Source organism: Eutrigla gurnardus (genome assembly GCF_963514095.1).
Source record: "Eutrigla gurnardus genome assembly, chromosome: 14".
Classification (NCBI taxonomy): Eukaryota; Metazoa; Chordata; class Actinopteri; order Perciformes; family Triglidae; genus Eutrigla; species Eutrigla gurnardus.
The window spans coordinates 25,340,445-25,399,290 of NC_139937.1; the positions used below are offsets into that span (position 1 = coordinate 25,340,445).

Here is a 58,846-nt window from a genome sequence, read left to right on the forward strand (position 1 = left end):
AGGCGTCGGTGACATCGTGAGTCATTAAGGGTTAAGAAGTCAATAAACGTGCTGGTGGGGGAAGAAGAGAGTTTTCCCAATTAGGAGAGGAAAACACGTGGCCCTTGTCCTCGGCTGGGTTTTAAGCAATGCCATGGGATTGTTATGATTAGAAATGGAATTTTTATTTCAATGCGAGTCTTGAGAAATGTTGTATTCTGTGACTCACTCGACAGATGCCTTCGTTTACAAGCGGCATTACTCAAAACTCTTCAGTTTGTCTCAAGAAATAACTTAATGCTACATTAACGTTTAACTCAATAGTTTCAATTTAATTTAATAATAACGATATTCCAGCTGAAATGGTTTTTAACAGCTGCTCTCAGTGTCTCGTCATTATCTATTTTGTACCAGTTAGAAATACAATTCAAAAGGGATGTGCTTGCTTTTGAAATCTTTTTAAAGATGGCATCTTTGATCTATGATTTGTTTGTGTATACTTGAACAAATAATGTAATATTGCCTGCTGGAAGAATGTGATTCAGAGCCACAACTGACTCAACGGCCAAATATGGTCCTATTAGTGTTTATTGGGCTGAGGGAGGACCTCCTCACACGAGAGCTGCAACACGGGCAGTGTGTGACACTATCTAACTATCTGTGTGTGTGTGTGTGTGTGTGTGTGTGTGTGTGTGTGTGTGTGTGTGTGTGTGTGTGTGTGTGTGTGTGTGTGTGTGACTTCACTGTATTTGCAAAAGACTAAACATGCTCAGTTCATAATCGGAGACTAAATACAGCTTGAAATGCAACGACACTGAAGTGTTTGTGGTTTTTAGTTCTTCAGATACAGATTTCTGATGTTGAAGCCGTTGATTTGATCGATAAGAAGTTGCAGATTGGTCATGATGTTATTGTTTGATGCAAGCATGTATCATAATTTGTTTTCCAGGAAGAAAAAGATGATATTGATATCAAAGATTATATTTTTTTATTGTTAAATTGGTGCACAATATGATCTGAAAGGGTTAAAAAGGCATTTTTCATTTGAGTTCCACTTTAAGGCCAAAACCCTGATTTCTTTTATTCCAGATGAACGTTGCGGGTTCGAGTATGTAAAGGTGTTGGGAGCACACTGATGTCATACTTGTAGTACTGGGGAAACATCTTGAAGGAATAGTTGCACATTTTGGGGAATGTTATGATGCTTATCCGTGTTCTCTGATTAAAAAGGTGAGGAGAGCGATACCTCGCTCGTAAAATCAGACATGAAACAAAGGAAACAACGAGCGTGTCTCCATCCAAAGGGAACAAAACGAAAGTCCAAAAGCTTAGAAATACAAGTTGCAAGTTGACTGTTTCTTGGATTATCTCTCGGCCAGTCGTCAGGAGTTATGGAGATTCATTTCTTAGATTGGGACTCTAATCTCCTGCCCCTACTTGTATTATCAGTACATAGTTGTACTTGATCTATAACCTTTGACCCGGCTTTGACAGCAGGTCTGAGGTGCAGCTGCTAGAGAGACTTCAGCGACTCACTGAGTCCGGCCAAGTCATCCTTTGACACATAACTGAAAGTAAAACTTGCTTTTGAAGCTTCATTTGTTGCTGATTAAATAAACAATATGTAATGAGTTCATCCGTGAGCTTTAGAGGGGCTGGAAGGCTGATACTCATAGCTGTTTCCAGTCTGTTCATATTTATCATGAGGTATCGAGCATCAACAAGCGTATTACCCAACATGCACTCTGTCCAACAGCTCCTGAACCTGTTGCCCATCTGTCTCCTCCTCCTCATTCTTCTCTCAGCAGGTCCTGGTCCACGCAGATGTGGTGTCACACAAGCATCCGTGGTGTTCCAGTGAGACGCATGCTGGTGAGCTCAGAGGAAACCCGCCTGTTTCCCTGCCAGCCCGCCCCGAGCTTCATGGGTTGAACCACCAGAAGTTGGACAACATCCTCTCCGTTCTCTCCTCCTCTCCACCCCCCATCCATCCTACAACCCCGCGCTGTCTTCTCCCCTCTCCCATTACTCCCAGCAGCGTGATGGCTCGTCCTGCCTCAGGCTTGTTTGGACTGGCGACCGCAGCATCACCCTCCACCACACAGACTTAGAGTCCGGGGAAGGAAGGGAGAGAGACTACAGAGAGCAGGAGAGAGAGGAGGGATCATCTTATCCCAGCAGCAGCAGAGGGATCCACCTGCCCCCACAGAGGACAAGGGCCCCCCCCACCTGATCCATCTGGTCTCAGGGGGGGACCCTGCGTGGCCGGGGAGGCTACAGGGACTATGCAGCTGGGACTGGTGGCGCTGGCGATGATCTTCCTCGGCTCCATGGGTCACAGCGATGCTCTGAAGCTCTCCAAGGCGAGACGGCAGAGACGTGGTGAGTTGTTTTCCTCTTCCTCTTCATCACCGCTGCCTTTCCGTTTATGCACGAGTCACAGCGGTGAACGTCTGCTAAACATTTCACGATGTGATGGTAACATTGCTGTTTATTTTCCCTCCATCCTACTTGTTTGTTTTTCTGAGCCGGGTTACGTCGGGTTCAGCGTTCTCCTCTTTCCTCCTCTTTCTGAAGATAATGCTTCTACTTTAACTTTTATGGGTATTAGGATTGTTTATAGAGGCTTTTCTTTGATGGATTCGCCTTCAAAGCCATCACTCTTCTTCTCTTGGTGCGTCTGGCTCCGTGGGCACGTCGTGGAATGAGTACCTGACAGTTCCTAAGCTCTGAGTTGGACCGTGCTGCCGGTGTTGTTGGAAGCATTTTTCTGACCTCATGCAACCACAAAGATGGCGCTCGGCCCCCGACTCGCAGTATATCTCCGGCCTTAGAGCCTCAGCGCTGGTGTTACTGTCAGCTTTGAAATAATTCTTCCTTTACACACAAGGAGCTTTCAGCCAATGCCAAGCTCAGCCCAAGCAGAATTCACATAATACCATGACTGACCGCAGATGTGGGTTTTATTAGAATCACACACGCTGGGGAGGAAGGACTGTGGTCCGACGGTTACAAATGGAATATACGCTCACACGTATACATGCAACGCCGCAGTTTGTCTCTCATAACGAGGACAGAAGGATCCGGGTCACACGGCAGTTCCATGAGCAGCTCAGGCCTCCAGATCGGAAATAAACACCTTTGCTTTACTTGATCAGAGTCGCTCTCTTTATTAATCCCCCACGTCTCTGATTCATACGCTCCCCCGATCCATTATTTGTGTGTTTTTTTCTTCATTTGTGATAGTGAGCAACATCACTTGGCTCTAACTTCTGCATGTGAGGTTACCTTGACTCGGGAGAAAACCTTTTAACGCTTTTAGCGTCTTGCCTCCTCTCCCGGGAGGCAGATGGATCGCTGTGTGAAAAATACGTATCTCTAGAACTGATACAGTCCAGGAATGTTAATCAAGTCTGACGACTGCGGGTTTGTCGAATGGCTCCTGCAAAGAAAAAAAAAAGGAAGCTCCTCGGAATGATTTAGATGCCGTGGTTGCGTGCGTTGCAGTGTGAAACACCGGCTGTTGCTTTCAGGGGATTTGATTCATGTCTGAGCGTCCGGGTTTTTACAAAAGGACATGAAGTGCCGTGCTTTCTCACACTGAGGGGGATCCTCGCTGAGCTGCACCGCTGTAGGAAAACAACGGCGGGATTTGATTGGCCGTGTCTGTCGCTGCTGCAGTTTTCTGATTCCCAGACCGACCGCAGTAGAAGGCCTCATGTGAAGTTGACTGGCTCGCGCTGATTTTGTGACTGCCTCTCGCTCGGCTGTCAGACCCAATTACCCTGATTTCTCCAAATGAAAATCTGTTAAGGATCTCTGGCGAGGCAGTTTGAAGTAAACAGTGAGTAACTGTTCAAACAAAGATGTTTGGCCCCCAGACCCCCGGACCCCCGGCGAGATTAAGCTGCGAGCGTTAACCCGTGCGTGTTGAAGTGATAAAGCACCGGCAGGTTTTTACAGCCGGATCTCCGGAGATGCCAACAAAATATTAAAGTTGCCCCGACGTTCTTCTCGTGGACAGAATGCCCTTTTAATTTTTAAAATCCATTTCTGCTCTTCTGCAGCCTACATAAATACCTCAAAATGACCATTTGTATATCAGTAACTCTTATGTCATAATTAGAGTCGTTCCGATTCTGATACCAATATAGGAAATGCCTCCGATACTACAGAAAATGCTGGCATCGGTATCGGCGAGTACTGGAGTCCGATACCACGTGATTTATTAGAAATAGGAATTTATTTACTGGTTAACTCCGTTGGCTTTCACATTCTTCTTATTTGCCGCTCTTAAAACAGTTATTCCTTTATTTATTTAGTGAAGTTGCTGTTTTATACTGTTCTATTTAAAAATAAAAGGCTTCCATTTGCTGTATTCATTCATGTTTTACAAAGGGTTTAACCTGAGCCAGGCCTCAACACAATGATCATCATATCACATATCACAGTCATGCAGGCGTAGAATGATCGTTTTCTTTTTTTTTTAAACACACTGGTATCGGTATCGGAACATCTGAAGTCATAATATAAGATTGAGAGATGCTTCTTCTCTTGATGGTGACACAGATATAAAAATGGTCATGTTTGGGGGCTGAAGTCTTCCTTTAACCTGACCGTTCCTCCCTCTGTGTATTACGCCTCCACAGTTAGTACCGAGGGGCCGCCATCTTGCCCCAAAGGCTGTGAGCGATGCTCCGAGTACAACGGCTGCATTAAATGTCGGCCCAAACTCTTCATCTTCCTGGAGCGCAACGACATCCGGCAGATCGGCGTGTGCCTCGCCTCCTGCCCTCTGGGATACTTCGGCATGAGGAACCCAGAAGGCAACAACAGATGCACCCGTGAGTTTTTGCTTTGTGTTGTTGGACTTTTCTGACCAGCTGACATTATCTAGATGCACATCTGTAAACTTCCAAATACAGGCAGGCTTGAGCTAACTTGGCACCGGCCGGCTGTGCGATAAAAGCCTGATGTGAAATCAGGCCTGCAGACGTGTAAACGATCTGTTTGTCTTTGGCTCGTCGTCCCCGTTTGTGTGCAACATGAGGGAAACCCTGCTGCTTTCTCTCTCTCGTGTTTCTCATTTGGACATTTTAAGAATATCGATGCCTACCATTTGCTACACCCTTTATCTTATTCCACAACAAATCTGCATTTTTCAATGCGTGCGAGTGAATAAGAATCTACTACTGCAAGGAAAAACAAATAACCACTTAATCCAGCAAAGTATTTGCTGAACCAGAGGGAAAGTAAGTAGAACTTTTAACTGAATTGGTCTTCATTACGGTTGTAGGCCGACTTGGCTCATTTGAAAGGTGGATGAAGGGATGGCCACGCTCGCAGTGTGCCAGCACCTCAGTCTGTTTCTCCTTGCGTGGCGGCAGAAAACACGACTGGAAACTAAATCCCAAACAATAACATTTAAAAAGCATTCTTGTTTGTTTTTGAGTCTGTGCTTTTTATTGACCCTCGTGTGCAAAGTTCATGCCAGGTCTGTTTTATTTTTCTCTTTTTGCACGCATTTCTCAGCGGATACATTCATTCTGTATCATCATCGTCTGTTTAGTCTCTGAAGTAACTATGGAAAAGGTTTATTTTTAGTGAATGATCATTTTACGAACAGTAAAACATCTCTTACCTCAATAACAGACTCTAATGATTAAAGTTTAATGATATTCGTGGCTTCAACTTAGTGCAGCGATCGTGCCCGTCAGCCGGTTGTGATTTTCTGCTGCAGGAAGAAAAATGCAGGCTATTCCTGTCTTTAAAAATGTTTCCTTGACTGGCCATTCCTGCATCACCTAATACCTGTCAGATGTGCTAAATCATATTTTCTCTCAGGTTTACATAACATCAAAGCAGAGATGCTTACAGGTCTTTTTATTTTTAAATCTCACATTGTAATGAGCATTCTGTCCATTTACAACCCTGGATCCACTATATCTAAAGGTATTCAGGGTGTATAGGCTGTAAGTCAAGACCAGGACCAGACCAGAATAAAATGCTAACCATAGGCACTACATTCAGCTCTTTTATTCCCATGTATACGCTAATCTTATAAACATGCATATACACTCCTTTTCCACGTCAAACTTCCTTTCTTTGCTGACGATACTGTGTTTTACACACATAATCTGTATTTTATTCATATCATTTAAAAGTACAGGCTGAGACATTTATATTATTTTCCTTATGCGGTTTGGTGCATTAGTCCAACGAACAATATTTGAATTATTATTATTATTATAATAATTGGAGTTTTTTTTTTTTTTATCAAAATATTGGATCATTTGTTACAAATTCAACAATTTGTTGCAGCGAGGGCAGAATTTCATCAGCAAAATCTAATCAGTGGCTTCACTGGGTTACAATCCAATGATCTGACTTCATACATCCTTGTAAGGTCTCGTCTTCCATTGTGAGGATACAAACGTCAGTAATGTCACATTTGGTTGTCGGGGGCTTAAAAATAGTCATTGGATCAGGAGGAAAGAACCGAGTTATGTCATTATGACCGTGGCATCGGACCAGCTGCAGAGTGGACTGTAGGTTAAATAATTATGAAGTCTGAATCTGATCATTTCCTGTATAGAAATATCGACAGGGATTTAGATCTCCCTCCACTCTTCTTCATTAGAATAAAGATGCCCCTTTAGAAACGACACAAAAGCTTTCTGTGGTCTTTTAAGATGTCTATTTTTATCTGTAATTATGCAAATGTCCTTAACAATTGTTTGACTGGAGAATCTGAGGAGAGCAGAAACTGTTGAGGAACCCAGTCTAGCAATACACTCCTCGTTCACAGTGAAAAAACAAGGCCTGTGGTGCATGTGTTTCTAAGGGAAGACGAGTGTTATTCCCTCTTAATAGACCATGTGTTGTTTCATCAATAATAAACCTCTCAGAGGAAATAAAATCCCACTTGTCTTGTCTCTGGATAACCATTTGCTTTTTCAGCCAACAATACAATGAATATTCTAGTAAAGGCAAAGCGATCTCTGTGTTTCTACTGGAAATGATCCCAAACGAGATAAAAACTCGGCATCTGAAGCTCATAAAAATGAACACAAACACAATGTCACGTATAATGATTTGATCCTCTTCTTTTTGTCTTTCAGAATGTAAAATAGACAATTGTGAAGCGTGTTTCAATCGCAATTTTTGCACAAAATGTAAGGAGGGCTTGTATTCACACAGTGGGCGATGTTATGTCAGCTGCCCTCCAGGCCAGCGCACCGCCAACGAGACCATGGAGTGTGTCGGTGAGTGACCTTTGACCTTTAACCCTCATTTCAAAACATTAGCCATGAGCAGGTTTTAATGCTCCTGTGATGAACCAGGAAATATATCTCACTTGGGCCACATGTTGACTTAATAATAATAATAATAATAATTATAATAAATAATAACAACAACAATAATAACATTAACAATAATAATAATAATATAATAACAATACATTTTATTTGTTGGCGCCTTTAAAGAACACCTTACAAAATGCTAATAATAATGATAATAAAATATATTATTATTATTATTATTATGATAATTATTATTATTATGATCATTATTATTATTATGATCATTACTATTACTATTATTATTACGTTCAATAGTCTGGACAAGTGGAAGTGAAATCTTAAGAATCATCTGTTCTTTCCCCCTCTTTTTGTTTTCGTTGTTATTGAAAATTATAAGAAGATCATAAAAAGGTGGATTATTATTATTATTATTACTATTATATTACAAATGTACTTATTATAAGTCTCTCTGGGTAGAAGCGTTGTGGATGTAAATGGATGAAAGTCACCAACAGAGCCTTTGCTGTGAGTGCGTTTATGCGTTGGTACATTTTCAGGTTCACAGCGATCCTCTCAGTCTGTCCCTCTCAAGCCAACCAAAACAACCAAAAAAATACTAAATTGCTTTCAGATTTGGAAATTACTTAAAGTCATTATTTTGAGCTAAAACTGCTGAGCTGTAAAAAGCAGACGTGGAGGCTGTGAAACAAATGTGAGGCGCTGCAGCTGTGGACCATTCACTCATTACCTTGGTGTTTTTTTCCTCCAGGTCAGCGCACTGCAGAGTGCGAGCTGGGCGAGTGGAGCCAATGGGCTTCCTGTACGAAGAAGAACAAAACATGTGGATTTAAGAAAGGCTCGCAGTCTCGCGTTCGCGTGCCGCTCCTGCAGATCCACGGCCTCGACTCGACCACGCCGCTCACCGCCTCGCCGACCTGCGCTCCGCAGACGGAGAGGAGGAAGTGCGTCGTGACCAAGACGCCATGCGTCCCGAGAGGTAAAAACACGAATCCTGCAGGAAACAGATCCACTGACATGTTAGTACTTCTAATAAAAAAAATCAGCTGACTTAATGAAGTCCACGTGCTTCATCCACCATTAACGTGACGTCTCGTCCACCTTCATCCCTTTAATGACGAGCCGCGACCACATCGAGGAAAACGCATTTCAAATGCATTTCATGAACTACTTGAATATATAACAAACATTGTTCTGTTAAAGTCTATTCAGCCATTTGTAACAGACTCAAAATATACAAAAAATACATGAAATAAAAAAGTGCAACTACTGAGAAGTAAATTCAAAAAGCTTTAGCTGAGACCATCACTGAATCTATGACAACCAACACTGCACTCTGGAAGTGTGAAGAGATACAAATCCTCTTCAAAATAAAAGCACAGGACTTTTTTTGCCCAGGTAAAACTACTTTTGGGTCCTGACCCAGCAGTTGAGACCCTCTGGTCTGGTGGAACCATCCCCCGACCACCTAAAAGGCCCGGCGTTCCCACAGCGCCTCTCTGAGCTGCTGATTGGGGTTTGGTTTGAGCTCAATGAAGGAAACAGAAATCTCTCCACTTCTCAGCATGTAAACAATAAACGCCGTCCACGAGCCAAGCAGATGAAGGGCGGGCGGGCGGCGTTACGCTCTCTGCGAAGCTGGGCGAGGATCAGAGACCCGAAAGAGCTATTTGTTTCTGCCGACCGTCGGAGCGTGAGGTTTACACAGCCGTGACATGTTTGCTTGGGCTCTTATCATCCACACGGCAGGTTAACGGACGTTCTCGCCAGTCAGCGGCCATCATCGGCTTCTCACAGCAGCTTATCAGCCGCTCCTGACCCCGCCATCGCAGCTCCGAAACGACGGATCTGGACGACAGTTTATTGGATGAAAAGTGCAACAAAAACAATTTCCTTTTTAACGTCTCGTCCTCGTGAGAAAACATTCACCGTCGGTTGGGATGATAGAACAAAGCTATAGGGGTTCGGTCTCCAACTAAAGGAGGTTTTTGCTCATGAAAACGTCTCCCTCTCTAAATGTCACCATACACTAATCTATTTTACGTAACGTGCCCACTTTGTAACCAAAGTTGGAAACCGAACCTCATTTACAAGGAGTGGGAGGATTGTAAACGAGCAGCATTTAAAGCCTTTATTGGACGGTGGCACGCTTTGGGGAATTCAGGCACAAGCAGCCTCGTTGCGCAACTCTTATTTGCACAGCGTTGGCAACCGCAAAGATGTTGCAACATGTAACAGATGATTTTGCCTGGATATATGTGAGTAAACATGTAGGAGGCTTGCATCCTCTACTCGGGAGCGCTCCCTATATAGGGCCTCGGAGTCTAAAGAGGTCTGACAGCGTCCCATATAGGTCTGCGGTCGTGTTGGAGGGAAGGGGAGGCTTGTAATTGCTCAGTGGGGAGCGGGATCTTCTCTGTGACAGCACACTTTGAAAAATGACAAGCAAATTTACTGCTGCATCCTGGAAAGAACGGGTCCAGAAGAATAATTATCAGTGAAATATTATAAACTGCCCCGTGAAAACTGCTGCACACTGCCAAATTTCCAAAAACTTGGAGCAAAAAGGTAGGTCGTCTCAGAAAAAGGCAAGGATGACATGTGAGGTGTCACCCGACGAGTGATGAGTCACAGAAGCTGTTATGAATTGTGAAATCGTCGGCTGTTTTTCCTCTTCTTCTGCCCGCTAAATACTTTGGCATGAGAATAAGACTGCTGCCAGAATGCAGAGGAATTAATGTTCCTCCGTGAGGTAACTCCTGGGTGATGGTACCATGACTCCGGTGAATAAGTTCATGTGGGTAAAATTATAAAAGAGAGGAGAGAGCAAAGAGCCCAGCTGTGGATCGGACTGTGGGAGTCGGCTGGCAGGCCGGCTGTGTAAAACACAGGGGGCAGACATTGTATAACATCAGTGATTTAGTGGTCTGCAGAACTCACGCTTTGTGTTGATCTGGCTGCAATTTCTTCCCCTTTTTTCCCCCGAACACGGGGTCTCACGCGAAAACAGAACTTTTCTGGATGTGTTATTGCATTTGTCAGGCAAAAATTGTTTAGCTTGGATGGAGATGCGATCCAATCAGGGCCGTCATAAAACTGATGGAGTCCCCCTCTCTTGGCTCCATTAATGATGTGTTGGAGAAGTAATTAAGTCCTGACAGGCAGCTCAGATGCTGCAGAGTGTGCGTGAGGACACTTCCCTCCCGTTTATTCTGCCTGATGGATAGAAATTTAAACTATAACAGCTCAATATGAAGCCAGTGTTTGAATGGTGGCCATAAATGCTCATATATATCTATATTTCTATATATATGTAAAGGGTCGCCCATTAAGTTGGAGTAATTTGCAAATGTCTAGTGTTTTAAAGCGGCTAAGTTTATAAATATATATCACCGATATAAACAAGTTGCTTGGTTCCCGCTAACACCGGATGTTTGCCGTTGCTATGACAACAAGTAAAAGCTACCACTAGCATCTTAGCCCAACCGCCCGATCAATAAACACCCATAAGATGACAATTTGACCTCATATGAATAAAACCAACAATAACCATCAACCTAAGGACCTTAACGTGGCGTGGTCACACGTTGGGATATATTAATTTGACTAAATAGAATAATGTAATAATAAACATTCATGGGATGTTAGCACATCAGCAAATTTGCGGGTTTATAAAGTGGTAAATTAGCCATTTTCTTGGAATATTGCCCCCCTCTCCCTTATATGCCGTCATAATAAACAGAGGATTGTGCCTGAAAACAAACTTTATGGGCAACAGTTTATATTCATTGATTCGAGACGACCTATGACTGATGTCGGACACATTATTCTTCTCGTATGATTTGAGCCAACTCACTAAATCACGTCTTCAGTTTGTGATTTTGGCACTAAAACGATGACTTATCCCTGTTTGTGTGGGACGGAGCTCGCTTCAAGTCGACAATAAAGCTCCGCCCACATCCTCCTCCGTATAATGATTTTCACCGGCGGTGTAGAATCGTGTATTCGATGAAATTTGAGAAACTGTGAGCTTTAACCCGAGGAATCATAACTGTTTGTAGGACAAGTTTGAAAGTGCCAGCGGGGGAATAAACACAGACGTACGGTTATTACTGTACAGCAGGAGACAAACACGATGGCGCCATCAGCCCTGCTCTCGTCTCCTGCTCCTGAACATTGTCCAGCCCTTTGGCACGCCTTCACTCAGTTTCCAGGATATGAAACGCTACAAGTTCATAACAATCATCCTCCAGAGTAACTCCACTCCCTCGGATATACAGAACCCAATACGTTCGAGTGCTTGGCCTTCGACAAAAGCCATCTGACACTCGACGCCATGCCCCGTTTCCACTTTTGCGACACCTCGTCGTGTCTTTATGGGGCCATTATTGGGGCCCCTTGACAGTGTGGAACTCACTTTGATTTTAAAGTGATTTATATGTGGCAGAAAAATGGTGGCACTTGACTGTCGGGAGTGCTCTCACGGTGTATGAGCTGCATTTTATTATTATTATTCCCTCTTATGGACCTTTACTGTTAGGTGTGTGACAGGTGTGGATCCTGATCCAAGACTACCTGCAATGAGGAGTGTGTGTGTTTTAGTGAGTAGAAATTAAGACTGTACAGTCATGCTAGGTACTTTGAGGTAAATGCTAATGCTAGATGTTTCCACACTTCCTAAACCCGGCTACTGGCACCTTTGATCGAACCGCACTCGTCCTGGAACTTCATTTTTTATCTCAACTACACACCTGTAAAGTTTTGTGGCCAAAAAGTCAGGGGATCGGCAAAGTGATTCAGATTCAGCCTCTGGGGAGCATGAATGTCATGTTATTGAAACAACAGCTTATAATTATCTCATATTTCCGTCCGGACCTTTGGATCGATTGACTGACTAACGTGAAGATGATGTCTTCCAAATGTTAAGATGATTATTTGTTGTTCTTAATCCATCAGTGAGGCTCATCACAGCATTGTGTTGGCATTTATGAATGATTCTGTGATGGCTGTGCATGGTTTAACCACACGGTTGTTTTTTGCCCGTATTAAAAACCACACAATCACAATCCCCGAGACCTGATCGGACACACATCTCTCAGAATCCCGGTTTTTAAATTCTGTTGAGCCAAACTTACAATCCAACATTTGACGATGGTGTGAAACGTAAATAAAATGTTCTACGTATTGTCATTTCAGAGAGGAAGAGTAAGGGAGATCGACAAGACGATCCAACCAGGAGAGAGAGGGAGAATGGACACGGGCGAGGACGAGAAGGCAAAGATGGCAGCCGAGGAGGAGGAGGAGGAGGAGGAGGGGGAGGAGGGGGGAAGAGGCGAAAAGGCCAGAGCAGGAGCACGACGGCTCCCAGCATCACAACCAGCTCGGTCAGCTAAAGTCCTCCCGGCTGCTGGACGAGGCCGAGAGAGAAACTAGAGGCGATGCCTCGGCCGGCAGCACGACAGACAAACCATCGACGTGATGAAGGACACGCATTAATGCTGCTACGCATTGTGGAAGATGCAAAGAGAACTGGAGAACTGCTGCAAAAACATAAAGGCTTCTGAGCTTTTGGAATAGATGAACATATCTGGAAGATACTGGTGTCTTGGTTCAGATAGACTTTCTTTCACGCTGGACTTTCAAAGCCACGTTGAAGATCGCAAGGTTGCAACTAATCAAGTCACGTCTCTGAACTGAGAAGTAGATTTCAAGCTGGAAGTCTGATAATGAATGAAGGGTCTCTTCCCGTCTCATCTGGTCTGTGATGTATTTTGTTCCGGTCCAATTTTTAATCACAATCTGTTCTTCGTCTGTTTTTCATGTTTGTGAGGAGCGGTGGTTGGATTCTCTCAAAGAAAGTCTTTGTACCTTTATTTCCTATTGTGAGATGAAACTAAACAGAAAGGCACTGGAAATCTTCTACACAGAGATCTTCAACCTGGGGTCCGGGACCCCTAGGGGGTCCACCGAGTTACTGCAGGTCCACGAAACGATTTGATCCCAAACAAAAATTTAAATATGTCCAAAAAATACACCTTTACATGAATACAACCTCTATTAAGACCCTCCACGGATCACCATCAGCCTTGGGGGACCGTTGAAGACCTCTGTTCTATACAGTGTGTAGTTACGAGGAGGAAGTGTACAACCAAACAAGCCTAAGAGGGGGTGAAGGAGGATTTACCGGCTCGGGTCCTTCTCTTCTGTCTTCACACAAACGTTTCACCATTCGATAGATCTGTTCGAAATTCAATGTTTTTATCAGAAAATAACTCGGAAAGAGAGGAATAAAAACATCAGTCGTTGCATGTGGATTTGTGCATGCAACAAGTGTGTGTGTGTGTGTGTGTGTGTGTGTGTGTGTGTGTGTGTGTGTTTGTGTGTGTGTGTGTGTGTGTGTGTGTGTGTGTGTGTGTGTGTGTGTGTGTGTGTGTGTGTGTGTGTGTATGCATTTCTGCACGAACTCAAGTTGTCGACCGAACTTAGTTGTTTGTACGTGTTTGTTTACTTTTGCACATAATGTGTTCATATCGGTCTCATAGATTGAAGGAAAACAAGAGGAGGGGAAATGCACAGTGATATATCCAATATGCAGCAACAACTACAAGCCACTGAGTTATCATATAAGCCATCAAATCATCCGCTGCTCAAGTAATCACATCTGTTTGCAACAGGGTCTGAGGATTTGTTTTGCACAACTATAAATGTTTCAAGAACAAGCATCGCATTTTACACATTTATACTCCGAAACGCTTTGAGACAGCAACGGACACGGAGAAGTTCTGGTTTCTTCCCGAGGACGAGAAGTTCCACGCTACGTTATTCATTCATACTACGGATCGTGAATATGTCCAACTGTGTTTATCATCCAACATAAGAAGCATTAAAATCATCATGTATAGCTTATTCTGTGAAAGCATCAATAAAGTTCAGAGGAAGCTGATGGGAACTTCGGTCACACACTGATTTTGCTATTAGTTTGTTTGATTTCAGTTGGATGGAGTGACTTTCTCTGCAGTTAATCCGCCTTTTATTCATCCAAAGTTGTGTACCAGTGCCACGTATACGCTTGTATATATTTATGTATGACACATTTTACACATACGGACAAATTCTTATAAAGACTTCACTGTGTCGTGGATTTTGTTTTTGGTTTTTGGGTTGTATTTTCATATTTTTGCTTATTAAATTGCACTCAAAATGAAAACACATTATGTGTTTCACAGTCTGGGAACAATAAGGACAGACAGGACACAACGTCAACAACCACATGATTTAAAGTACATTAAAAATGAAGATAAAGTGCAATAAAATGATTATATTCAGGTGCACTGAATATAAAAATAAAGTGGTTTAGTCAGAGTTCATAGCTGCAGTTTGTTCTCAAATATAATCTATTATTATTAATAGTGTGGTTACATAACCAACAAACTTATGACCCGCGCTATTAAATTAAGCAATAAGAGGAATTATTCTTAATGGGGGATAATTTAATCATCAATCTGTTATTGAACATTAATCATTTATTCACTTAGCAGCAAAATACATGACAAGGACGTTTTGAGCTCTTTATGCCGACTTTCCGAAGTCGTTGCAAACTTTGCCTGAGGGAATTACCCAGAGTTCATAGCGTTGCATGAGACACGAGGTTACCAGGGGAAGGTAAACAAAGAGACCACACGTGTGGCATATTACATTTACACAGAAGCGCAGCATTAAAGATTTAATATGGAACATAAAACAGTAGAAAGGCAGGTAAATAAATGATTTGACGTTTACGTCTCGTCTGGGATGATGAGAGCCTGGAAGACGTCATCGGAGTCAAACAACACGTCAATCCTTCCAAGCCCTCGCAGCTTCTCACACTCGACGTTTACCAGGTGACGTCAGTGAAGACCCCGAGGGTTCAGGGTCTCAGGCTTCAGGGGGGAAGGGGGTCTTCTTCGGGCTACCGGAGGCCACCTTGGGAGGTGGTGCGATGGTCCCGATCACCGGCCAAACGCTGGCGCCCGGGCAGGGCTCGTAAAAGCAGAGACAGAAATAAAAACTAATGGTGTGTCATAGCCAGAGAGGGGGAGGGGGGGTACCATGCCTCGGCCCCGACAACAAAACAGCCGTTTCTCATTACCAAAAGGGAGGGCAGGGGGAACGGTAGAGTATGCACCGTAAATTACACATTCATCGCTCTTCCTGACCATAAATTCTTGCCCTGGCTCCATTGGACGGAGCTCTCCCTCACCTCCCACTCTCCCTTCCCCACTCCGTCGTTCCCCACTCCCCTGTTTTCCAAGAGAAATGAATGGTAAATCTTCAGAGTATATATATGGGTACCCTTCGATTTGCCAAGATCCTTACCACTGAATGATTTCATTACTTTAGTTTGGCCTTTGAGCCGAACCCCGGGGGAGTACATCACGTCAACGGGGAACACCCAGTCCACGTCTGCTGGACTTAAAGCCCTGATCCCAATGTAAACAGAAGGGGCACCACGACTCATGCTCAGAGCCTGATATCACTCTCAAACCCACTGACAGCTGCTTCAAAACAAAAGGTTACCGCTAGGCTACGACTCAAGCTAATTGTTTTCTAAGCCTGTGAGCCAGAGTCATGTGAACTCAAGGATTCAGCTGTTCTCATCTGCATCTCACAGTCTGCATCAGCAAAGGAGTCTGGGTGTGATCATGTGACCTCGGGGTGGAGCGTCGGCTGGAAGATGCAGTTGGAAGCTTCGTTAATAGTAAAGTTCAAGTTTGCTTTCTTCGTCTACCAAGAGAGAACATCGTCCTGCTGCTGCAGAAAAGAGACGTCAGAAAAAGACTTGCAAAATCATAAAAAAGTTGCACGTATTATAAGAAACTCAATTGGGGACGTGAGGTCTCCGGAACATGAGGTCTCTGGGTTCGGGGACGTGAGGTCTCGGGGACATGAGGTCTCTGGGTTCAGGGACGTGAGGTCTCGGGGACATGAGGTCTCTGGGTTCAGGCACGTGAGGTCTCGGGGACATGAGGTCTCTGGGTTCGGGGACGTGAGGTCTCGGGGTTCAGGGACGTGAGGTCTCTGGGACATGAGGTCTCGGGGATGTGAGGGTGAGGTCTCAGGGTCGTGAGGTCTCGGGGTTCGGGGAAGTGAGGTCTCAGGGACATGAGGTCTCTGGGTTCGGGGACGTGAGGTCTTGGGGATGTGAGGGTGAGGTCTCGGGGACGTGAGGTCTCGGGAACATGAGGTCTCGGGGTTCAGGGACGTGAGGTCTCAGGGTCGTGAGGTCTCGGGAACTAAGGTCTCGGGGTTCGGGGACGTGAGGTCTTGGGGATGTGAGGGTGAGGTCTCAGGGTCGTGAGGTCTCGGGAACTAAGGTCTTAGGGTTCGGGGACGTGAGGTCTCTGGGACATGAGGTCTCGGGGACGTGAGGTCTCAGGGACATGAGGTCTCGGGGTTCGGGGACGTGAGGTCTCGGGGTTATGAGGTCTCGGAGTTCGGGGACCTGAGGTCTCGGGAAGGTCTCGTGGACCTGAGGCCACTGGAGTCTCCGACTGAGTCTCATTAGCTGCCAGCATGGAGGACTGGACCCTCCCCCTCCCAGCATAAAGTGGCTTCCAGCTCTTTACAGATTAGTCTTGGACATGTCCTGTCAGCGTTCCCACTGTTCCAGGATAATTTCCATCTCTGAAGCTCCACCACTCTCCCTCTCTCTGGCCTGAGATCTGAGGGAGCTGAATCTGGACATCCACAAAAGAGAAAATGAATTGTACATCAACGCTGACAGCCTGGCATGTTTGATCGGCAACAGATATCTACAGAAGGATGGCCGCCAAATCAAAATAACTCAACTATTTCAATGTTTTGAGGGAAGCCAACGCTCTTTGTGAAAGAGACCAATCTACATCTGAGGCTCGTTAAAAGATAAGTCACTTGAAATGGAAATAATAACCGAGGCATTAGAGTGATGTAGTGAGTACAAATCTCAGCGTTCAGCGTCCATACCAGATGTTCAAGTGTCCGAGAGGTATTTGTGCAGGAGGACCTTCTGCAGGGTCTCTCGGCTCCACGCTCACTGCACAAGGAAGAGAAGCAGGGTTTCCCAGGGACAAAACAATGATGTATCAAGCAATTATTGTTGTAATAAACCAGTGGAAACCCGGCGTATGCAGGAGGCAAGCAGCAGCATTAGTGAGCTTTGATCTGTTTACAAAGCTTAATTTAACCCAAATGTGTCTGGGCCTCAGTGGAGGTTACGAACTCCCGATGAAGAGGAGGACGTTTGGAAGATGAAGGTAGGATGGTGGATTCCATGCTTGATGTGTACCGCCCCCTTTTGGAAAGAAACCTGAACTACACGCAAAAAAACTCAAACACAAACTGTGCTGTGAAGTCATGTTTTCTCACAGATTGACATTTATGATATTTACACAATCTTTTCAGATTATTATTTTTGAATAATCAGGTTTGTAAAATGTACTTTTAAAATTAAAATTATTAAAGAAATGACTCATCATCAAATCATTTTTTCTCACTCTCAAAATCAATTTTAGGGGTTTTCCGGAGTGGAGGTCGAGATATGGGGCGACACAACTCATTTAATTCATTTTATTCAAACTTCTAGTCTTGTGGTGCAATGACAGAAACAACCACAAGAGGGGGCTATTACACCATAACCCCCTCTAACTTAAAAGTTAGTACATCATATGGCTTTATCATCGTATTAAATTGATGCTGGGATTTGCTGTGTTTTTTGTGATATCATAGTGAAGGTTATACTTATAAATAAAGATAAATAAGACATAAAAAATCTCTATCCTTTTCAGATTGTCAAACAGTCACAGGGAAAGAGCAGCAAAGCCAAAAGAGAAGAGAAAAACAATAAAAATAATTCTGTCATAACAATCTAGCATCACTCTGCTGAACGAGTAACCCACATTTTATGATTGATCTCTGTTTTTTCTTCTTTCCTAGAATATCCAACCAAAGGGAGTCAAAACCTTTCATGACGTGTGAATGTATGAAATGTGTTCATCTAGATCCATCTCATCATATCTATAGTATCTGTAGTTTTTAAACAGGATTCATCCATTCATCACTCCTTGACAAAAAGCTGGAGAGCTTATCTGATTGTGTTGAAATCTTCTTGAGGTTTTGAATTACAGTCGATCGTGGTCGATCCACTCCTTCAAACGGTTGTGCATTCCAGACATCTCATCTCCAAACAACTGTTCCAACCGAGCTGCCGACAGTTAAACTGGGAACTGGCAACTGCAAGAAATATTCATACATTTGAAATTGTCTGTTTCATAAAACACCAGGCAAATTCAAAAACACACCCTGCAGGACAAACGTCTTCATTGACGAGCTTTGATTCCCGCTGAAGCAAGAAAAAAGAAAATACATTTATCAGCTTCGGCTCATTTGTGCACACTATGAGGGGTAGCGATCTATATAACATATACATATATATATATAAACCTCCCATCACCTTCAGACACCTGAACCAGACAACCTCAAAGTCGGGTGAAAGAGCTGGTTCTGTCACATCTTTATGAATTTCCTTCCTTCTAACATTACAAGTCAACAAAGACATTCTAGCTCTCAACCTAACCTGAAGATAACAATCTGCTGACACACATTTGCTTTGCTCTCCAGGAACAAAGCAGCATTCTTCACATTTCAGGCCTCATCATTTTGATTTTTTATGGTTTTCTCTGAAAAGGGCGTAAGAGTGAGACGACCGCAGGAAGACAATAGTGGATGTGAGTGATATTTGTTTGTGTCCTGAGGATGTTTCGAGCCTGAATCGCTTCATAAGAATTAATCACATTCCTACGCCGCCACTTAATAGACTGCTTCTAGTTCCAAAACCACATCAAACCCTTTAAAAAAAAGGGCAAAAATGTATGGGGAGGAGAACAGAAATGCAGTGTGGGTGTGATATTCAATTACAATGCATGTGCTGTGACATTTACTGCACATTTATCAGCATGAGATGTTTTCTGTTGTGGTGTTTTTTATATATGTATGTAGGTGGTCAGTTCCTAGAGGATATAAAACACGCCAGCGAGGACGCTGTCACCAGTCACCCGTAGGAAAGGAGGTTGGATCCGAGCGGCGGCGGACGCATCCGACCCTGAACTCTGGAAAAACAAGGCCTTGTTTTCCTGCCGAGGGCGCTCATTACAAGACAGCAGAAGAGCTTCCCACAAGTGAGCTCAACTCCTTGACCTCGTGATGGGAGTGAATGGAGATGGAGAGCTCGTCCCAAGCCGCAGAGGCAGACTCCAACCCTCGCCAACGAGCACCAGAGTGTCAGCTCGGGACTCGGATGGTTGTTGTTTCTCCGTCCACAGCACAGCATCGGCCTGTCAGAGGGAGCCGCCACAGCTGCTGCTGTGTTGTTGTGATAACGGCACTTCAGGCAACGCAACAGAGCGACAGGAAATATCATCATCCCTGCTCTCGAAAAGATACGAATATATACGTTTGTATCTATATCATCATCTTCATTTAGCGTGTCAGCACCAGACTGAGGATGTATTATCTCAGTAAACAGTGTAAACATGAGTTTATGGAATCAATCTCTCGTTTCACGTCTCCTTCAGTCCAGCAGGATGTTTATTTGACCCATTAAGAGGAAAATAGACGTAAAGCAGGTTATGTTTCAGGTCTTAACTCCTCCTTCTAACTGTTGTCTTCATCCAACAACGTCCTCATTCTCTTTTCAGTTCATAAAAGGTAATTGTAACATTGTTGGGACGTTTAAAAATGTCTTATTCAAAGTTCATTAGCTCCGCCCTCACGTGTCACTGCTGGTTGCAAAAAAAAACCAAGATGGCGACGGCCAACCTGCCCGATTCAAAGCTTTGAAACCGTAGTCCAGAAAAACCAACGAGTGATGGTAGAAACATTCGGGTTTACACACATTTGGTGGTAACCACACTTCTGATGATGGTGCCAGAGGAGTAGTTAGGGGGTCGCCAAAGTCAGAGATTCATCCTCTGGGGAACAAGAATGACAGTGTGATTGAGCTGTGACAGACCAAATTTAAATATCTAAGCCACTTCTCAGCCACCACCAAATTTTGATCAATCAATGAGTTTCATTTTTAAGTGGGTATTATTAAATATGGAGCCAATGGACTACATTCATACATTCATGGACACTCCAACCCAGCCACTGGGGATGAATGCATGCGAAGGCAACGAAACACAGTCTGCTAATAGAGCTGCTCACGACAAGGAAACACATCGTTTTGTGGAAAAGAAAACCACCTTTAGATACTTTACATCATAGTAGCCCGGCGGTGCGATTAAGACTCCCAGAAACAAACCAAACAAATCTTTAAACCGCTGTGTATTCGCTTATCGAACGGAAACCTTTCAGCATTTGAGTTCAACTGCTTTGCAACTTAATTTCATTGCATCAACTCGTCGTCCAGAAGCCCAACGTGCAGTGAAGCAGTCGGTGAGGTTTGCTGCGTTTCCAGCGAGGGTTTAATCCCTCAGACGGTTGGGGTTAACCGGCGTCTGCGAGCTTCCACGCTGCAGACACCAGTGTGGTGGACCAGTGCACTTTGTCAAGCGGACACCTAACGCTAAACTGGAGTAATGACACGGGCCGGGGGGGAGAGCGGGAAGAAACCCGAGGGTTTAAGTCTCCTGACAGCTGTGGCAGCCTCCGTGTTCCACTGTGGAAAATATTCAAGAAGTCATTTTTCTGTCAGAACTCATAACCCGTGTCTTTTGTCTCTCACACCGCACACAGTAAACACTGTGTACAGCACGTCTCCGATGCTTTAACATCAGCCGGTACTTAAACTACTGTGAACCTCCTGGCTGGATACCAGGCTTTAGTTGCCTCCTTTACTTATTGAATGAATGCACAGAGCGGCCTTAAAGTCACATGCTTTGTTTTGTGTGAGAATATTTGATTTTTGGAACAGACGTCTCTGATTTTGTTTCCCACATAAATCAAACTTGTCTCTGCAATGTTTCTTTTTTTTGATAGTGGTGATTGTAGAGTGACTCACGGACTAAACAGACAGCTGGTGATGCATCTGGTGTGAAAAGAGAGATCAGCTTTGGTTGCATCACTGCTGGTGATAACAAGGCTAACGTAAGACTGTGGGAATATTTAAGTGATTACATGAAACTGATATCTGAGAAGACTCCTGATTTAACAGGCAAATATCAAATGTTGTCTACATTTTTTTGTAAACAAGCCCCAGATATTGCCCAAAGTTAAACCCCACATGGAGGATTTAAAAAACCCAAAATAATTCATTCACAGCAGCATTTTAACTTTTCCTCAAGCATCCAAACGAGTGACTCACCTCACTTTTACAGCTCGCCCCTCCACAGGTGTGTTTCTCAATCAGCAACCAACAGGTGAGACACTCAGTTCTTCCCACCAGGTGTGTCAAGCTGCTCCCGAGTTGCAGCCTGAAAGGAAGTCAGCGAGACTAAAACAAAATAAAAAGCTGGGAATAAAAGAGTGAAATGAATGAACGATATTCTTATTTTGCCAAATAATTTAACTTCTTTATTAAATTCTTGGTGTTGTGAACGGTCACATGGTATCACTGACTCACGCTGTTGTTTGCTCGTCTAGACTTGGTACATGACGAAACACTCACCGGTTCAAACTTGATCAGCTTTTTATTTCTGATTATGCCAGAAGAAAAAAACAGGAGGACGATCATTCATTCATTCATAGTTTCATGAATTATATAATTGGCTGTCTATGAAGTGGTTAATTCATGAGAATGAAATGATTTTAGGAAATCAGAAATCATACAGTGATGTTGTTTCTCTTGTTCAAGTAGAAACAAACCCACTTAACCACTAATCATCTCCTCAACATCTCCTCTACGCTTCATGGATCAAGAGTTATTATAGCACAGATTTAAAAACATAATTATAAATGAGTTGAAAATACATTTAAAACATATTAATACTGATTGGAGACGTCAAGTTGTTCAGAGGGAGAGCAGGGGGTTCTCAACCTGAGGGTCCCGACATCTACAAGGGTCGCAAGATCATTTCTGGAGGTCACCAGATGGTTGTGGAGAAAATTAATTTATAATGAGATAATTTGGAGCTGTGATATGATTTGCCTCAGATTATAGATTTTATTGATGTTTGTGAGTTAAATTTCCCGCGCCTACGTGCTAACTGGTAATACTTCAGCTAGTACTACGATTAGTATTCATGATGGTTACTCATGATGCAGTTCTTTCCATCCGTGTCGTTACAACCAGGAACGGCAAGCTATCGGTCGTTTCAGTACGATTCAGTACCATGGACAGCACCGACACACCACGCCCCTAATCAGGCCTTTCACAGCGTTTCACAGGATTCACGATCATCGTTCACAAAAAATATTTATACACAAAAAAGCCTCACATCAACCGCTGTGTTGGAATAAAAATGAACTCACAGATTGTGATAGTGACAAAGGAGACTAGAAATCCTAGTCAGTACTAACGAAGTATAAATACACGTTGGATGTTGCCTCTGTGTACTAGAAGAGCAAAAACGCCCTAAAATTACAGCCCAGTTTGATACTTTTCTCCTTCAGGAAATATTCACTGGGATTTTGGGATAATGAGGTAATAATACCAGAAAGTAGTCTTATTTAGAAAAAAATGCCCCTACACACACACACACACACACACACACACACACACACACACACACACACACACACACACACTCACACTCACACTCACACTCTCACACACACACACACACACACACACACACACACACACACACACACACACACACACACACACAGGTGTTTTCACTTACTGTTGCTAATTAGGCCTCGGCTCGGTCTGCTGGTGTGGAATGTCGGGAATGAACTCCATGAAGTAATTAGAAGCACAAAGCTGCCCAAACAGGTGCAATAAAACACAAAATAATCTATCTATCTAAAAGGCTTTCATATTAAACTCACAATATGTCTAGTTATGTAAGATAAGAGCCATAGAAGCTAATAATATACGTATTTTCATACTCCAGAGAATAAGAACAATCCTGTTAAACTCTACACATAACAACATGTTTTATTTTAACCTGTGAACTGTGGGATTTCATTCCCTCTGTGATAAGTGATTAAAGTGATCCACTGAGTGATGTCAGGACAGCTGGGATCAACATGGACCTGGTCTGGTCTAATCCCCCTCACTGCTGCTTATATGGACCCGGCTTTCTGTAAACCTTTTGGATCTGAGCCTCCATTAACACCACCTTAAGCTCATCCTGAAACTGTCATGTTTAAATAATGCAATATATTCATCAATATTGTCAATATTTGTGAAATGCTGCGGCAGCCGAAGCTCCACACTGGACCACAAGAGGAAACCAAGCGTCTGACCTGAAACCCCACAAAGCATAAGAATAAGCGGAGCTGTGTTCAGTGTCTTTACTGGCATTACTGGCAGCCCAGCGTGCTCTATGAACCACAGGTGGGGGTCCGGCTCCGTCCCATTGTGTCTGTGAGCTTCAGAGCTTGTTTGCTTTTGCGTGGACTGGTGACGTCTGGTGAAATGTCTCCGGTGAGAGCACGCTTCAAATAAAAAGGGCCTTTCTCAGACGTTTCTGTGTTCCAGGATCTTCTGTTGGGTAAACTGGGATTCTGGCTGACAGCAGTAACAAAAGGTCTGGGAGGCGTTCAGGGAGGGGGGGGGGGGTTTAAAGTTAACCTGCTGGTAGAGTGCATGTACCACATGATACAGTTAACATCTCGTCCTCTGACCCTTCCTGCTGGCCGCCTCCTCCCGTCTCCTCCTTCCAATAAATCCCAAAGGAGGCCGTGTGTGGAGCTGATGCACCCCCCCCCCCCACCAGTGAAAGTGCCATGGAGCAACTCCAGATGTGAACATCCTCCCTCTCATTCTCTCTCTCCCACACTCTTTTTCTCTCCCACTTCCACCACCAGTCAACCCCCCCTCTCCCTCCCTCCTCTCCCTCCCCCTCCCTCCCCCATCTCCCTCCTCCCTCCCCCCTCCCTCCTCTCCCTCCCTCCCCCATGCAGCTACGAGTTTTCCATTTCCTTTTTTGGTGAAAAAATCCCAAATGCAGGCGGGGAGGAGGACGTTTGGCCAACGCCGCTCTGCGTATGTGTGCTTCATCACGGCGATGAAACAGTCGACTCAGCATAAACACTGCACATGTATATATATATTATATATTATATATATATTATATGTATATATATATATATACATACACACATTCAGGCAAACACACACTCTTCCTTTTACTCTATTTCTCTCACACACAAACATTTTTCACCGTCTTTTATTACACACACATGGTTTCTCTCTCTAACACGTTCTCACACAGTTTTATGCTCTCTCTCTCTCTCTCTCTCTCTCTCCCACACACTGATCTTTCCTAGAAAGACGTTTTAAACACCAGAAGGGATTTCTCCATCTTAGACAGTAAACACAGAGTCCACAGAAAGCAATGACCTCATAAACCAGTAATAGATATTTTCACTCGAACCACAAATACACGGAATATAAAACAGTCAGTGTACATTTATTGAATAAGACTTCACAAATCTAACTAAGTATTTAGCTGATCAATTATCATCTTTTTATTCCATCTGTAAAATGTATATTTGCCAACTCTGACTCACCAGCATCAAAGCTGAAATAATGAAATATAGGTTGTTTTTTTTAATAACTTTTCACATAAACGTTACAAACTAAAACGATAAAAAACAAAAACAGCGTTAAGAGCAATAAAAAACAATTATCGACGCAAATCACGGCATGCATACTCCTGCAAACGTTTCAGTTCAGCTTCTTTGGGGTTAAATGCTAAATCCTTGAGCAACGGTGATAAAAACAACAAAGATCCGTTACAACGGATGAAAAACAGAAAAAAGAGGAAACTTTAAGTGTCATTAAGTTCAACAAAAGCAGATACATGACAGAAAAAAGTGGTCTGTGTGTCATGATTTTAGTTTTTTCTTTATGTGCACAAAACACGGTAGCGAGAGAATATCTCGTCAGAACTACCGCAAACTGAAAAAAGCATCCTCGGCTTCTCTACGTTTTCCTCAAATCTGAATGAAAACAGTTCAACAGTACCTCCACCACACACACATCTGAATACAAAATCTGACTTTTTGGCAATTTTTCTTTGTTCAATAGTAGACAACATGTAAGTAATGTTATTCTTAAGGCACTCCATAAACTCAAACATACAACAGTAACGCTTTAGATTAGGGAACACAAATTAACCATGAACTAGTTTCTTATTAGCTGCATATTAGTAGCATACTGGCTGTTTTTAAGACATTATAAATCACCTATAATTTCCTAATCACTGCTTATTGATCGTTGTTATAAACCACTTGATAAGAATAAGCCAATAAGAAACTAGTTCATGGTTAACATCCCTAATCTAAAGTTTTACCCACAGAACTTTTTTTTGGTTAAAGAGCGAGTCATTGTGGTGTTTCATTCAAACAACGCGGCTCCGTCTCCTGGATGAAAAACCCACGACGAACTCTTTCTATCAAACAAACCTGAGAGGCGGCATCGTGAGCCTGCGTTACCTTCCTCGGTAAAGACTCGGGGGTCTTGAAATGCTGTGACGAAGGGTGAAAGATAAGTCAAAGCGGAGGGGGAGGGGGGGCTAGCTGCTCTATAGGTTGTTGTTGCAGTCGCGGCACAGGATCCGGTCGCCGTCGGGGAAAAAGCCGGCGCCCACCAGGGAGGCGGAGCACTGGGAGCAGGTGAAGCACGGCTGATGCCACTGGCGTTCCTCGAAGGAGATGTATTTCCCTCCTCCGAACCCTGAGAGCAAACCGGAGCTTTAGAGGGATTCTGAACTCTGCAGCATGCTTCAAACACACCGCAACTCGCTGCACAGTTATCAGGCAAGTGAGTATTTTGTATGCATATTTTCCAACTCCAAGCTGTAAAAACCTGAATGCTTGGATTTAAGCATCTCAGGTGATGTGTGTGGAAGAGGAGATCAACACCCTGTATCAAGGTGTGCATAATTATAATACAATCACAAAAATAAAGATGGGAAAACTTTCATTTTTCATTTAGTTGTATAATAATTCTGTACGCTAATAGTTGCCCAATAATTGTGCACACATAGATTTTCTCTGAAGAAAGCCAAAACCTCACTTTTACTTTTTCTTTAAAGGGCACCTTAAGACCCACTTGTTTAAGCTGGAGTTTGGGTGTTTAATGTTATTAATTTTTAATCTGTTTGTAATTGTTTGTGTGTTTATCTGTGCATGTATGCTTTGTTTTTATTATAACTGTTACACTTTGTTTATTGTGATTTTATCTGTGAAAAGCGCTATATCAATAGATTTTACTTACTTACTTTCTTAAAAAATCAGATTTGAGGTTTATTAACATTTTGGATTGACTGAGAGCACTGTCATTGTTCGAGAATAAAATTAACCCTCAAAAATACAACTTGCTTAATAATTGTGCACATATTTGTATATTGAACCCCTGAACCCATGCTGCAGAATGAAGTAGTCTTGCCTGTGATGGGTTTGCTGCAGGCCTCACACTTCTTGGCGTACAGGCTGCCGAAGCACTTGAGGCAGTACGGGCTCTCGTCTCGGGAGGTGAAGTGTTGCCCGGCCAGCTGCGTCTTACAGCTGGTGCACACAAAACACTCCTTGTGCCACGGCTCGTCCCGATAGGTCACGCCACCTTTAGCCAGGGTCTTAAAGAACGAGAGAAACATCCATTTGATTCTCTGTTTCCTGCATTAAAGAATCCCGCTTCTTGACTTCACCCACCTTTTTACAGCGCGTGCAGCGCGGGGCGAACTTGTCCTCGTAGCAGGACACGCAGTAATGCTCGTCCTTGTCGGGGATGAAGGACTTGGAGCCGATTGGCTGCTCGCAGCTGTGGCAGACGAAGCAGCCCTCGTGCCATGTCGAGCCGCCGTACTCCAACTTCCTGGTGCCTGGCGGGGCGACGGGAGGAAGAGGAAGGAAGGATGGAAAGAATGAGAGCAGAGGGGAGACTCTACTTTGTTCTAATTGCCGTCCTTCGTAGGATTGTTATGGCCGTTTGGGTTTTTTAGATGGTCATTTTATTGAACTATGACATGATACACTTCAATTGCTTGATGGCATATAAAAGTGAGCTCGCCTCTCTGAGATTTATTTTATTTTAAATCATAATACCACAGGCCCCACACTTCTTTCCTACTGGTGGAAACTGGCTGTACAGAGAAGGGATGATGCCATCTCCATCATCCGTGTCCCCAAACCGATCCGTCTCCGTCCCTCGGCTGCTGAGGTTTTTATTATACTGGTCGGGTTGGGTTTTTTCTGTGATGACGCATTGGTTTTGAGTGGGGCTGACATTTTTGTTTCACTGTTAAGGCTGTCTGCTGAAGCTGTGTCTCCAGTCGACAAAAGAAACGTCACCTTATAAACTACGGTGGCTCAGGGAGGACAGCATTCACAGAAACGTATGAATAATTCACTAATAAAATATATTTTTGGTGGAAATTTAAGGGCATTCTAGGCAGGTAAGCTTGTACTTGTACAAAATACTTACAGCTATATAATAATAATAATTATTATTATAGTATTCTCAATTTTACTTACAAGGGGCCGACATCTACTACTATTAGAAGCTCACATCAGCATTGGTCAAAAAGGTAGCAGAGCTCTTTAAGCCACACAGATTCACCACAAATGTATTCCTGGCAAAGAAATTGTTCCAAACTTCAAAAGGAGCTGTAATGAGATGCTCCGTCACCGTGGATGACAACATGAATGCTGTCTATCAGAGGATAAAGTGAGTGTGACCGTCTCCGACTCCGGAAGCAACTAGAAATCCTCTTTAACCAAATCATCTCAGGAGGAATCCGTTTACACGGCGTTGGTGTTGAGTTTCTCCTTCTGTCGCCGACATTAACAACTTCAGCTGTTCACGCTCGGCCGTTAAGCAGAGATAAGTGTGAGCGTTCACGTATTTCTGGATCGGGGAGACGAGGCTGCAACACATTCAAAGTGCATCTGTGTGTTTGGTGACACTGTGGAGGTTTATAGTCCTGAAAAGTAGTGATGAATCCTCAGAGCGTCCTCACTGTAACTATCTGTCCTTCTCCAGGTGAGTCACTGGAGCAGAACTTGACCACAGTCCACCAGTCCAACAGTCCAACAACCCAACAGTCCAACAGTCCAACAGTCCAACAGTCCAACAGTCCAACAACCCAACAGTCCAACAGTCCAACAGTCTAACAGTCCAACAACCCAACAGTCCACCAGTCCACCAGTCCAACAGTCCAACAACCCAACAGTCCAACAACCCAACAGTCCAACAACCCAACAGTCCACCAGTCCACCAGTCCAACAGTCCAACAACCCAACAGTCCAACAGTCCAACAGTCCAACAACCCAACAGTCCAACAACCCAACAGTCCACCAGTCCACCAGTCCAACAGTCCAACAACCCAACAGTCCAACAACCCAACAGTCCAACAACCCAACAGTCCAACAACCCAACAGTCCACCAGTCCAACAGTCCAACAGTCCAACAACCCAACAGTCCAACAACCCAACAGTCCAACAGTCCAACAGTCCAACAACCCAACAGTCCAACAGTTCAACAGTCTAACAGTCCAACAACCCAACAGTCCAACAGTCTAACAGTCCAACAGTCCAACAGTCTAACAGTCCAACAACCCAACAGTCTAACAGTCCAACAACCCAACAGTCCAACAGTCTAACAGTCCACCAACCCAATAGTCCAACAGCCCAACAGTCCAACAACCCAACAGTCTAACAACCCAACAGTCCAACAGTCCAACAACCCAACAATCCAACAGTCCAACAGTCCAACAACCCAACAGTCCAACAGTCTAACAGTCCAACAACCCAACAATCCAACAGTCCAACAACCCAACAGTCCAACAGTCTAACAGTCCAACAACCCAACAATCCAACAGTCCAACAACCCAATAGTCCAACAGCCCAACAGTCCAACAGTCCAACAACCCAACAATCCAACAGTCCAACAACCCAACAGTCCAACAGTCCAACAACCCAACAGTCCAACAGTCTAACAGTCCAACAACCCAACAGTCCAACAACCCAACAGTCCAACAGTCCAACAGTCCAACAACCCAACAGTCCAACAGTTCAACAGTCTAACAGTCCAACAACCCAACAGTCCAACAGTCTAACAGTCCAACAGTCCAACAGTCTAACAGTCCAACAACCCAACAGTCTAACAGTCCAACAACCCAACAGTCCAACAGTCTAACAGTCCACCAACCCAATAGTCCAACAGCCCAACAGTCCAACAACCCAACAGTCTAACAACCCAACAGTCCAACAGTCCAACAACCCAACAATCCAACAGTCCAACAGTCCAACAACCCAACAGTCCAACAGTCTAACAGTCCAACAACCCAACAATCCAACAGTCCAACAACCCAACAGTCCAACAGTCTAACAGTCCAACAACCCAACAATCCAACAGTCCAACAACCCAATAGTCCAACAGCCCAACAGTCCAACAGTCCAACAACCCAACAATCCAACAGTCCAACAACCCAACAGTCCAACAGTCCAACAACCCAACAGTCCAACAGTCTAACAGTCCAACAACCCAACAGTCCAACAACCCAACAGTCCAACAGTCTAACAGTCCAACAACCCAACAATCCAACAGTCCAACAACCCAACAGTCCAACAGTCTAACAGTCCAACAACCCAACAATCCAACAGTCCAACAACCCAATAGTCCAACAGCCCAACAGTCCAACAGTCCAACAACCCAACAATCCAACAGTCTAACAACCCAACAGTCCAACAGTCCAACAACCCAACAGTCCAACAACCCAACAGTCTAACAACCCAACAGTCCAACAGTCCAACAACCCAACAATCCAACAGTCCAACAACCCAACAGTCCAACAACCCAACAGTCCAACAGTCCAACAACCCAACAGTCTAACAGTCCAACAACCCAACAGTCTAACAACCCAACAGTCCAACAGTCCAACAACCCAACAGTCTAACAACCCAACAGTCCAACAGTCCAACAGTCCAACAACCCAACAGTCTAACAACCCAACAATCCAACAGTCTAACAACCCAACAGTCCAACAGTCCAACAACCCAACAGTCCAACAACCCAACAGTCTAACAACCCAACAGTCCAACAGTCCAACAACCCAACAATCCAACAGTCCAACAACCCAACAATCCAACAGTCCAACAACCCAACAGTCCAACAACCCAACAGTCCAACAGTCCAACAGTCCAACAACCCAACAGTCTAACAACCCAACAACCCAACAATCCAACAGTCCAACAACCCAACAGTCTAACAACCCAACAGTCCAACAGTCCAACAGTCCAACAACCCAACAGTCTAACAACCCAACAGTCCAACAGTCCAACAGTCCACCAACCCAACAGCCCCGGGGGATCCGGCTGACACACAACAGTCCAGCAGACTGGCAGTTGCTCCGTCATGTTCCCTCCCTCTCTCCCTCCTTTCTCTCTTTCCATTCTATGTATCTGCTTGATCTCTTACGTTAATACTTTTCATTTATGGAATTTTCCATGTCATCATTTTCCAAAGTCATTTGCCTATCTACCTTAAATTTGAATTTCTTTACGACATGGAAAAATGTGGGACAATGCACCGTCATGCACAGTGGAAGTGCATGTAAAAAATATGCAAAAAATGTTTAATTTCATGTCTCCTGGGACAAACTCAATCTCTTCACCTGGCATGACGACTTTGTCGCAGGCGACACACTTGGAGGAGAACTCGTTACAGTAGCAGTCGTTGCAGAGCAGCGCGTCGTCCTGGCTGGTGAAAGGCTCGTCTGCCAGCGAGCGGTCGCAGCGGAAACAGCGGAAGCAGTGCTCGTGATAGTGCCGGTCCTCGTAGAACAGCTCCTGGGAAGCACAGGAAAAAAATAAAATGACCTCAATTATCAGGAGTCTTTGTACAGACTTGTTTCTGTTAAAAATTAAAAAAAAAACAGTCCCACAAGAATGTTGAATTGATTGTCTGAAGGGCACGGAGCCAAGAAAACACTGGCTTTATTTATCACCCGCTGCCCACAAGGGTGTTGAGATCTCATTGGCCTCCTCAGCACTGCAGCTCGGCTGCTCCGTAAACCCGTAAATCCGTAAATGATCCGCTCCATGTTAGTGCTTTCCATCGAGGGAAGATTCCATTTTAACTTGATTGTGGGGGAAGACGGGAGACGATCCCTCATGCTGCATTCTTACGAAATTTAGACAAAATTAGCCCGTCAGCTTATGTGGATTTAGCAGGAAATTGCCTGTATAATTGCATGTTAAATTGGTCCTTTATGTGTCTTGCCCCAGAAAATACGGAGAACGCGCCTCATTTAGTATGAATTATGAGTCACCGACGTGACATAACTTCTGTTTTAACGATCCAAGGCCATGTCGGAACATAGAAAACCTCATTAGGGCAGAACTTTACTTTATCTATATGTGTGTGTGTGTATATATATATATATATATATATATATATATATATATATATATATATATATATATATGGTCCCATATAGTTGGAATAATGTTATTATTAAATGTTATGCATGAATTCATTTCACCTGGGTAATTGGGACACATAATGTAAATCATTGCACCTGGTTTAACGTGATTACTGATGCATTTAAACAGGAATAAACAGAGAATTGTGTCTGATATATATATATATATATATATATATATATATAGTCACATGCCTCAGTGTGTTTTTTCTTTTCATCAAATCTCAACATGATGGCGTTCCTCTGCCTGTACTCCACTTGTTGCTGTTGTTGCTGCAGAAAGATGCCTGCATGTCTGATCTAGTCGGGACGGATGCCTTACCCTGGCGTCATGGCCGATCAGCTCTTTGCACTCGTCGCAGGTGTTGGAGAAGAGGCTGTCGTAGCAGGGGATGCAGTACGGACGGTCCTCCGACTGGATGTACTTGCGGCCGTACAACGACTCCTTGCAGTTGTCACAGTCAAAAGTGTCCGCCATCGTGACCTTCGGTTCAAACCTGAAAGACGGGAAAGGAGACGCTTGAGTCATCAACGTTTAGATTATTAAAAAAAACAAATGCAAACAAATGCAAAATGCATGAGAACCGATGGGTGGAGACAAGAGAGGAGGAGGAGGAGAGGAGGGGGGAGTCTTGAGGGATGATCCGTTTACCTTTTCTCCGGCACAGAAGTTAGAGACTTTCACTGCCAATATTTACGCCGTAAATTCTTTGGCTTGTATCAGCAACGGAGCTGAGCTCAAACAAAAACATGCTGTGCAAGTAGGAGCAAGTGGAAAGAGAGAGAGAGAGAGAGAGAGAGAGCACTAAATGCCTATTAACTTTTATTGCCGTGTGATGAAAGTGTGGCTGATGCGGAGGGAGGAGGCGAGAGAGGGAGGGAGCTGTCACTTTGCTTTCCTCTCGGTCGCCAACCAACTCCTTCCTGTCGCCGTCGACGACCACTCAAAATCTGCAAGGTTAAAGGTCAAAGCAAGCCGATGCAAGCTGAGCAACCTCTCTGACGACGAAGCGGGCGTACAGTAGTGAACCCGCGTGTGAAACACACCTGAACATATTTATGAGGCAGGAATCTATTTGTGAGAACACAAAGCAGAATACCCAAGAAGCACACACACACACACACACACACACACACACACACACACACACACACAGCCGTTTGAACATACGACTCCCTAATAAAAAGCAGCTTCCTACAGCAGCACGCGTGTGCAGATACAGTAGGTGTGCTGTCAAAGTGCACGGCTTTAGACCCCTTGATCATGACTGAGCGCACAACAAAGTGACAGAATAATATTGTGAGAGCATTATGGCAACAATATCAGGTTGCCAAAACATTACGGCACGGCTGGAGGAGAGCCCGGTGATAAGTGATACGGCCCTCTGGGCACGGTGCACCGCCCAGTAATAACAATCACCTCCGATACCAGAATCAATCAAACTGCAAACTAACTGCCTGTGTTACACGCACACACACACACACACACACACACACACACACACACACACATGCATGTAGGACACACACTCTGGGTGACACAGGAAAAGGGGAACAAAGACTGAGAAAGCCAAATCCCACAGGATCCGTCATCAAAGAAAACATTGGTCCCAGACTCTCACGTTTCATCCGTCTCAGACAAAAAGCTCTTAATGAGCCGGGGTGAGAAAGTCAAGACCCGACAGACTTCACCTGCTCACAGTCTTCACGTTCAACCCAGTGACAGGCTCCCTTTTTGTTTTGGCAAACTCAACACCACTTCCCCCCAAACCGGAGAGACGTTCCCGGCACCGTGCGATGACCTCGGGACGGTTAGAAAGTCTAAAGTGCCTGAATGTGTACACTGGCTCGCATCACCGGGCTGCTATATCTCTCCAGCTAATGACTGAACGGACACATCTTTAGTATCTGATGACTCATATTATAGTATCCATCTGGGGGTTATGGCAAAATATCAGAATAAGCAGCTGTGAAGTCCTGCGTAATGTACATCACGGTGCTGACCTTGCAGCTCTGACTTTTTAATATACATTTCAGCACATTTGACACACCATCTTTTTAGCTGTTGCTATCAGCAGCACGTAACCCGCAACCTCTAGATTAGATCGACTAAGTAAATATCTGGAAATGAGCACTATGACCTTAATGTTATCTGCAGTGCCGGGTAGGTATGCGCCGCCTTTCCCTTGCCAGGTAAGAGAACGAGACGGGGCATGACTCACAAAGCCGGGAGGCCGGTGCTATGACGTCTGACGTCAACTTTAATTTCCAAAAAGCAAATCAGACAGCTGTTTATTCATATGTATCATACTGAGTACTAAAAGGCTGCAGAAAAGTAGGTCATGAAACATCTCAAACACAGATGTCTAACTAACCGAAACGTCCCGCTGCCTGAGACGGATCAGTCAGGGTGTCCCCCCGCTTCCCCACAAGTGTTGTTAGGGTCTCCAGAGGGCAGAAATCACTCGTTTGCCAGCAATCAGCTTAATATTCGGTAACGGAGAACTCACCAGAGCACAGATGGGATACGTAACACGCAATGGCGTGGATTCCAGAAGCCCGATACATAAATATGCACTTTAAGAAATCAAGTTCTGTTTGGGTATCAGTGTTGGATTGGCCGATGCCGAGCCGGACATGAACTCCCGATGGCGTCGGCTCTCCCGGAGAGGAGGCCTGACGTCAGTGTGCTGACCCCCGGGGGTGACGGACTGAGACATGACTTGCTTCCAGTAATTGCTGACCCAAAAACCCACACAATCCCAAACCGAAGAGAGAGGAGAAGATCTGGGTCACAATCCGCAGGGCCCGGTCCTCACAGGGCTTTTGTGTCCGACTGCTACTGTATATGCCAACTTCCCAGCAGAGCTCCATCCCCCCCTTCACGTCCACAAGCCAGTGACTCAGAACCCCACTCTGGGGTAATAATGTTCCCAAATACCAGAGCTGTGACTGAATTCAGACCCCTGGGAAAAAAAATGTGGGCTTCAAGGAAATCACCACAGCCTTCCACACACAAGACGGGACCAGAATTATTCGACTGAGTTTAATTATAGTATTGCGGCACAATGTGTGGCTCTCTGTTTAATATAGGCAACAGTGCATTCCATTCTCTAATGATCCACAGGGAGTTCATCTGAGAGAGACTAACGTGTCTTATTAAATGCAGCTATATGGGTCAGTATGAATGAGTCTGCAGAAACTGGTTTTCTTAAGCCTTCGGTAGATGAAAAGGCCTTCGGATGACCTTCTGGTTGATCAGGCTGTTTGTAGAAAGAATATCCAAAACAGATGGATGGATTTGCTGTGGTAGTTCCCCAAACATTACAATCTTAACCATATTACTCTACAGAGGGTAAAAGTACAGCCTGGTGTACACATACATTGTGATGCTGAAAAACTATATTTTGTGACAGAAGAGAAAGATGAAAATGACTTCTACGGGTAAATTAACGATTTTCAGATGACATATTTTGTCGGCAAAGGTATAAGCAGGATAAAACCCCGGTGTTGGGTGTGCGTCCTTTACGATCACTGAACCCGTCCTGAATCATCCCTTACTCGATATTGTGTGAAGATCCTCCTATCTGCAACCAGGCAATTAGACTTTCTGTTTTTCCCCACGCGTCCGTCTGTCGGATAGCAGAGGAATGCCAAGGCTGCCTTCCACCAGTCATCACATCCCGGGGGGGTGAAGTTCAGGGCCGATAGCGAGACACCACAGAGCAGCAGTGCACCAATGCAAGCACGCCGGCTGTACGCCGTTGCCAGGGCAACATGGTCACGGTCGGTGACTGAAAGGGCTAGCAGATACTCTCCCGTCCAGTCCGGTCCCACAGGCAAGGCCCCGCTAATCCCCAGCCTAAACTTTGCTTCCGCTCTGGTTGATTCCAAACGAACAGCCTGCTGGGAACGCCGCCGCCAGAGAAGAGAGATCGTCTTCATGGCTGCGACAACAGAAATGTCTTCTTCTTTGACGTCTCTCACTGCCATGAAGTTCTACCTCACAGAACAGGAGGTTAAGACCATTCATATGTTGTTTTCAGACACAATCGTCTGTTTGTTCCTATTTAAATGCATCAGTAATCACTTTAACCAGGTGCAATGATTACATCATGTGTCCCAACTACCCAGGTGAACATGACAGTGAACTGTTTCCAAGTAAGCACATAGTACTTCCAAGGGCTTTCATTGTATTTCGCTAGAATGAAATTTAAATAAGTCCATGAATGGAACAGTGGAACAGCTGATGTGTTTGTCATTTGTTGACGTTGTGTCAATAAGCGACAATAGCTAACGCTGTTAAACAAAATAAAACATGATGTGGCCGAGAGTGAAAGTCACATAGCGGAAGAGCTGGAACTGTATCCACCCTGATAAGACAACACGGCCGTTGGTGGAAACAGCATCACAGTCTGCCAACGATGCCTGACGGTTTGGAAACGCTTTGGATCGCTGCCAATGTGGGAAATGGTTCAAAAGTTGTGGCTTTGTTGCAGAACGAGGTCTGCAAGCAATAGAGTCAGTTAGAAAGCATTTCACTGCTCTGTTTGTTAGGTCTGTGTTTATAGGTCCAGGGTGACTAGTGTGCTTTTATGTACGAGTGGATGCTTCAACAAGTGTGGATTTTTACTGTGTGCAGTAAGAAAGGAGCTGCTGCAAGAAGCCACTCAGTCACCTTTAACCGTCTGATCTCCTGGAGTCCCTTTCACACGGATCCCAGAGGGAAGCGCTGGAGGAATCAAACAGTGGGGACGAGAAACAAACGAAGGTGACATTTAGAGGCAAATGAATGTTGGAGCGGGATCTTAAAAGCGTTGGACGAGTCTTAAATCAAACGAGAGGAAAAGTGAAACGTCTGCGTTTAGATAAACACATACCATCACACCGCCTTCTGTCTGGTGGCTGGACGTCCTCCAGAGACAGTCCAGCTCCTCGGAGAGAAAAAAACGCACTGGACACTTGAGTATATCATTTGAGGGCCTGGTTGAGCGTATCAAAAATAAAGCATAATGTCAAAAACACACTTGAGAAAGAGTTCATTTGTGTCTCAGTCCAGTGGCCACTTGAGAGAAACCTGATGTAGAAGCCGTCTGACCGTATTTATTCCAGCGCCTCGCGACCGTGGAACACTTTCCATTTGGTGACTAATGCGAAAAAGGCAAAGGCATGAATTTCACAAGACTTTTTTTTTTAAATGGTCCAGAACTTGTGTTTACGACACAATGTCAGAGGGATTACATTTGTGTTTTCTTTTCTGTGAAGGGACGGGAAGCCGAGGTCAGGTCGCTTCCAGATCCACATATTCTGTGAGAGTTGTAACTCCACAAGCAACATGACTAATTGTGAGCCCGGTCGGCCGGTCCGAGCCGTCCGGGGTCGATAAATAAACCATAAAACAACACGAAAAGGCTGAAATTTGTTGTGCATGAGTCAAACGTTTGGTGTGCATCAGATAAATGAAGTCCAGAAATGGAAAGGATACGCCGAGGCGATGAATCTTATCACAGCGAGGAGGAAATTGCTCATGAAGGAGAGATAATGCTGCGGCCCATTAATGGACAGATGTGCTTATTTAAACAGTTTGTGGTCTTACAAAAAAAAACACTTTAACTTAAGAAAGAACTTTGCTCACTTAAAGGTCATAAAAATGTCAGTTTAAAGAAGCATCATGCTGTTCAGGGTTGTTGTGTCGCTGATTTCAAGCCAGAAAAACAACCGTCATCCTGACATTTATGACTTTTCTTCATCTATACGACGACGGGGTGATGAACCCGTCGTGAGGCTGTCATTCTTGTGATATCTCCGTCTTGCATTCGGAGGAGAACCTGGGCCACCCACATTCTCAGGACTGATACGAGCCTCTGAGCATGAAGATACAACCAGTGAGCGAGCTGTGGCAGGTAGAGGGCAGTCGGGGTGGGGGGGTTGATCCGGGGGGCAACTGAGGCTGCAGCTCTGTGGGAACCCGGGTCAGGCTGTGGGACCAGACGCTGGAACACTAACCCCTCATTGTCCCTGAGCGCTTAAACACCGGCTGGCGTGGAAGGGGGCGGAGCCGAGGGGCTGAAACGAAAGCCGACGTCGTAAACACGAGGGAGGAAAACGACTACCTGCAGCAGAAGATCCCACCGTGGACTTTGTAATTTGTGCCTTCCCCGGCAGCTTCTAATGACGGGTGTTTGGGGACGTGACCTGATGTCTCCTAATATGAGCCTTGATTCTGTTGTGTGGTTCACGCAGAGCTACAAACCCTCTGGACTCACGCTGATTCAAACGTGTACGGAAGATGCAACCAGAGCTGGAGGAGGACCTGAAGAAGAAGCGAAGCCCAGAAGGCGATGGTCACAAGTCATCCGTCTCGTCTCAATCCCGACGTCCCACAATCCGGCCGCCGACACCAAACAATAACAATCACAATTATTTTAAATCATACAGTCTCGTCGTGAGGGAACTCAGGAATGAACGTGAATGTATTTTTATCCCACCGTGTGCATGGATGACCAAGAGACGACATTTTTGGCCTACATTCGTCTTCCTTTGAAGAAAAAAAAATGCTGCCATACGTTAGTGCTTCACATCTGGTTTGCATTGGGGAAACTATGCAGTCAACCCCTGTGTGCCAGTGGAGGTTTGGGAGAGTCACTGCTGGGAGAATGCAAGAAAGGCTCGCTCTCTCTCTCTCTCTCTCTCTCTCTTTGCCAGTAAATGTTTAGATGGAGTGAAAACTGGAGCGAGGGGGAGAAAGCAAATGTTGAAAGCAAACAAGAAAAAAAAAGGGATCTTGACAGACTGCGAGCTGATCTTTGGATACACTCTGAGGTGATAAATGGTGTGGTGAGAGGAGAGGAAGGCAGGGAACACAGAAACAATGGAGTTGAGGAGAGTGTGAGATAAACAGCCAATATTGGACAAAAAAAAACCATGATGCCAAAAAAAAAACCCTGCACCGTCACACAGATGAGTTTAGAAGTTTTAGAATGAAGACGTTGAGGAGGGCGGTTCCAGGAAGATGATATTATTTGTCTTTGTCCGAGGGAACCCCGTTACTCCAGTTTCCCAGGACACTTTTGTGCCCAAAAATGGACATCTCAGTCATTATGCTGATATATTCACATCCTCCCTGTCGTCCTCGGCCTGAGATCCAAGGGACGGGGCATCCCTTTGAAATCTGAAGCCTTCACTGTTTAGTGGACACACCATCTCCCGTTTGGTTGTTTAAATGAACCCATTTTAAAGTGCCCACACACACACACACACACACACACACACACACACACACTGAAGATGCGTGACACAGCCCAGGCTCCATTCATATCCGAGCAGAATGAGAAGTATGCGTGGTGAGGTCAGGGTACTTCCACTCGCAGGCCGGGTGATTCAGTTACTGGTTTGCAAGCCCCTGGAGAGGATGTTGTTTTCACAAGACCAGCCTCCAGAAAAGAGTCCTTCTGATGCAACGTCTCCAGAGGCAGAACCAGAGAGACTTCCACTTCTGTGTGTGTCGCCGCGTCTCTGCTGCACGCCAAGGCAGACACAGCAAACGTCTCGCCAAGTCGCCACGATGGAAAGTTACCTCTGGACCTAAATAAAACAAACTGCTTCAAACTGACGGAGGCAGCGAGACGTCGAGGCCAAGCCGGCCTCCTTTGATTCACTCAGGTCCTAATATGGATTTCAGGCACGTGCCTTTGAGCGGTTGCCATGGCGTTTTGGACCGTAGAGGATTGAGGATGCTTTTGACTTCGGTCATGGACCTTTTCTTTCTTTCTTGTCTTTCTGCTATGTCTATGTCTTTATTGTTGAACTCTGGTTGCAGCTTTGTGGCCTTGATATGAACCAAAATAAAGTTGTTTTTTTATAATTAAATCAGATGTCCTCGGGGTTCGTCAGATGAAAATGTGGGGATAACTCTCATTTTTAGGACATGATTTAGATCTAAAAACCCAAAGGAGATTCTTCATAACAAAAAACAGAACAAAAGGATGTAAGATCTCATACCAACACCTTGCAGGAGTCAAAGAAAGTCTTTTTAGGTCTCATACTATTTTCACAATGAACTGTATGTAATCATGTAAAAAGTAGAGAACGGCCGGTAAGCACAACGATAACCACTAAGATGTGACCGCTGACGTTTCCACACTAGCTCTGTGGCTAACATGGGGGGCCGGAGACCGAGGCTGACTGCAGACCAGCAGTCTGGTCATTCCCAGGTGGTCTCCCAATGTTGCTGAGTCAGCACAACTCGCCAGGACATCAAGGAGCTGGGATCAGGTTTCACACAGGCTGCACACTCAGCAATCTAAGCATGCCACACACACACACACACACACACACACACACACAACTGCTAGCAATTATTTATAACTCATTCCGACCAGCGGCTCGTGGCTGCAGCGATGGCACCTGACCCTGAGGTTAATGCCCAGACGAGACGGGTATTTGTTGAAGCTCACGTCCCAACATCCCCCGACATGAATATTCAGCGTGTTGTTGGAAGCACATGGATGTTTTCCCAATCGCTGTGGGCCTTTCATGGCTATTACACATTATCAGCAGGAAAACAGCTGCACGAACCGTCTCTCACAACAGACCAAAAATCACCCTCCGTCCCCGTCTGAGTCCGTTACTCCGAGAAGACACATTGATGTGAAGAAAAAAACAAAAAAACACATTACGTTTGCTTAGAAAATGGAGGGGAGACCTGCCAAATGTGAGATGACTGGGATGAATATCGAAGAAGTCATTTCCAGTACATGGAGCCCTTTTTTCCCCTTCTCAGACACATCGCCATGGCAACGTGTAAACAGTGCCCTCATTCCTGGACCATAAAGCTCTTGGCAGCGACGCTTAGCTCTCGTTTCATCCGGCGCAGCACGGACGGAGGGCACAACCCAGCGTTTCATTAGGGATGTAAAAGTGCCACAAAAAACATTGAAGCCATGGGGAACTAAGATACCATATTAATAAATATCCCAAACTTAGATCATTCAGGGAGATTTTAGATCCCTGCTATTTCTAGAGTTTGGGCCTGAAACGCAGATCAGCTCAAACTCACCTAAAAACACGCTTCACCAGCGCATGCCGTTAAAGGCGTACTATTATATGCATATTTTAAAACACCACAACGTTCCAATCCCACAGCATAAAACCCAAAGATCTAAAAATAAGACGTGATAATGTGAGTTGACCTCTGAAACAACCCCGTGCAACATGTTCCTATCATAAAAACACGACGTCTTCATCCGTTTTCTCTGTGCTGCGAGAACCAAAACGCAGGTTCATTTCCTACTGGGCAACAACCCCGTTCACCAGCGTGGGGTCGATAACAACGCTGAGGAACACACACACACACACACACACACACACACACACACACAAACACACACACACACACACAGCCCATCTTCTTCCTGTTACCACAAACAGAGACGTTTCTGGGACTTCTCAGAAGGATGCACACACACATTTGCAAACACACAGTCACAATGAAAAAGCGAGCCTCTTATGTGTGAAGACACCGCTGAAGACCTGCAGAATGAACAAGTCCTGCAGCAGGACGAAGGCCGAAGTCCTGCAGAAGGACAAAGACCGAAGTCCTGCAGAAGGCTGAAGTCTTTCTGCTATGTCTATGTCTTTATTGTTGAACTCTGGTTGCAGCCTTGTGGCCTTGATATGAACCAAACTACAGTCGTTTTTTTATTGCCAGATGTCCTTGGGGTTCGTCAGACGAAAATGGGGCTAACTCTCATTTTTAGGACATGATTTAGATCTAAAAACCTTAAATAACTGGCCCAAAGGAGATTCTTCATAACAAAAAACAGAACAAAAGGATGTAAGATCTCATACCAACACCTTGCAGGAGTCAAAGAAAGTCTTTTAAGATGCAGAAGGACAAAGACCGAAGTCCTGCAGAAGGATGAAGTCCTGCAGAAGGACGAAGACCGAAGTCCTGCAGAAGGATGAAGTCCTGCAGAAGGACGAAGACCGAAGTCCTGCAGAAGGACATAGACCGAAGTCCTGCAGAAGGATGAAGTCCTGCAGAAGGACGAAGACCGAAGTCCTGCAGAAGGACAAAGACCGAAGTCCTGCAGAAGGACGAAGGACGAAGAACACACCTACAGCAGTACATACGCACACATGAACACACCGAGCTGAGGGGAGACGGGGGATCAAACGAGAAAATAAACACAGCAGCCAAGCTGGGTGTGTGTGTGTGTGTGTGTGTGTGTGTGTGTGTGTGTGTGTGTGTGTGTGTGTGTGGGGGGGGGGGGGGGGGTGACTTGTGCAGGAAGAGCAGACACAGTGAGCAGCTGCGTACACACACCTTCGGTTGGTTTAAGCCCCTTTGTGGGGACTTCCCCTGGAGTGTAATTACCGCTCGCGTTCACAATCCCTGGCTTTTCTGAAACCAGGCCGATAACATCAAACAATTTGATGTATTTAGGAAATGAGCTTCAAACTAAGTGGGAAGATCTCGGTTCTGACGATCCAAACACGTCGACCGGGTGATAAATGGGACTGACGAGTGCTCAATCCTCCCTGGCAGAACAGAAGATGGAAGCGTTCCTTCATTCAGGAATGATGTCATCATTGGTGAGACTACTGCAGACAGACGGATTTAAACTGGAATCATCGATCAAATCATCATAAACTTCCCCTGATAATTCTGCATACCGCAGCAAAAAAGGAAAAGAAAGAAAAGAAAACCTAGCTGGACTCTCGACCCAGTTTCTATGATCCCAGAGAGGAACGTCTCCTGTTCCTTTTGGTCACTCTCCCGTTTACTTCGACCTCTAGAAAGGTCACCGAGCAGGGAGTCACGAGTCCATCGGATGAATTGCCACATCATCAGGAGGTGCATATGTGAGTGGCGCACTAGTGGAGGTCGGGGGTCATCCATCCCCCTCGCCGTGCCGACAAGAGAAGGTCCCTGCTCTGAAATGTAGCATGCGGGCCGCGTGGCTGGAATGAGCTCGCTTCAAAAAGGTGTCCATAAATCATGTCTCCATGTCCCGCCAGCCGCTCAGCCACCTGCCCTTCTCTCTTCGTCTCACCGAGATCCCCAAACATCTCTCTATTCACTTCTTTAAGCTGCAGAGAGCTGCGTTTGATGGCGGTTAGCAGGTCACGTAGATAATCAATGGTAGCAGAAGAACAGTGTAGCGGTAGTGTAGTCACAAAAAAAACATTAGCATTGGTATCAAGAAAGCAATACTCCCTTTAGTAGATCTCATTGGATTTATCTGAGGTTCGTTTCAATCTGGAGAAAAGAGCTACAAGTTCAGAAATCCTATAGCTTAGTTCCACGACTTTGCCAGAACAAAGCTGCAATCCGTCAGCTCCTTATCTGGCGGTGTCACACCCGCTGGGATCTCTTTATCATGCAGCCATGCAAAACACCATTCATCTTCCCCCCGCCTAATTCATTATCAGCGATGGATGCAAAGACCCGGCTCGCCGCTGTTAAATGGAGAGGCGACGTGAGAACAGGTGCTTTGGTAAACACTGATAGCGTGCTTGAGTTATGTTGCTTCCCAAGCAGACCTGTCTATCTCCTTCAATCTATTCACCACTCTCTGGTCCGACCTCATCCTGCTTTTATCCCGCGTCTCTCTTCTCCTATAGACGAGTCATTCTCGGCTTCCAAAGGATGCAGGAACACAAAACAGACACAAAGTGAGACGCCGCTGCGTTGAGGGTTCCCGACACACGGCTCCATCCTTCCAGTGTAAATGTGTGTCACGCGCCGTGTACATTACAAGAAATATGTCTCTTCATTATGAGACGAGCAGCTCTAAGTTACACACAATAAGTGTGACCAATGACCATCATCATGCATGACTTCTCTTACTGTGGGAGGGGGGGGGGGGGTCTACAGAAACCATTACAGCCTTCCAGTCACCAGTGTGGAGAAAGCGTGCGATGGGGATGAGGGATGGGTTTGTTTTAAAAGGGGGGTTAAATACTTTCACGGTGAAGTCATGGCGCTTGTGTCATTGCCCCCCCCCCCCCTCCCCTTCGCTGTGCTTTGCTCACCGTCTGGCCCCCATTTTACCCATTGATCTCATTTCCATTGCCAACGCTGGATGTGGTTCTGTTTGAAGCCCAATGTTTAGGCCCCATTAAAAGCACTGACGGAATTGCAAACGTATGGCGGACCTTCAGAAAAGTCAGGAAGAAAACAACCGGGTGATGTTTGCCAGACGATCGGAGTCAGAACCTACAGAAAAACACCATTCACACCTGGTGTTAACGAGCTGCTGGCAATTCATGTCAATTAACGGCATTAAAACGTTACAAAAATCAGAATTCTCTTCACCAGTTATTATTATTATTAGATTTAAATGTGATTGTTTCTTAATGGCCGAGCAGCGCGTTCAGGGTCAGAATCCAGCAGTTTCAGGGTATTTGTATCACACGTACACGTAGCCGCTGCTTCATGCCGTCCTGCTCCGTCTCTGTAGGAGGTTTGGCCGAATGCCCGAGACCTACACACTACATCAAGCTGCCGGTTGTAAATGGGGGTCTGCATCCGTCACATCGTTCCTCTGACATCACGGAGACGGCTTCATTTTCAAGGAATAATAAGAGGAGCTAAGAAGGAACTCTTCATGCTCAGATAAGATGAAATATCGTTAACTTCAAGAAAAGAAATCTACACCTGACTGAAGACTTCATTAAGTGCAGAGTGTCTGTTGTTTCTTCAGTGATGGTCCAGAAGATAAAAACATGGACATAAAACAATATGACTCTTTAAAGATAGCATTGATGACAATGAGGTCCAGACGTTCTTATCCCATTAAATTAAATCTCTACTGTACCATCTGTAGAGCTGAACCACATGCACTTCCAGCTGTTTTCTCCGTATGTAATAAAGTATATTTATGATTATGCATAAGGTCCTTGTAATCTCTGTGAATTATGGTGAACCAGAAAATGGCAGCATCGCAGGACTTCTAATAGCAAAGACACTGAATTGATTTCAAATACGTGAATTCAAACATTCTTTATTGGTTTGTGAATGTGTGGAAACTTTGGTCTTATTTTAACATTTTGTATCATGTGAAGCACTTTTTCTGTAAAAAGTGCTTTATGAAATAAATGTATGTGTTCCAACACCAGATAATTCCACTAAATAAGTCAAGACAACAACAAGAGGAGCACAGGAGGTCTGTGAACCAGTTGGTGTTTGTGTTGATGTAAAGCGTCTGATCTCCCTCTGGACTGAGTTATGTCTTATTCCTCCAAACATCCTGAGCTCCATATGATTTGCTGCTTCTAAACACGCTGTCAAACAAAGCGCTGCTTCTCCGCGCGCCACGTTCAGGAACTTTTAATCACGTCGTCTGAATGAAAGCTGATCCTGGATGAGTCGCAACATGTTTCTGTCTGCTGTGTACGTTTGTTGTGATGAGGTAAATACTTTCGGCACTAATGCAAACTTCTTTTTTCCGGGACGTGGCTCACACGGGGTCGGGACTGGCGTTTGTCTTGGATCACGCCTTTTCCTGTGACGGCCCGTTGATGGATGCGCCCGCAGGCAATAAAAGTGTACTTGCGCCACTCCTCATCCTTTCATTCTCTCTCTCTTAATTTCACCTGAAGAAGCCAAGAAATCCCTCCCCAGCCCCCCCCCCCCCCCCCCCCCCACGTTACTCATTTCTGTCGTAAATCAACGTCAACTCCTCATCGAGGGAGCTGGCGTCCTTTTATAGCCACGCCAAGGACACTTTCTGCCATTTATGGCTCCCCAACGCGCCGCTCGGGAGCCATTTAGCATCCCGCCTAGGTGAGGCCAAGAAACGTTCGGCTGCCCGCTTTCCCCCTCGTACTCAAAGCAACTTTGACAGCTTTAACAATGTGTGCCAAAGTGTGCCCACGCGGTGCCAAGTGCACTCTTCTGTGTGTTTTGAAAAAAAAAAGAAAAGGTGCGATGTCATATACAGTTCAATTTACGGACTAGTGAGTGACATAAATCCACACCACAGTGTACGCAGCACGTCTGGCTTGTCTAAGCCTGTCTCCCTCTGTAGAGGCTATTGTCTCTCCGACAGAGCCATATGAAAATGAGAGGGTGAGACAAAGTGTGTGTGTGTGTGTGTGTGTGTGTGTGTGTACGTCGGTGAGAGAGGAATGGTGGAAGACGCCATGAACTCGCTACTTTCCCCATGCAGAGCAGGCGTTTTAACGGTGTTTACTCCCAGCGAGGGGAATGCTCTCGCTCACAGCTGCACTCCAAATAAACACTGGTGTATTTATCAGAGACAAGATAATACACATCTAATCAGGAACAAGTAACTGCAGCGAGGCCGAGTCCCTTGAGTTCATCCCCCGGGGGGGGGAAGACGGCGTTGTGCAACACCAACGAACCAACGAATGTTGCTGCACATTTGAATAAAAGATGACTGCACTTCCTCTCTGCCATGATGTCACAGTCTGGGCTCATTCTTTGCAGATGTTGGAAGCCAACCCCTATGAAGTGTCTGGGAAGCAATCAGCACTAAGCAGTTGGCATCGGGGCAAACTAGAAGTTACTAGCCATATAAAGACACGACTGCCACGGCGGCGGCGGGGAGGAGGCGTGGAGATACCATGGCGTGCTGGAACAAACAGCCAAGGCTTAGACATCCGGTAACAGAGTCCTGTTGCATGTTGTTGTGGAGACATACTTGGTTAACGGGCCGGTCTCTCTGGGGTTTACAGCCGTTCGGAAAGGTGACATTTTGAGCCTCGGGCACTGTTGCCTCGTTTCAGGCCTGCTGTGTATCACTGCGTGGTTAAAGACCGCCCGCCACATGGTCTCAAATTATTGCCCAATTAAGCCAGAACATCCAACGGGAAGGGTGACGACATTCACTGCTTCCAGAGATAAAAAAAAACACTCTGTTCTAAGTAGGCGAAAGGTTGTTAAATTATTGCAAACCTACACAAAGCTTATTTCTGTTCAAAAAGATGGTTAGTTTGGTCTAGAATGATTGACTGAGACTATGATAAACAAGCAGAAAGCTGATGATAATTGTAGGTCAGTGGACCAGCGATCACCAGATATAAAGATGTGGTGTCGCAGTATGAAGTGTAAGCCTTGGGGTTTTCACCGTGTCATCTCTCTGAGTGGAGATCCATCAGGGTGAAATAACATCTCATTTCCTCACGAAGATATCCTCCTCACCCAAAACATTCCTCCATTAACCATAGCTTCTCCTATGATTCAGCCATTAGCCACAGGCCCAACATAACCATTACTTACATGAATTCATAATACACATCACATTACCAGTTGCATAAAAACCACTGCAATTTGTCTGCAGACTTCAACATTGTGCTCCCCCCCATCCTCCATCCTCCAACTGACTGAATCCATCCAGCTGTGTGTGTTTTGTTGTGACATTCACTCCCTGTGTTTAGAAATGTTCCCAAAGATATCATCTTTTTGATGGGTGCCAATGTATTGGGCAAGCAGGAACATTGAGCAACGCTGGATGGTGTTGCACACTATTTGGCAACGAGTGTTTCAACCCACAGCAGAGGTGAGGGAGTTTCAAGGAAATCGGGACAGGTTTGTCTGGGATCTTGTTCCCAAGCACAAACACACTGAGTCAGGCTCGTCCCACGATGGAGGAGGAGGTACGATCCTTTCATCAAGGCCTGTGAATCCGTCCACGTCACACACCCTTCTGACGGAGCGTGGAGCGCCCTCCTCCCTGGAGGCGAGGGTGCAAATGTGATGACGCATCACCGCCAAAAGTGATGATGCAGCAGTGAATCGACAGGTTTCCTGCACCCAAACAACATCTGCTTCACGTTAGACGGAGCAAGGGAAGCTCTGATCAGGTGTGTGAGTGTGTGTGAAGTGAAGCGTAGCCCCCGTCTTTCATCACGTATCATTAGTTTTGTATTAAACAAGTAAGTGTGTAGTGATGATCCGCAAGTCTGTGCTTCCAATGTGGCTTCCTTTGAAAACAGCACTTCCTTTGAGAGCAGCAGGTAAGTGCCGGGTACGGACCTGTAAGTGTATCCTTGAGGGATGTAATTACCCCATTAGCACAGTCAGTTACCTTTTACACTCTGCCCATGTAGAGGGTATGTTCCCTTTAGATCTCACATGGAGTGATGGGGGGGCATAGGGGGCTAAACGGATCAGGTTTCAGACGTTTACCAACAAAGCATCCAAACGGAGGAAGTCTTCCCCTCACAATAACACCACAGCACCTGGTCATCCCCACGCAGGAAGTCTGAGGTCACTTCCTCCCTTTCAGGGAATTCAGACACCCTCCTGCTCTCAGCCACGCGCCCCCACAGGGGGGGCAACAAACGTCTGAATATATCAAATATAATATACGGCCGTAACAATGCAACTCCCAACGTTTTCACAGAAGTGCATGTTGTGTTCCAGACACATTCTGTCGACACCGAAGCAGAAAGAGATGCAATTCCTCTTTTTGTTGGGGTCCCACATGTAACACAGATGTTTTCCAATCAGTCTGAGGAGCTACAGTCTGGATTAGGTTGCATTGTTTCATTCTGGTTGGAGCCACATGGGTGAGACGTTGAAAACAAGGCAGCTTCACAGCCGACGCATTTTCAACACGTTCAGCAGAAAAAGATGCAACAAAGACAAATGTCACGCAAACAGAACAAGTTTGAAACAAGCAGAAGAAGCGTTGTAGTGTGATTGAAGGTAGCCTCGCGCTGAATGACAGAGAGGAGTCCGGCGGGACGGACGGCTGCAGAACGTCAAAAGAAAAGCACTTCAGCACAAAATCTAAATTCTGCTCCCTTAACCACCTGCAAACACTTGACCGCCAATTTCTCCATCATTATGGTTGGCCCGGTTTCAAACGGTGCCAACCCATAAAAAACAAGCCACAGCCAGTCCGAGTCATTTAGTTGAAGTCCCGCTGCAAAGTCTACAGCTGGCCGCGGTCCAACGTGGGGCTAACCTTTGGAAAACACCGAGACCTCCGAAAGAATGTGACCACGGTCAATGAAGCAGAGAGAGAGAGAGAGGGAGAGAGAGCAAACAAATACATTATCCAGCCCGTGGGTTCCGGCGGGGCAAACTTCCCAGATGCTAAATGGGACAGAATGACTGGCTTTTGGCTGCGAGGGCAGAAGTTCTGCTTCTTCCTGTGACAAACGGGTTTTGTGTAAAAATATCCCGTCGGCGGTGAAAGCACGGCGTGACGCCTAAGCGACCCGAATTCCTCCAAAGGTGTAACTCTAGTAAGAGACAGAAAAGAGATCCGCGTTATTAAGCCGTCATTTTAGAAACGGCGGTTTAGAGAAGCAGGCGGCTTCCATCGGAGATCTGGATCAGACCGGCCTGGATCTCAATGTGAAGGATCACTTCACTCATCAATATCATGTGATTATTAACAGCGGACCAACATGACTGTTAAAACGATTTGCTTATAGTGACAAAAATCATCATTCAACTCTTCAGAGCATTTTAACATCTTTTTTTCTGTTTTCTGGCCTGAAACTTCAATGTTTGTATTCAGTCTGAAGTTCTGATAAATCCACTGTACACTAAGGCATAGGCAGCAGCTAGCTCATGAACACAGTGGAGCATTAAGAAACTCAAGAGAACAGAGATGGTGGAGACCAAAACAGAGCTAAAAGCAGTAACAGTGAAGCCTGATCATCTTTAAAGAGATTAAGATTATTATCACTTCTAAGATTAAGAAGTCCGAGGGCCAAATCAGGCATCAACGTCCCCCCAACTAAAACCAGGCTAAAGAGCAACATCTCCATCTCTAGTCTCCATTCCCAAGAAAACATCCAGGATCTCGATGTTCTCATCTGGCGAAGCCCCAACGCCTTTTCTTTCCCAGCGTGCCCTGCACCCAGGTGATGCAACAGGTGGTACAGGAGGACGACGTACGCCCAGAAAGACTCGACACACCCTTTCCAGACGCACGCTGGCGTATCCCACCACTTCCTGCTGCTCTCCGAGGCCTTCACACGCCGCTCAGCTGGGAGCTTCTGACACAACAGTTAATCCCTTTACTCCACACAGTTCAGTGGGTCACATGGTCCAGTACAGTGGAGTCCTCCGCTGATGGGACGGTGTGTGTGTGTGTAGTGTGTGCATCATATTAGTGAGGGGGTGCAGGTGTGGATACAAAGAGAAGAAAGACCAACTCATAAATAAGAGCCCGACAGAGAGAGTCCAGACCCCCTCGCCTGTCACAGGAAGTGGTTCGTCTTTGTCAGGGTTTTCCTTCACAGGCGTCTGTTTGACGAAGGTGTGAGGCATCAAGGCTCGACGGCTGCTTTAACCCTCACACGTACTAATCTTACAACACATTCAAATACAGAGAAAAGGCGTTAACTTACAGATCATAATTACTATGCAATAACCACTTATTAGAATAAGTTATTCTAATTCATTACAGTTTTAAATAGTTCTACTCAAACTTCATTCATTTCCATTGAACCTCAGCATCATCATTATAAAGCTTCTGATTACATGAGAGGACATATTATTCATATTCCCGTCAGATTAAACATTTTAAACTACTTCCACTCTTCCACAGAGTTGTCCTGGTTTCCTGGAGCAGCGCTGAGGTAACGCCGTCATGAAAGCAGCGGATTCCTACCAGGAGTCAGAGTGTGGAGGAGTCCTCGGAAAGTTGTCAGTGGTAACCCGCCTCCCGGTCTCTTGTCAGCGGACTCCGGCTGTGGTCGGGTCCGGGTGTGCGGCTCGCTGCTCCGGGTCGGCGGCTCCGCAGCGTCGCTCCTCGGCGGTGGAACTTTTCTTCTCCTGACAGAAGTCAAACTTGTGTGTGCGGATAAGAGCGGGGCAGCTTGCCGGCTACATTTGTTCTACTACTGAGGAAGTTACTGGTGAGTCACAAGATCCCGCCCCCCTACACCCCCCAAAAAACCATCCCTCCCCCCTCCTCCCTCCCTTCAAACAGCAGACGGAAGTCCAGGCGGTGTGATGGAGCTGCATGCCGGCCTCTGTCTCTGTGGTGCCCCTCTGCTTTCACTCTAATGGTTTTACTGGTTTTACTGGGAGTATGAGGGCAGCAAATCAATGCAACCAACCACCCACACAACGAAAACCTCAACATTCTGACACATTTAGGATGGAAACAACCGAGTTTGATGATACATGGCAAGTATCTAACTTCATAAATCATAATAATAAAACATTTTAAAGTTTGGATAAATGAACTCAAAAGGTAAATGAGCAAACCTGAGACAGTAGACATGGAATAAAGTGAAGAGGAACAGTGATGTGTTGAACAGGTGAGTTAACTTGATTTAATGTAATACATCCTGGACTTTCACCTTGTGAACGGGTGAAAACCGTGTGAACTATTAATCCTACGACGGCTTTTGGAAAATCTGAATTTGGACTGAATGTCGGTAAAATGTGTAAAATGACAACTTCATGGTTGACTTCAGGATTAAAAGTGTTTTTGCAGGTGGAGGAAGGAATCGGGTTAATCTGGAGGATCAGAACAAGTTAAAGTCAGAGTTAAGCTTTTTTTATATTATATACAGGGTCGTCCATAAAGTTGGAATAATTAGCAAATGTTCTGCATGAATTCATTTCACCGGTGATCGAGACACATGATGTAATAACTGCAGGTCATAAGTGATGACTGGTGCAACAGAGTACGTTTTACAACGTTTAAGTGTCCGTCCATATGACTTATATGCTGACTTTGTACACCGACTACCAAACAGGGCAAAGAGCAACCAAGTGGTTTCACTTCCCCTGTTTTACCGTCCGGCTCCTTTTCTCCACTCCTGATGTGTCATCGTCGTGGTGGAAAGACGTCTTATCGTTTGACTCATTGCTGTTTATCAGCAGTGTGCTGTTGGCAGAAGCACCACCCTGTCTGACAGGTAGCTTTGTTCTCTTTTACAGCAGACATGTTCTATTCAGCCCTTCACTCTAAATCCCAGTATGGTAAAGATCAACGTTATATATATATATATATATACATACAGGTGACTTTACTCTCTTTTTTTCCAGCAGAATGAGCTCTGGACGGTTAGCTGGGGAACATAACGAAGCAACTAGAGCCACATCTTTCCCTCAGGAGGAGACAGAAACAAAGCTGAACAGGAGCGACTCCACGGATAATAATGTGACCGAACGTCTATATGAGAGGTTTCTTCACTTACTAAGAACTTGGATGAGGATCTATTGTCAGCAGAAGCAGCAAAAGGTTAACAAATGCTTAAAAAGCAAAAAACCTCCCCTGAAACTGATCTGATGGAGGCAGAAAACGGCTGGTTTGAATACACTTTCTTTGAGACTGTTGGTCTTGAAAATTGCAGGTACGTTGGTTCATGTTTCCTCATTATATTATGTATCAGGAGGGGAAGTTAAATAATTAGAAAGAGATGAAAACGTGAACTGTCACATTCACTCTTTGAAAAAAGGAAGACGAGCTGCTCTGTGCCGTTACTGAGATCTTCAACACGTTCCTCCATCTGTCGGCTCACACTGGGGAGGAAGATGGGCTACACCCACGGGGCTATAGAAATAATACTCTCTGCATGTTGTAGCACTCTTAAATTCTACCTTTCACATGCAATTAAAAGCATTCTAACACTTGTCAAAGTGTCACACATGAAATATCTCGTTAAGCACAGACAACCTTTTTCACGCAGCTGTCCAAACATGTGATTCTTGTGTTTGGTGGTCGTGTGACAAATGACAGACGCCTGTGTTCCCCACCACTCCTTCATTATGATTTCTAATTTTACACTCAGGCGTGGTCTCACTGCAACAAATTAGAGGATGGATGCTTGTCGACTCATCATGGGACATCAGCGCTTCTTTCTCTGTAAAGGAAGGAAGACTCCTCCTATAGTTTAAGTGTTGAAAACAAGTTTAATAGCGTGTTGGATCGGTTTAAAGTGAGAACGTTCACACCGAAGGGAACATTAAAGTCCCACAATCGTAATTTGCAAGAAAAGTATTCAATTTAAGGCATTCTTCGTGGCGATGACGTCTCAGGCGACCGCCACGCTGCTACATTCACATTACATTGGAAAACGTAAACTCTTTTTCTTGGATGTGTGGTTTCATGGAAACACCTGATTGGAATTAAGTGTAATGACCATCAGGGCAGCTGCAGACTAACGAGCCAATTACACTGTTAAAAGTTCCACTTAAGTAATAAGTAGGTCTGACTTGTCTTATGTATTTATTTGATCACATACAGGATGGAGAGTGGAGGTTGAGGCTGCGATGCATGAATCCCTCCCAGTTTGAAGCTTCAGCATGTGAAGATGATGCATCGTGTCCTTGCTTTTAAAGATGAGCTCTAAACAAATATCAGAAGATCAGCGTCGACACACAGATCTCTGGATGATACTGATCATAGAGCTGTGAAGCCCATCTGCTTCTTGCTGTTTGTCTGGAGGTTAAACCGAGTCTCACACACACTTCAAGGCTCTGTTCAGTGAAATAAGCACCGTATTGACACCTAATTGTAGACCATTTCTGTTTTACAAGAGCTTGTGGTTCTGCTGCAGAATCCCACCCAGGAGTGCACCTACTGTATGTGGCCATGGATCAGCAGAGGGAGGCTGAGGGAACAGCCCTGTCAATGTTGCATTATTACATACAGATTATTAGATTATTACTATTCATGCATAAAGGATTTTAACTTCTTATATCCAGGTCGGTCTAGTGTGGCTCCTAATCTCACTTCCTCCAGAGGTCACATCCTAAATACGATGATTAATCAGGGAGGATTTTTGATGTTTTGAGCCGTTTTTAACGGTTGATTTGTTTTATATTGTGTAAGACACAGTCTATAACTGTATTTTATATTTTATTTGCTCTATCTATCTATCTATCTATCTATCTATCTATCTATCTATCTATCTATCTATCTATCTATCTATCTATCTATCCTTTTCATACCTTTACGTTTCTTGATGTAAATTTTGAATCTGAAAATCAATAAGTTAAACATTGCTGTCAAATAAATGCAGTGGGGTAAAAAGAACAATATTCCCCTCTGAAATGTGACATACAAGTATAAAGTCAGGGATCCATTTAACAGCCTCACCGCCTGCTGTTGTTTCGATGCCGTGGGTTCGTTTTAAGAGATGCAACTAAATAATCACACGGGAGGAACTTCTGGCTCATGCATTTTTGGACTGGGCTGGCCTGGTGGCTCGCAGCAGATGAGGACCAACCATGGTCAGGGGAGACATACCAAAGCCCTGAGCTCAGCCCGAGTGCAGCCGCCTTACAATATGTCAGCAGTGTTATTTTTACAGGGTCATATTAGCGAACCAAATGGATCCGCATCTGCCCCACAAGGGCATTCCTTCATTGCTGACCCTGAGCAAACCCACAACCTCTTGTCCTTCTGCTTTTGCGTCAGCTTTCAAGCCCCCCCCCCCTCTCATTTCCAAGGTAGCATTTAGCCCTGTCGTGGCTCACCAGGCATTTCACTTGTAATGATAAATGCCTCCATGAATTAAACAGCGAGGAGCCAAGTAAGTCAGGATGCAGACGTTTCACCCGTAAATCCTGGCTGCCGTCTGTGTTTGCCTAGTTAAACACGTAAGCGGGCGAGCGGGCCGGCCTTGAAACCTTCACAGGGATCGGGGTCATTAGCCATCAGACTGATAAACAAGCCTGTGACATAATGTGGAAACACTGATCCCATTCATAGATCTGATCACCCGCAAAAACATTCTGCATGCCGGGCAAATCTCACACATATAAAACAAATTCCTTGTGGTTGGCGAGGGGATAGCGAGCAGCCATGAGGGGGAAAATGTCTGTTTGGTGGAATATCACTCTGTGTCCTGAAGCATTCTTCTCACATCCACAAAGAGTTGGGAGTCTGGGTGAGATTAGGGGACTGGTGCCGTTGCGGCTTTGTCTTTGTCTACCCGCTACCCGAATTATCATGTCGGGAAGTGGAGAGTCTTCTCCCCCAAGTGGAGTGACGACCCCTTCCTCGTCCAAGATCCTGCAGCACTTTTTACCCTCTCCTCTCAAAATAGAGAGAGAAGTACTTGCTAATGTTTTAAGGAATAGTAATGTCTTTAAGGTCTACTGGTCTGGACGTGAATCAAAACAGGGGCCTGGAACCCCAACGGAAACATGCAATAAACGTCCACGTTGGAAAAACATAAACTTGTTACCAATTAGTGTTTGCACTCTGGCAAAGGCAGCCAAACATTAAAATGACCAACATAATTTGGTGCATGAACAGTGCCGTCAGCAGCGCTGTGATGACCCTCACTTGTTCTGAGCGGATCCGGGTCCAAGCCTGGCTTATTCACGACTTCTTAAATGGCAGAAACCAACTGCACTACTCTTCTACTGGGCTTGAACATAAATAAACCTATTTCACTTTCACTTCGCCAATGAATCCTTTCATGAAACGTTAGTGCTCTTCAATACTTAAAGCCAGATAATATTGTACAGGGCTTTGAATTTCAACAACACGAGGTTGTTGTTAATACAAATTCTATATTATATAATGGTATAATCACAATATACTAGTACTGGAGTAAAAGTAGCACAAACAATATAGAAAATACTCCAAGTAAAGGTACAAGTAAATTGAAAACCTAGAATCGACAAAAACGTACTTAAAGTTTTGCAGCAGAACAGCCGCTGTGTGTGTGTATATGTATATATATATTGTAGCTGTTGAAGAAGGAAAAACAAACTAAAAACAAACTAATTTATTTACAGTAGTTACTGATCATAACTTGTGTTTTTGTACAATAAATAATAATATGCAAAAAGTAAATAGTGAGCAGTCACGGTCCAGTACTGTAGTAATGTAATATGTTACTGTTACGCCTGCTCTGATTCCACTGTTACATTTTAAAATGTGTACACCACCACCACCTGCTGGTTGTTGCGCGCTATTGCAACACGTAGCATTCAATTCACAGCACTTTTTATCCGAGAAAATACGTTTTTTTTTTTTTCATTTTGGGGATTAAAACTAAGACGAATAATTCAAAGTGTTTTAATATTGGTAAATACGCCATAATTCATAACTAATTAAAATGTTTTCAACGTGAGTTTCGTCACGAATCTGCGGACCGGAAATGAAAACAACAAGCGGACCGGAACCAGGAACCCGCATGTTCAGACACCGGGGAGGTTTCAGCGTCTCCACAGTTTAGAAAAACTAAACTAATTCCGTATATTAGACTCGAGGACATTATTCATATTTCCAGGATGTCTTCGTTCAGGAAAGCGTTGAAATCCCGACAGAAGAACCACCATGAGAGATCTCAGGTGAGCGGTGTTTGGCTAGCTTAGCGTGCTAGCTCTGCTAGCCTGCTACTGTTATGAATGTCCCGTATGTCTACATATCATACCACCGACCCAATGAGGGCTGCAGTGTGAGATTACTTATTGTGTATGACTTGAATTAACGTTATAATCTTGTTCGTCCAGCCTGGATTCAGGAAACATCTGGGATTGCTGGAGAAGAAGAAGGACTACAAACTCCGTGCAGAGTGAGTCCAAACATGTTTTACGCTTTAATGTCAAGCATGCTTGAAGAATAAGTTGTAATGGATTGATTTTATATGTTTTTATAGTGATTACCACAAGAAACAAAACACTCTCGCTGCTCTGCGAAAGAAGGCTCTGGATAAGAACCCGGATGAGTTTTACTACAACATGATCAGCTCTCAGCTGCAGGTAGGATCAGTTACCCCCATCTGTATAAACCATCATCTGGTTATTATTATTATTTGATGATTTGTGTTCATGTTGACAGGATGGAGTTCACGTTTCCAAAAAGGACAAGGAGGAGGTGGAGGTGACGGAGGAGCAGAAGAAAATGATGAGGACGCAGGACATCAGATACGTGGAGATGAAGAGGGTCGCGGAGGCCAAGGTGACCTTGTTCTTCCTCTGTGGAGAACCTCTTGTGCTCTCTAGATATCTTAAAGCAGGGGTCTCAAACTCAACTCACCTGTGGGCCGCTGCAGGTAGAGTCTGGGTTCAAGTACTCCACAAAAAGTACAACAGATCCAATCTTCCCAATCTTTACTAATAACATGCAGAACATGAACGGTTCTTCAGAACATAGGCTTCTCTTACTTCCTCCTACTATATATTATATTCAGGTGCGCTCAATAGTCCAGAAATTACGCCACAATTAGCTCCTGGGCCGCGAGTCTGAGACCCCTGTCTTAAACGTATAAAAAAAATCAAGAAAACGTGACTCGATTATGCTCTGAAAACATAATTCCAGGTGTTTTCTTAGAAGAGATTCTGTTGTTCCACGTTTCTCATCGCTGTGTTAATCATTGGCTTTCAGAAAATCGAGAGGCTGAAAGGAGAGCTCCATCTTCTGGATGCAGACAGCAAACAAAAAAACAAGCATACGTTTTTTGTGAATTCCAAGGCTGACGGTAAATATAGTTATTTATGATGTCGGTGTGAGATTCAATCCTTACAAGGGACCAGAAAGGTCTCTATGAATGTGTTCCTGTGTCCTCAGTGCAGTCGTTTGACCTGGTAACCCACCTGGACACGGCTCCCGAGCTGCTGGACCGAGTCTTCAACAGGCCGACTCTGAAAACTCTGGAGACGAAGAGCATCCAGGGAGCCGCCGAGCCGCACAGTATGAAGGTCCGTTTCACGTCATTCCTTTCATTCAGATTGTGTAAACTACATCCCCACTGATGGTTTTCTGCTCTCTCTTGCCTGTAGAAGTTGGCCAAGCAGAGGAAACACCAGTATAAGATCCTTTCCCAGAGAATCGACAGAGAAAAGAAATTGTTTGTAATCAGCCAGAAGATTCAGACTCGCAAAGACCTGCAGGTGAAGAAAAGGAGACGTCCTCCATCACAAGTCTTTAGACGACTGAATGGATGAAATGTCAGTCTGTAAAATCATATTATAATATTTGTTTTACTCTCTCCGCCAGGATAAGAACAACAAAGTGAAGGTAAAAAAGGAGACGCCCAATGCTGCAGCGATCTACAAGTTTGAGACCAAGAGGAAGCGCTGAGTGTTCCTCACGCTGAGAAGAAACCACCGACTCAAATAAAGACTTCTAGATCACACCATAGACTCCAGACTAAACTCAGCTATGCAGTGTTGTACATACTTTTACTTTTAGTTTCTTTCTAATAAATATCAGAAGAATATGCACATTTCTCTGATTTATTGACCAACTTTTTTATGGGTTTGTTGCCAAATAGGGGTAAGAACTTGAAACGAGTGGCTGTAGATTGTATTATGTTCTTGCACCAGTAGGGGGCATTAGTGTTCTTTATCACACTATTTGGAGGAAAGAAACGTTTGTGGCTGAACAGCTGGAACATAGAGAACAGACTTGAAACCACCGGTGTGACCCAGTGTTTACATTTAGAGCTTCATATGTGGTTGTCATGTGATCCGTCGGCTCTTTATTTAGTAGAACGACGCGTTTGCATGTCAAACCTGTCATAACTCAAATGTGATGATCCTTTACAAAAGCCTCGCCAAAAACTCAGAAGAAAAGCATTATTTTTCTGCCAGAATTTAAAAAGGCACATCTTTTGCATCCATCACTGTCCCCGATATCACACGTCATATTGATCAGATTATACATTCATCCTGTCCGTTAACAGTTAATCACAACTTCACTGAGTTTACTCACATTAAGGCCGTGTAGCGGAGTCTTCAGAGACCTCCAGGTCCACTCCTAACAGACCACATGTCACAGCAGGCCACACAGCTGCAGGAAACACAATTAAGGATGATTTAGGTGTCAGTCAGCACACGTTGATGATGAGAATAACACTATCGTCCATGTTTGTTCATTAGCTCACTTTAATCAAAATGACCCATAAATGATTTTATTAGCTGCAGCAAACAAATACCTGTCAAAAGGCTCCCATGACTGTTAGTTATCTATACGTGCTGCACCTTTTTCTACAGAATATTCTCCTTCAGTCAGTGGTCTTAGAAAAGCAAAGGTGTAATGATGACATTCAAAGATGGTCTCCGACACAGTCAGGTGTCTG

At 44.7% G+C, this 58,846-nt stretch overlaps 3 protein-coding genes across 4 annotated transcripts in view; 2 read left to right on the forward strand and 1 right to left on the reverse strand.

Annotated features, from left to right (window-relative positions):
• The window catches only part of rspo1 (R-spondin 1), a 16,279-nt gene extending 2,392 nt beyond the window's left edge, over positions 1 to 13,887 (forward strand). The window contains exons 2-6 of one of the 2 annotated variants that reach the window (XM_084026855.1): positions 1,785 to 2,361; positions 4,629 to 4,823; positions 7,101 to 7,244; positions 8,053 to 8,280; positions 12,498 to 13,887. In XM_084026855.1, the coding sequence (XP_083882981.1) occupies positions 2,265 to 2,361; positions 4,629 to 4,823; positions 7,101 to 7,244; positions 8,053 to 8,280; positions 12,498 to 12,694 (861 nt within the window). In that variant the 5' untranslated portion in view covers positions 1,785 to 2,264 and the 3' untranslated portion in view covers positions 12,695 to 13,887. The remainder of the gene's footprint in view (positions 1 to 1,784; positions 2,362 to 4,628; positions 4,824 to 7,100; positions 7,245 to 8,052; positions 8,281 to 12,497) is intronic. The other variant, XM_084026854.1, reaches the window with a different exon arrangement.
• A 10,929-nt stretch (positions 13,888 to 24,816) lies between these two features.
• On the reverse strand, positions 24,817 to 50,681 carry fhl3a (four and a half LIM domains 3a). The gene is made up of 6 exons (XM_084027058.1): positions 50,458 to 50,681; positions 32,175 to 32,349; positions 31,043 to 31,217; positions 27,081 to 27,250; positions 26,818 to 27,004; positions 24,817 to 26,103 (listed from the first exon to the last, which is right to left on the reverse strand). The coding sequence occupies exons 2-6, from the start codon at positions 32,328 to 32,330 to the stop codon at positions 25,952 to 25,954; spliced, it is 840 nt and encodes a 279-aa protein (XP_083883184.1). The 5' UTR covers positions 32,331 to 32,349; positions 50,458 to 50,681; the 3' UTR covers positions 24,817 to 25,951.
• Positions 50,682 to 55,940: 5,259 nt separating this feature from the next.
• On the forward strand, positions 55,941 to 57,847 carry utp11 (UTP11 small subunit processome component). Its single transcript, XM_084026703.1, has 8 exons — positions 55,941 to 56,114; positions 56,277 to 56,338; positions 56,423 to 56,525; positions 56,605 to 56,724; positions 57,151 to 57,244; positions 57,334 to 57,464; positions 57,546 to 57,656; positions 57,763 to 57,847. Exons 1-8 carry the CDS (start codon positions 56,055 to 56,057, stop codon positions 57,844 to 57,846), a joined length of 765 nt encoding a protein of 254 aa, XP_083882829.1. The 5' UTR covers positions 55,941 to 56,054; the 3' UTR covers position 57,847.
• Positions 57,848 to 58,846: the final 999 nt, after the last annotated feature.

Excerpts from the sequence above, each read along its gene's own strand:
- utp11 (XM_084026703.1), top strand. The coding sequence starts at position 56,055 with ATGTCTTCGTTCAGGAAAGCGTTGAAATCCCGACAGAAGAACCACCAT. Across the intron at positions 56,339-56,422 it reads GACTACAAACTCCGTGCAGA|TGATTACCACAAGAAACAAA; the intron begins GTGAGTCCAAAC and ends ATGTTTTTATAG. Across the intron at positions 57,657-57,762 it reads AGACTCGCAAAGACCTGCAG|GATAAGAACAACAAAGTGAA; the intron begins GTGAAGAAAAGG and ends TCTCTCCGCCAG.
- fhl3a (XM_084027058.1), bottom strand. The coding sequence starts at position 32,330 with ATGGCGGACACTTTTGACTGTGACAACTGCAAGGAGTCGTTGTACGGC. Across the intron at positions 31,218-32,174 it reads TGATCGGCCATGACGCCAGG|GAGCTGTTCTACGAGGACCG; the intron begins GTAAGGCATCCG and ends TGTGCTTCCCAG. Across the intron at positions 27,251-31,042 it reads CGACAAAGTCGTCATGCCAG|GCACCAGGAAGTTGGAGTAC; the intron begins GTGAAGAGATTG and ends TCGCCCCGCCAG.